The sequence below is a fragment of the Lytechinus variegatus genome, chromosome 9, assembly GCF_018143015.1.
Source record: "Lytechinus variegatus isolate NC3 chromosome 9, Lvar_3.0, whole genome shotgun sequence".
In the NCBI taxonomy this organism is placed as follows: Eukaryota; Metazoa; Echinodermata; class Echinoidea; order Temnopleuroida; family Toxopneustidae; genus Lytechinus; species Lytechinus variegatus.
The window spans coordinates 23,596,462-23,661,485 of NC_054748.1; the positions used below are offsets into that span (position 1 = coordinate 23,596,462).

A 65,024-nucleotide genomic window follows, 5' to 3' on the forward strand; every position below is an offset into this window, starting at 1 on the left:
GAAACATTAATCGTTGCAAATAAACTCTGCTTGCCTGCTTGCAGATAGAGAATAATTACGACTTAAGTGTTCACTGACCATGTTAAAGGGGGCGTTGGGGTCTTGGGACATAGGGCCCCCATAGATCATAACACCAAGGAAATAAAATGAAATGAAAGAGCAAACGAAGGAAAAGGGGATGAAATATGTTAGTATTTTTCGAATAAGATGTCAAAACATATCCCATTTAATTATGGTCTAAAAAAAAATTAAGAAATCAAGAAATTATGCCCCACATACCATGTTCGCCCACTCTTTTTTTGTTGTTGCTATATTACACCACTCCATCTGATGGTATATCAAGAATGCCGGGAATATATTATCATCAAAGGCATCTATAACGGGGTTAATAATATCCGTTTGATTGTTCGTAACCCAGAAAAAAAATATAAATTGACATTCAAAATTCAATAATTTTTACTACTTCAATTATCTCAAATTGATCGCATTAATATACATGTACATGTATGTTACAGCATGTCTTTGAGTGAGCACTGTATATTGGATAATTGCCCTCGCTTCCAGTCCAGTCCATAAACTACGAGATATTACGTGCTTATTGGTTCGTGAAAGTGGGCACATTTATTGCTTCTGATCTCAATTTTTCTTCCAATTCGTACGCTACGATTGTGAACGCCAGAAATCGAGGAACTGCTTGCCTGTTTGACGCAGCATACGAATACGATTAGGTGAGTACTCCAAAACACACGTGCATGCACCCTTTAAAGAGGGCAACGTTAAAGCGAAACAATATGTGGTGCAGTCACTGTTCAAATTATTTACAGAGGCGTTAATTGTTGGCTCATTACAGGTAAATATACTATTCATTCTTTTTTTGTCAAGAACTGTCAGATATTTGTGAGTAAGCATTGGGAAAAAAATACAATACATTTCTCTGTTCATTAATGTTTCAAGAAGTCAATAATAATAATAATAATCCGCTTTTATATAGCGCTTAATCCATCGGAACGACGTTTCTAAGCGCTTTACAGATATATATTATTACCCCGGTCATCGGATTCAATCAGTCATTCCCGCACACAATGTGTGCACATCCTCCACTCCCTGGGGAGTATTCCAGTCAGTCGCCTGTGAGGCGCACACAATACTGGACAAGCCACAATGACTTTCACATCCTACCGGGTACCCATTTAGCACCTGGGTCGAGAGTGGCAAAGTGTGGATTAACGCCTTGCCAAAGGACGCCAGACCGCGGTGGGATTCGAACACACGACCCTCGGTTTACAAGGCGAGAGTCAGAACCACTACACCACGGCTCTTCCTTCATTGTCAATCATTGCCTTTAAACTTGGGAAATGTAATATAAGAGATAACATGCTTTATGCTGCCACGAATCAACGAAAAACCATATTCCGATATACGCTGAAACAAGAGAGCATCTCTGTGTATTATTTGTTCCCTCGACTACAGTTCGGAAGACACAAAACCAGTTATCGCATTATTGAAGGTTAGTTATTGAAAGGTATGATCAACACAATGTATTGAATATGGTTGACACTGTTATCAAGGTTATAAAGCTAAAAGTCTAATCAGTATAAAACGAAAAATATAATATAATTGTATAAACATGATCTTACGCGTATTTCAGAACAAGCCGGTCTAAAAAACATTATCCAGGTATTTAAAAAATGTTTCGAAATACCATTGGGCAGTATATGAGCTATATATATATATACACACAGCATAGTAATATACTCTAGTGAATAAAACACACGATGTCTCATGTGGTCTTTTTAACTTGACGACATTAGTTAATGAATAACAGGCATCAAAAGAGAAGGGTAATATTTTACAAACGCATAATTCACAACCAATAATAATCATGTACTTGTTGCCTGATAATACTGCATCGGACAACCCTTTACGTGTGGTATTCATTACATTTATCTTGATTGGATTTAGGTCAAAATTCGTCGGTGGTGATGTATGTTTCAGCTAAATATCTCCACGGAGAGAAGAATCATCATTGGAGACATCATATCGTAAATTTGTTGATAAGAATACATGCAAATCCAAGTAGGAATGCTCCCGATATAGTTTCAAAAAGGCAGACTAGTAATATGTGAATGATGTCTATATCAATACTTATTCAGCATTTTAAATGAACTTGCAAAATATCGAGGGACATATGTTTGACCGTCCTTTTCAATTTCGTTCACTTCCGATTACCACAAGTCGAGTGATGTCATTGAAAACTAGATTTTAATGACTTTCTTGCTTTTCTGATTCGATTTTATTGATTACCCAATGTGACGTCACGTGACTATCCCGTTCTGATTTGGTAGCTCAGGTTTCTCGAGGAGACTCCAGTGTAGTCTCCAAGCTTTAGACCCTAATCATGCTTTGATGGTTTTAGCGGTTTGACTAGGTCTTCAGCATAGTCTAACTTCCAGTTTCTTGTTGAGCAATGAATACATGCAGAAGAGATGCTCTATGGTGTTCTGTCCAGATCAGGGGTCCATAACACAAAGCTCGTAGAACATTATTTTACGATTGATTACATTGACTGCATTGTACAATCAATCGTGAAAAATCAATCGTACGATTAATCGCTAATCTCTGTGTCACGGGACCCTGGACGGAGTAGGCTTGCATATTAGTATCAGATTCTGTGGTATCACTTTACCCCGGGATTTGAAATTATACTTGCTCGAAACGTACCTTTCTTTCCCCTTTTTTGCGTTTTAAGCATTGGTGGAGGAATCGACAAGGGATAATTAGAAGTATTCTCAAAATTTCATCAAAAATCATACATGATCTAAGTATAAATCATCGATGAAGCGCCAATGGGCATCGTTAGTCTGTGGCCACTAATAGCGCAGTCACATTTCGCCTACGATAGTCGTACCAACCTCCTGTATGTGGCTCGCATAAGAACCCGAGAAACAGCAGTTTCCGACTCATCGTGCGGACACCGTAGTGAAAGTGTGAGTGCAGCAATAGTCTAAGGAGAGACATGGACCGTAGTATAGATCCATGGGAGAGAAAAGGGTTTTTGTGTGTCGATCACATCATGGACATGATCACATTCAGACTCCTTATTTTGTGTAATCTGTATCCCATGCCTGTGTTAGATGCATTAATAGATACACCATTCTGGTAGGATGTAATTGTAAACTTGGTTAAAAAACACATTAATGTTGCGCTACTTATAGGTGAAAATATGTTTTAATTAGAAACAAGTTTGCCCCTTTGCAGTGCATTTAGCTGGGCCTGGTTGTACTTGTAAAGCAAAAATAAATAGATGAATAGAAAATAAAAAAATATCCTCATTCTTCCCTGTTTTATGAAGTGAAATATATGTTTTTCGCAAGTCATTTTCTTTTCGGAGAGAAAAGTAATCCACTATAGAACCCTTTGCTTTGTTTCAACAAAGTCTCCTTGATATCATCTTTATTTATGAGGTGGAAAAGCTAAGAAAATTCGAGGGAGCTAATAGTCTAATATCTGAAAGAACTTTAACGATCATACACGCCACTTCCTATTACTTTTATCTTAAATGTAATTGTCAAAAAATATTTTGATTGTAACTTTGTTCCATCGGAAACAAAGATGGTACGAAATTGCATATACATGTATAGGCAGTTGTTCTTATCTTGAAAAACGTTTTTTTGCATTATGCCTATAACTTAGATCACAGGCGACATCAAATGAAAAGTAAGGAGAAACAAGGCAAAGATTAATATGCCCCAAGCCCCTTTCAACGGGGGAAGACTTGCCCCTCATTCCTTTAAAATTTGTTGGCCAGACTATACAAGTTTACCACAAACTTTTCTCCTCTTAAAAACATCCGCTAGATAGGTATTTTGCATCCCGCTCTCACATACCCCAAGCGCAGAAGCTATCTCCAAGTCGATAGCATCCGCACAGTATTGATTTCAATAAAAGTTTTTTAGGTGAAACGAAGCTAATGACACATTTCCTACCCATGTGTTACAACGATGATGGGGATTCGACTTTCTCTGACAAACGATTCGAGCTCGCATTCGGAAAGAGAACAGTTCGGGCCCTGTCTTGATAAGCTTGCCAACAGTCTGATTACAGACCTCGGACAGAAGGCTTTCTTGGTTCCTGGATGACCCCCCCCCCTTAAAATGGTAACCTATAATCACCTTGTATTCTAGGATACCTTAACGACAGATGGTAGGGGTCGTGGAACGGTTTTGAAAGTGGGGGGGAGGGGGTGGGGGGCTGAGCCGAAGTATGGAGGGGGCTGACTATGTAAGAAATCCTAATCAGATGATAATTTTGTATGTCTCTCTATACGGTTTTGGAAATTGGGGTTGGAAACGGGTGGTCGGGGGGGGGGGGGGGTTGGCATCTTCAGAGAGAAGGAAAGCTGGTGACGGGAAGGGGAACGCGATATGAGGAGCAAGAGGGAGGGATGGGAAGGAGATGAGTGCCTTTTCAAGGCCAAGTTTTAGGCATCACTTTCACTATTAATCACACACAAAAAATCAATAGCCTATACCTGGCTAACCAAGTAAACAGTATCTCAATATTGAAGAAAGGAAAGCCAACATGAAACTCAATGCGCGGGGATGTACAGGTAGTACTTATTCTGACATCAAAATTGATTTTTCAGGAGAAATGGGTATGGTGTCTGTTAAAAATGTGTTGAGCTGCGATTGTGTGAGGCCGTGCCCTCAAATTAGGAGAATATCAAGTCAATTATGTTGATCAATAGAGTTTATGGACCGTCATGCGTAGATTCATCGACCCAGTGCGTTGAATGTAATTCTTTTTTATGAATATAATTGATTTCTTTTTCATGAAATATACGACGGACACGATGCAAATGCCGAAAAAAATAAATAAAGGCCGTGTAATTGAAGTTTTGTTTGTATCTCTTACATACAAAGCACATTCTGCTGAATTGTGACACCCTTGCAAAAGAGAATGAGAGAGATGTGAATATGCTTCGATGTTAATATCTTTGACATTCTGTATGTAATCGATTTGTTCTCCCTCACTTTTGGCACATGATTTAGGTAGTAGAGAAATTTGATTAAAATATTATTTCAAAGAGTGAAAACTCTCCCAGTATTTAATATGATAATGGAGAAGTTGCAAAGGTGGCTTATTAAATACTTAGTTTCATTTTGTGACCGTTAACTAATTTATTCAATCACATATTTTTTTTAAGACTCATTTTTCATGCTTATTATTATGTATCGACATATTCGTGTATGCAAGTGCAATAACGTTTGTGTTTAGCCTCTGATTCCATATGCATTTCATTTATGTGTCTGTTTATTTTTTGATATCTAATTGTTACCTTCTTTATGTGTTGACCGACAAATTGAACACCATGTTCAAGCTAATATAATAATCAGCTCCTGACGGGAGAAATTTCGATTAACTAATATTATCTAAAACAAGACTGGCACATTCATGGCAATTTGAAAACTTAAGTGATGTTGTTTGGTGGACAACTGTATGTGCTTGAGTTAGTTAAAGAGAAAGAGAGAGAGAGGGGTGGAAAAGGGGAAATATACCGGAACATATTTATTTCCTTTTAATATTCACTCTATGGATCTTCTGCCCCCACCACTCATCGCTTACCACCGGTTTATTAAAGCGATGTTCGGAGTTAAATTGAATTATTGCCATGTCAGCACGCAATGTAAGTGTAACAAATAAACAGTTTCATTCTGTTATTCTTAATGCCAAACATTTGGAACACTAACTTGATTGGGCTCCCACATCATGGCCAAACTTCTGCGATCTTAATTTCTCTTTCCGTTTCATCTCTTTGGCGCGCGAAGTTTGAAACCCATGAGAGAATCTCGCCCTCTATTAATCACTTCCGCACACGGACTCTCTCGAAAGTGACGTTCACACGAGAAGTTTTTCTTGAGGTACCACGCTGCACTAACATCGGCCAAATCCGTGTTCATCCAGATGATGCCAGTTCGAACGCATGCCTTCCTCGGAAGATTAACTGAAAACGGCATAGGCTCTGTTTATACTCAAGCCAATTTCGAGAGACCTTTCGCATCGCCTCACATCCGCCGGAATGTGCTCGGATTCAAATTGTCCGTAGAAACATGGACATGATGGATGGAAGTTTCCCCATGAAAAGTGAAACATCCAACTTTTTAAAATCAGAAAATGAACTTCAAGTCACTTTATGAAACTTACGATTAGATGCCAAGTTGAGTACGTCTACATAGGTTTTTGAAACCCCGCAGCGTTACTACTAAATCGCGTGTATTACACTGCTTCGTGGTCATGTTGGTCTATAAACTTTTCTGAGTTTTGGTTCATAAAATGTGTTCCTAATTGCAAGATGATCTTCCATTTGGAGGCCATGACCTATCTTTAGTAAAACCAAATTGTCGCGTTGCCCTAACTTCTAACACTTTTCCCATCCGACGAGTCCCTCTTAGCGCCAGAGTATCTTCCGAGATACAAGCCGGCTTCCGTGTCGTGATCCTCCCTACGTGAACTCATAGGTTGCGGTTTCCTTAGGGTATCCCAACGGGACAAAGAATGACAGCATCGGTTTAAATACCCGGGACTATAGAGGAAATTATGGAGGATTAAAACGCTAGAAGGAATTTATCACCGATGATGCGGTGATGGGAAGTTACTCTAAATTGATGTCTTTGTAACGATTAGAAAACTGCTACGATTACCCAATTAGATTATGATTTTACGTGACCAATGACTACATAGTAACAGTATGCCAATTCGGGCGCTCATCTTAGAGTCAAGAGTAAAAATATTTTGGGTGCCAATAAACATTTATTTTTAATGGCAGTGCGATGGGAATAAGTATATTTTGTGTCATGGACTAATAGAGAAAACGAAAGTCAATCCAATTCATTTGCTTATGATACAGTAGCTGCTCGCAAAGAAACGATGGATCTATTAATTCAGAAAGTTACCTATGCTACATTTTCGCCTGTGGCAAAACAAAGCACGAATAATCATAAAGTGTCCTATAATGCTTAACAAGACATTAAGCAAACAATGTCAATTTTTGAAAATATATAATACAGAACACATTATTTTGAAAAGTTCTTAAATACTTATTTGCAATGGCTTTAACATATTTGGAGCGGATTAATATTGTGTGATAAAAAAGTAGGTTTGACGTCATTCAAAAGACCCTATACTATATATACACAAGAATAGATTATGCTTGATTAATTTTCTTTGCTCCTGAACTCTCCCCCTCACATATTTCTTCCCTTTTTCCTTTTCTCTGTCTCTCTCCCTCTCTGTTTGCCTCTGCCCCTTTCTCTCTCTCTCCTCCTCACTCTCTTACCATGTCCTTTTACTTTCTCATTCTGAATCTTATTTTGTTATGTATATATATCTTCTTTACTTATATTTCTCTATGTTATGAATTATATTTTTTTTTAGGTATTAATGTAGAGCCCTGTGGAAGACCAGCGATTTTTAAGAACGTTTTAATTGTATATACTGTGTAATTTTACACATTTGTATGTATAAAGCTGAACAGGCTACTCTGGATAAAAATTTGAAATAAATAAATAAAATAAAAAGATGATGAAGGAATTAACTTATGATATGCGCACAGTCAATAGGACCAAAAATCAGCGCATTATGACAAAATGTGCGCTTGTGTGTGCAGTTGTGATTTTTTAAAGACTTTATCTTCCGTCTCTAGATCGAGCTTCAATTTTAGTCAACGAATAGCTGAGACAATGGGGGGGGGGGGATTGTAAGTCCTACTTCCAGATGTACCATTCAATTTGGAATCGTCTTTTCCATTCTTTACTATTAACTATCAGATAATATGTATAGGTTCTTTTAGAGGGAAGGGTCTTATAGCAAAAATTGAATCAGGGAAGTACATATACATTGTAACATGTGTAAGAAACTAATATTCTTCGTACAGTATGTCATCGAATAAATTCTCCTGACAATATGAATCCCCGATCACACCACTTTTCAGCGACGGATAAATACTTCAATTTCCACTTTATATTATGTATATCTATTTACTATTAATTTCTAAATCTACTAATTCTACCTGTCATTATAATCCAATGCTTTTACCTGCTTTTCGACATTCTATTGAGTCAACAGACATTGATAGACAGTCATTCCTGATAATCACCCTCAAATTGTAAAGGAAAATGCATAATATTTTCCCTTTTCAAGCTTTTATTTATACGTAGGTGAGGTTTGCAGTTGCTTATGAAAAGAAACGAATAAGATAGGTTTTTATGCCATGGATTATGCAGACCCCAAGGGGAATTTACGCGTTTGAAAAAGTTAATATCTTTAAATGGATACTTACGTATCCATCTCTATACAGTGCTACGTGTTTCATAAATTCAAGCATTGTGCGGGCGTGTAAATGCCATGAAAGGTGAAAAAACATCAACTTTATGCATTCTCTGTCCATTCCAGTCCCTCCATTCAAAAAAAATTGTTACGTCATATACACCAAACACAGTCGGGCAGCAGTCTTAATTATGCCGAGATAAGATTTCATTCAACCCATTTTCGTCTCGTTTATAAACTAAGTTACCATAAAAAATACGTTCGATAACTGCATGTATGCTTGTTGTGTAGACTTTTAACAACTGACTTGTCTTTTCGATTTCTTTCATAGTATCATATTGTCATTTTCAATTTACATCGAAATAAAAATATTTAAGAACAACCAAGGACACGTGCCGTCTCCCCACAGCGTGTATCCGAAGTAAATTGAAGGGGATGTACAAAAGGGATAATAAAACATGTATGTCTGATGTAAAAATAAAACATCTTGCTAAATTAATTCACAGTTTATACATAAAAAAATGTTTCTCTTGTGCTATATAAGAAGGAGGTGTTCGTATCCAAAGACTCCACAGAGTACGACATGCTTTGACCGCACCAGAAAACTGGGGCCAGTTTCATGAAAGCTTCATAACTATGATAACGCATAGCTCCATCTGGATGCCAACTGTATGGAAAACCAATTTTGGCAATTTTCTGAATATTGACACATTGAATTTGCACATGGATAGCATACGATATTTTCAAGACGATTAATGTCCGGCTTGGCTTTTCATACTGATGGTGTTGAGCTGGAGTGATGACGCATTCAAGAAACAGACCCCCTGATTATAACAATGCTACAGATTATCGATACGGACCATACAGAAGATAAGTAACAACTAAGCAATAATCCTTGAAGAAAAAAAAATCGAGAGGAAAAAAAAATCAGGGGTTCGTCCCAATAATTCTTGCGATACAGGCGTTTCTTTGAGGGTAAATTGTTCGCATCAGCAAAGTGATACAAATGACTTCATTATAACATGCCTCGAAATCGAACAATTAGCATCAACAGGATTAAAATGTTGCTATGGTAACATAAATACTAAATAAGTTTCGACGTGCGCCGGATAAATAGTTTACCGTCGTCATAAAGACGTAAAATCATTCTAATAGCTTAGCTTATTTTTGTAAAAAAAAATGAGTTGTATAGATGTTTTACAACCAAATTACGAAAAACCCTTCTTGACTCAGAAGGTCGATTCCTTACGATATGGGAGATCGATTAATTGTGAATTAGGTTGGAAAGATATTTCATGGAGATAGCGAGACGGTTGAATTACGGATAGATCAAATGAGATCATGATGAAGATATGATTGTTAATTGTACCCATCAAATAGAAGGAAATGGGTGACAAAAGAACGCGAGGGGAGGATTTTTATTTCTCGAATTAACCATGTATTTCCAAGGTATCTAGCCGCCAAGTTCCGGATAAACTCACGACACGGCCCCCTTCCCAATCATCACATAAAAGAGCTGATTCCATGGCGGATGGCGTCTAAGACGTTTATTAAATTTCAATAATGTAACATGGATTGAAACCTCTTATTGAAACAGGGAGTTGCCCTTTCACTTGAGGGGAACCCGTGGTTGATAGAAGACAAAATATGTATTCAATCATGAACAATAATATTGAAATGTCATTGCAGCAGTTGCCTTAAAGATGATCGAGTGAACTTAATATTCTGTTATGACCTGACTTGTAAGGCGATATGAAGTATTTTGAACTTTGAGCACAGATATTATTATGTCTGGTTTCTAGTCGTTTAATATTCTCGACCAAAAGAGGGTGTGTACAATTTGTAATGACCTACATCAGAGGACATTTTCTTACATTTTGCCAATCAATGGGGGACGTCCTACAAACGGAGGCGTCCCTGGTCAAGATAACCATACCAATCAATACATCAACTCACTTTAAACCGTTTGCAATAGTAAGCTCGTAATTGCTTAAAAGTTCATGTTTGGTCAGTTAACATAATTACAATCAATGTGTGTGTGTGTGTGTGTTTAGGACATAGGAAACGAATTATGCTAACATATTTTCGAAAATGAAACGGTCAGTGGATTAAATTCAAAACGGTGAGTGAGTGTATGAGACTTCAAGCACATGTCCATTTGATGTGTGTGTGTGTGTGTGTGTGTCGGGGGATGCTAAGCGCCATACGAGAAAGAACACTACCTATGCCCTTTGGGAGTGCGGATCGGAAACTGCGGCGCTATCGTAACCTTCGATAGTGTGTGCGTTCACTTGTGTGTGCGTGATCGAGTATGACGTGCGTGTGGGTTATTCGGTGTGTGTTCGTACAGGTAGTCTCTGCTTTTAATATCGTCTTACAGTTACCTCCTCCTTCACCCCCTCGACATTACTTCTTTCCATTTTAACTCGATAAAAGCGTCTCATCTCTCGCTCCGATGTACTCTCCGATTTCACACGTCCATGGCATGAGTGCTGAATTGAAGACGGTGTCGAAAGGCTCGACGACCGCGTGATAGATGACCAATTGGGAATTCTGATGGAGTTCGTGAAGCCACAATGATCACAGAAAATAATTCCATTGTCTAGCAGATCACGAAACATCAACATGGTCAATAAAAAATAAAAAGTTTGCGTCATGAGGCAAACATTGCTGGAAAGACTGTTTTTGCAGGTCCTTCACGCTACACTATTGTCAAAGCTATGCGAGTAAGCATAGCCAACAACACACTACCTCCATCGAAAATTAGTACATTTATATATTAATCGCTTAATAATTTGTTCCTATAAAATTCTACAGTGCTAATAAATGCTATAGGACATTCGAAGAAAATATTGATTTGAGAAATATAATTTAACGGTTCGAAAAATAATACGCTTTTTTTTGAAAGACCGGAATGCTAGTCTTTTTTCTTCTTATTTTTGCCCCTTATTTTTTGTTAGCTCTTCCTTCTTTTCTCGTTTTTCACTTTGTGGAAGTGGTCACGTGACCCAAACCCCAGCCCTCCTTCCCCTACACCACTGGCTCACCGAATGATACCACAAGGATGGTCCTGTTCGGTCACAGTCAGAATGACTTAATAAGGAAATCTGCGTGTTTTCTATGGATATGTTATAATACCACGGATCGAAACAAACATTGACAATAATGAAAATAAAAACTTGGCGCTTCTGCATTTGATTTCTACCCAATGTTTTCAATGTGTGCACTTGATGTTTCATTAAGTGATTCTATCCCTAGAGTTGAAAGGGTGCCAGGACTTTGCTCCACAAGGATGTCGCGTATTAATGGATGCTTTATCCATTAAATTGTGAATTAGTTTGTCTGTGTTCAATAATTACGCTCATATGTATGAATTAAAGAGTATATTATCATATCAGATGTATCTAATTGTACTGTTGGGGACGTCATCTTCGATTATTTCGGCGAATAATATTCAAAATGAACAAAAAGACAAACGAGGTCAAGTCATGTATTTTCTTCTTGTAAGAAAATGTTGATGGTTTTGACGTTTTTTTTTAAAGAGCCTTATTTCGAAATCAACCACGCGTAATACCAATACCACATCATTCCAAACTTAATTGAAATATACCTCCAAAGATTCCAATTGCTTCAGTATGTTTCATCCAGTTCGTTTTACAAGTTCATATACCATGTTTTTTAAGAAGGTCATCGAGATTGAAGTTATCACATTAATGTATTATCACCTATTAGTACCCCTTACACAAAACATTTGAGTCTGCATATGCATCATAATTAATTCGAAATGCCCCGGGGCTATATCGATCTTGACAAACGACCAATCCTTATTGGAAAGCTGCCGACTCGCAGGTTGACCAATTTACGTAAAACACCGCGGGAATTATGCCTCGGGTAATTAATTGCATGTTTAATCTTCATTCATTTGTGGACTCATTTGTTACTATAGGTTACCATACATAAATCTTTGCATGATAATTTCACTGTTGAAAAGTAATATATCATCTTTCACAGACTGGGGTGTTTCGTTTTCGTTCAAAATGTTATTTGTGGAACCAGTAAGATTTCTCTCATAAAAGTGTCATGTAAGCGAAGCACTCTAAATAGCTGTGCAGGGACTTGATTACAATGTTGATGTTTAGCTTATGGTCATTTGAATTATATTATTTCTGAAAAGTCAGGATAGTTTTTTTTAAAGAAATTATTAGCAGCAGCTTCACTTTTTATAATCTTTTCTTTGGCAAATCAAATATAGTTTCTAACATCGCCATTAATTTTACACGAAATTATCCAACAACAATCAGTAACTTTATAATTTTCACTTATTCTTTTCTTTATCTCAGAGAGGGTAAACGATTTCAAGTAGAAATATTTAGCATTGATCTATATCAATAACTCTGTTCTTATTCTTGAAAAGACTCTGGCAAGATGTTTGGTAGTCACTAATAATTTGTATAAAACTCACGACCGGTATTCAAATCTGGAAATGATTTGTAAAATAGAATTATGGACAAAATCAACGCTTTTCAAATTTATCATCATGGTCATTACGATGGTTCGCATGTTAGTCGAAAACAAACACCTTCAGCCAATTAGATTAAAATCGCCTGCATGTTTTATTCGAGACAAAGGTTGTTAGCAACAACGCGAAAGATTGCCAAAGGCGTCTAAGGCCTGGCAAAATAATCTTGTATGCAAAGTGAATTCCAAGTACTGTATTTAACAATGCCAGGTTAAAGGAATACCCCGTCACTACATTCCTCGGAAATATTATCAAGAAACTTGAATCAGTAAGTACACGAAAGATCACCAAGTAATAGTATCTTTGGATCCTCTTAGCAGAACCAAGGGGGTTAAATTGGGGGTGATAGTGTACCCCTTTATATAACATGGTACTGATTAACGGACACCATGAGAAACCATTAAAAAATGATTAGATCGTTGTTCCTAATTTGGAACTACCTTGCAGTCATGGGATGTTTGAATACATTTTCTTTCTTAAGATAAGAAGACAGACATAAAGAACACTGTTGATATTGCTCATATAAATGTATTCTATTTACGACAATCAAATGATAAAAAGGGGAAAGAGGGATAAAATATTACAACAATTTACAAAAAGCTAAGATGTCGGATGATATCGTCGGACAAACCTAGCTGCGGAGGTATAGGCCCAGGCATTGGCTCATTTAGAAACAAATACATGGTTGATGCAATTAAAATTATTTGGCCGAGCATTGCGCTTCACGTTAAACCATGTGAATCTCAACAAGATGAATCGGTAGTTCAAGGTGTAATATAAATGATGGACTTACCTGACACCGCCAAGGATGCTATGAGGTAACAGAGGACAATCAGCGTTAGAAATAACCTCATCTTTGGGTAGGGTGGAATTTTACCTCGCCTCCCTCTCTACTGAAAATAACTCCCCTTTGCAACTCTGATACAATCACTTAAATGACAAGTCCTCCGCGCCACAAATTTGGAAGGTTTCCCTGGCCGAGGCCTGATGTGTGCCAACCGAGCGGAGAGCGCCGGCGATGATGCACTTACTTTTCCGCTTGCAACTTCTCCTAGCTTTCGTTCAATTATCTCCCTCCGCTAAATGAAATGTTATGATGTTCAATTTCGACACTAAAGGGCGATGAAACGGCGACGTAACGTGTTTTATTCACTTCAAATGGTCTCCCTTTTAAATTATCGTATCTCTTTCTTCTCCTGAGAGAGAGCGTTATCTAAATAGATGGCCTTTTAAATAGATATGATTTCGATGTACGGTTTCCAATTTGACTCATGTTTCGATCGTTGGGGAATGCCGAGTTATTTGGGAGGACAGAGTGGCGGAAAGTGAATACGCGCGATACTCGACGCTGATTGGCTGTTCGTCTTAATACCACGGAATGCGTAGGCTATAGCATCTCACACCGGGAAGTGGTAGTTCCGAACTTCGCTTTTAAAATGATCAGAGGGAGAGATGAATCAGAATAACCCATGATTGGCCGCCTTTCGGAACTTGCGCGCCACGAAATCAGTGAGAAATCCGATTGTTTTTATGCTAAAATCCCTTGAGTCTCGTATTCATGATAATTCAGTTAATTTCTATATTAAACATCGATATTTTTTTCCTGGTTTAAAAGAAACAAAAAGTCATGTAGCTGAAGTTTTCGCAATATTTCGCAGATGACGTGGGAGTGACATAGAAAAAAGCCATTAATAAAATATTTAATCGCTTTATGAAAATCTAACTAAGATGAAGGATACTACTCAAATAAATTAAGTATACTTTGTAGAAACATTTCCGACAATGGAAATAGATTACACCTTATGAAATTAACTTGTTATAGAAAGTTATACTATTGAGCAAATTTATGCAAAGTTCATCGGAAGTAGTTTAAATTGATGTTTAAATAAAAAGTACAAACATGAAAATATTTCAATATTATTCTATGATGGTTTTTTTTTGAATGGTTTGTAATTTCAAGATATGGTGATTTTTAACACAATATAAGAGTTGTTAGGCTGGAAAAAAATAAAATGAACGAAATTCGTTTTGTTGAGCTCAAATATAGCCTTATGAATATCAGTTAGTCCAAGGTCGGGAATAGGATATACGATATAATGGGAGGGGTAAGACGACCTAATAGGGGGGGTTGCATATTCCAGGCGACATAGGGTAAGAAAGATTTAAATTGTTTGGAGTCATGATTGTAATAAATCAGATATATATATCATCACTTCGATAATCAAATATTTACTTTTAACCTTACACTCTAAAAACACTTGAGTCAAATGTACCCAATATTTGGTAGACAGGGAATATGCATGTCTGCTGGGTAATGTTTTACCCAATATTGGGCAAAATGCTTGTGTAATGCTTGCGTAAAATGTACAAAATATTTGGTATGTTTTTACCCATCCAACATGCATGTTTCTATTTTACCCAATATTGGTGAACTTTTTTTAAGTGTAGAATTCTATCTCATCAATCAGCTTACAATTACTTGGGTTTCATTTCCAAGCAATAATAGATGGGTGGAAAACAGAATATTTGCAAATCATATCTTATGTTCAGTGCATGCACAATTCATCCTAAATAGTCTTGCATGTGTTAAGGGGGGGGGGGGGGTATAATGGCATATACGAGAAAAAGGGTTTCACAGTAACATTATAAAAGGAGGTCAACGAAACCCATACAGCTACACTGACAGAAAAAAAAAGATTCACAATAAACTATATTGCATAAGGGTGGCTATTTAAATCACACCCGACTGACCTTCGATTAAAATTTTAACCACTGTAAATTCAAGATCTTTATGACTTTGTAGTTCGCTCCATACTTGCAATGTTCCATACTTGCAATGCAATGTTTTTTTTTTATCTATACATTATGTAAGTTTAATTATGGAAGTTATTATACATCATCATAGACCCCCCAAAAGGGGTGGGGCAATAAACTTTTATAAATCATATCAGTATTGGCACACCCACTAAAGTGACTAATATGATAACCAACGGTATGCAAAACCAAAATAAGTATTTTGATTGCAATATTCATATTTTTTATATTTCACTTGGCTTACTGTGAATCACCACCCGGTTTGATTACGTATACCGGCATCTGCTTTCCACAAGTGGGAAAGGAAATATGAAGAAAAATACAATAAGGAAAAACTGGGTTTGATTGTCAACAGGCGGGTCCGCCGTCCCCGGCGGAACAGATTTCGTCTTAAATCGAACCCTGATAGGCGATATGATGACATAAAATAAAGATGTAAAAAAGTGCAGAAAAGTGTAAGGTTGGCGTCCCACAGGACATCATTGTCGGCACATGTCTCCACTCGCTGACCGCCGTGGTCTAATTTTCAGGAAGGAGAAAAGGCTAAGATTGATTTGAGATTGTCGGTCGATAACCACATCAAGATGGATTGGTTGGATTAGAACAATCCCGATCCATTTGTGAAGTTATGACATGCAAGGAGGCCTTTAAAAATGACAATAATAATAAAAAAATGAATAGGCTAGAATTGTATTGAGCAGGGTTTCGTATTCCAAAAAAAAAACTACTGTAATTATAATTCGGTTGTTTGTTTGTATACTAAAATCAAAATCAAGTGAATTACAAGCGCGGTAATAGCTGCAATACGTTCATACCACGTTTTGCCAAAAAGTCAGAACAAAAGAAAAGAATTGAATTAAGCAGAGTACTGAAGAGGGAGTTCAAATATACATTGAGACAAGGAAGCTGATGTAAAGCTCACTATTTGAAATTCAATGTGCATATGTTGCTATGGCTGGCATGTGTCTACAAAATCCTTCAGGTTGTCAATAATGGTATCTGTTTATGAAGCCTATATAAAGTATAATTACAGTTTATTGATATGATAATAACATGAATAAGGAGAGAGTGCGAGCGTACCGTAATGATGTATGTCCCTCGGAAAGGACTTATAACACTGTTAGTCAACTTACGGAGCGATAATACTTTCATGGCAGTAAAACAAACCAAATTAAAATGATAGAAAAAGCTAACTGTCTTTGCCAATGCCGCAAGTTTTTTTTACCTTGTTTAGTGTAACACATAAATTTCAGCTGTCGTTGTTACTTATTATGCCAAGCACGGTGTATCATGATCGGCATCAACATGGACAGAGGAAACAATCTTCTATTTTCATCCGACATCCTTCGTTGACACGGATGATGGCCTCGATAATGACGTGGACTGTGTAATTTAATCGCTCTTAGCCCCAATATCGAATATTGATTGAGAGATAATTAGGCTTATCGCACACGAGGGGGCTATTTCCTCTGTGGAATTGCAGATCAAATTGTGCGAAAAGATAAGTGCCCATCGAACGGAACCGAATTTGGTCGAATTTCATATTTCGGTCATGACCAGCGGTAGATTAAGGATATTAAAAAAGCGGGGTTCCTTACACTATTCCATTATGTTTGCCTTTTTCTTTACGTGTTGGTGTTTGTTTGTGTGTGTGTGTGAGGGTGGATAGGTATGTGCATGTGTGTGAGGGTAAAGGTTGTTGGCTGCAGTATGATATTGCCACCCAAAATACAAGCAGCAAAGTAATGTTTTATATATACTTGTGTATTTTGACGTAATTTTTTTTAAAGATCTTTATCGAAATTATTGATAAATTGACGACGTTCCTTAGCGGTCTGTATAATGTCCTCACCATGATATTTTGCCGAGTTTATTTTATATCATATTTTCTTTATCACTTATGTATTAAAAACGGTTACAGCCGATGGTCCGCGGGTCTGATACTCCGCAGGTCCGTTAGTCTGCGGGTCCGATAGTCCGCGGGTCCGATAGTTCGCGAGTCCGTTTGTCCGAGAGTCCGCGGGTCCGATAGTCCTCGAGTCCGTTATTCCGCGGTGTGTGTAAAATTATGATAAGGCTATTACAAGATCAAATGTCATCGGGAGGTCAAATGATACGAGTCAATGGGGTTCTTTAACGATAACCCAATGGACAGTCGCCCCCTGACAACTACAAGGAAAATATTATCCCCATGTTTTTATCGCCGGGACTGTTACCCCCCCCCCCCAAAAAAAAAAAAAAAAAAAAACCTCTAGACGAAATACGTTATCAAGGTGACTTTTGAAAAATCGCATGTTGACCAGGCGAGATACGTTATCTTGCCCAATCCACTGTCCACATATAAAAAAGTTACGTGTCAACAAGTTACATGTCAACATGGCGAGATATCTGGATTCTCGCCGGGACTTGTACACTTCATATCTTGCCATGTCGACATATCGACTTGCAAGATAGAATATATCGCCATGTCGAAATAATAAGCTTATTATGTAGACATGGCAAGATAGAATATCCATGTTAACAGGTCGATGGCATTTTAAAGGCTCCGTACTATAGGGCTAATTATCCGCGGTAATTGATGCCACTCCAATTTCGAACATTAATTGCCCCCCCCCCCTTGTCCAAACATCAATTCGGCGCCCCATAGTTCGAATTATTTTGGCACCGCCTAGTTCGAACATCAAATCGACGTTCATCTTCCTCTTTTGTTTCCCCCCATCTCCTTTTCTTTCGTTCTCTATTCCTCATTCCCCTTCGTTGTCAATTCCTTTCTCTTTTCCTCCTCTCTCTCTCCCCCTTCTTCCTCTCTCTTTTTTATTCACTTCTTTGCCCATCTTCCTCTCTCTTTTCTCTTCTCTCCCTTTCCTCCACTTCCTCTCTCTTCTTTTCCTTCTCTTTTCCCCCTTTTTCTCTCTTTGTTTTCTTCTTTTTCTTTCCCCCTTCTTCCTCCTAGTTTTTTTTAGCAGGTGGGGGAGAGGCAATACCCCCCTGGCTCGGCCCCATAGATCCGCGCCTGATAGAACCCCATGGTCTTGTATCATTTGACCTTTGACTTCTCGAAGACATTTGACATATCCTGTTTTCATGCTATTTTCTGGTCCCATTTATATTTTTAATACCTTTTTAAAAATTTCTGTTTCGCAATGTTTTGTTACATATACTTTTTGGGATAATAAAACATCTAACTCAAACTAAACTTATAATTTTCCACACACTGCGGACTATCGGACCCGCGGACTAACGGACCCGTGGACTATCGGACCCATGGAGTATCGGAACCCGCGGTCCATCAAACCCGCGGACTAACAGACCAGCGGACTATCGGGATGTCCCCTTCAAAAAAATAAGTTTTCTCTTTATGCTTCACAACTAGGAATAAAACAAGTTATGGCTGTCTACATAGGTTAAACAGGCATGTTGATAGGAAGATCGTGACCTTTAAAACCGTTTTTTTTTTAGATCCTCTTTTAAATTCGCCATGTACCGGGTATGATAAAAGCAATCTTTTACCCTCGTATCTCTTCATAGATCTACAGGTTGTAATTATTCTAATTGCATTCTAGATCGATAATAATCTACCAATATGTTATTCATTATAATATGAGATCACACTGTCAGCAATGGCGTGTTTTTGCACGACAAGCAGTTGCCCTTGAACATATCCATTACAACTTTTGCCATGATTGTCAGCGTATCTGTAATGTCAATGAAACTGGTTCGAGGAGTTGCACACACATACAACTATACTTTCAAACAAATTGAATAAATATAGGATTCATGTTGCGCACGTAACCCATCTTGTTTGGTGCTCAACATGCTCGAGGCGCTCCCTATCTTAACCCGGCTTCTGCTAGTCTACCGATTTCGGCGCGAGCACCTTTTCAAAAGTTTGCAGGGAACACAGTTACAAATGGTCACAAATGCTTTCCAGAATTTGACTGATATAATTGCTATGGACGTGATGAATATTCCGCAAATCGTCATTATTGACATGGAGGATAGATCAGGGCGGGGCGGATCCAGGGTTCTCCAAAGGAGGAGGGACACATTTTTCCGAGGAAAAATTTGACAACCCCCCCCCAAAAAAAAAACGAGTGCTGAGTTTTGAGCTCAAAATTTGAACTAGAAAATCAGCACTCGTAGTGCAGTCGCTATACAAGCACTTTAAGTGCTAAAATAGCACTTTATTTTTTACAGTGTACAAATTTCAAATGTTAGTTTTGCCTCTCAAGGTCAGGGGGGCATGGGCCGGCTGTGGACCCCCCTGGGTCCACCAGAGGATCAGGGACCTGATTTATAAAAAAATGAAAATACGGCAATTAGAAAATTAAATGTATTTCCCGACAGTTGTCAAAATGTTACACTTGCATGTTTATAAGTAAAGTTACACGATTTTGTTTTTGTGTGTAATTTCCATTAGGGCAAATAATGTATGTAATACATGTATATCGTTTGCTTGAGGTATCTTCATATTATTTATATCAGTAAGAATTACTAAGAATTACTACAGCATTATCGACCGCTTATCATTTCATCCAGTATAAACTACATTATGATCATGATTATATAAGACATCATTTAATAATAGTAATAATATTCCGCATTTATCATGTTTATATAGCGCCTAATACATCGGAACGACGTCTCTAAGCGCTTTACAGACATATAGCATTACTGCGGTCATTGAATCCTTGCATGCCCGCATACAATGTATGCACCTTCTCCACTGCCTGGGGAGCATTCCAACAAGAGTTCCAAGACTGAATTGCTAGGCATACTACATATAGGCTTTCACATCCTACCGGGTACCCATTCATCAACTGGGTGGAGAGTGGCAAAGTGTGGATTAACGCCTTGCCCAAAGGACGCTAGGCCATGGTGGGATTCGAACAAGGCGAGAGTCAGAACCGTAACACCACGACGCTTCCACAAGTGCATTTCCATAAGTGCACATTGTATTACGTTAGTTTGTATAATATTCTATATCAAAATGAAATTATAATTTTTTCAGCACTCCACTGCGATTCATGTAATTACCCCCATTGAATAGAATCTGCCAAATTATGATCCATGTCAGCAAGCCATGTCAGTACCATATTTCATTCACATTAAAAAAAAATGGGTCAGAAAGACCGTGATTAAAGTTAGGTATTATATGATTTATGAGAATGTTTGTGAAACAAAAAAGTTATTCCTCTTAAGAGTTTACTGAGTCGTTTGATGAATCGCCTAAGTTGCAACCCTCGAGCCCACGATCTAGTTATCATGTAACCATCCCGATCAGGGAGCTCTCTCTCTCTCATTTATCTCCATGGTACGATCAAATATTTCCTCTAGAGGGCGTCTTAAGCTGTCAGGTAGATGTAGGTAGAGGCATCATGACTGCTTTCCCAGAACTATTGGCTTTTTGCCCATGCCAATGATATGGATCATCAACAGAGTGAGCCTTGCTTGATGCATCCACGTGGTAATGCTGCATCATTTCATAAGCCAAACGACAAACCTGTGATGAATTGAGAATGATGAATTAATTTGGTTATTTCTTTATGATTGCGGTTGCTATCAGATATTTTCATTCACATGGGCTATTCAGCCAGCATAGTTAAGTTTGAGCATGCGGCATGCTGTTGTAACATTAATATATTTTTTTGCTAACGATTCATAAGCAAAATCGCACATTTTTGTATTTACATTAAAGGGGTACTCCGGGCTGGAAATATCTATATTCATAAAAATAGACCACACAGAGCAAAATGCTGAAAATTTCATCAGAATCGAATAACAAGTAACGAAGTTATTGAATTTTAAAATTTAGCAATATTTTGTGAAAATAGTTATATGCATGTCATTATGAATATTAATAAGGTGGGATAAGGATGTCACATCCTCACTTTCATTTTTCTTATGTTATTAAATGGAGTTAACGGTTTTTTAACTTGTTCATACATGTGTGAATGATGTGTCTCCTTTCTACTGAAAAATGTTGCATCAATGAATATGATTATACCGCACTAAATCAATTCTCAATCCAATTTGTTAAGTTCTTGGTAAAATAAATTTGAAAAATCTAATTTCATATGATACAATACAAAAGAACAAGTAGGAATATGACACCATCAATTTGCTCATTGGATATTCTTAAAGACATGCCCAGAACGATTTCACCGGAATAATGCATATCTTTAAAATGCCATAACTCTGTTATTCCTTGTCCGATTTTGATCAATTTTTTAGTGTTTTGTTTCTCAGACTTTTCCTTATCTGTTTTTTTTTTAGCCCGGAACCCCCCTTAAAAAAAGATAGCATCTTGAATTAACATTTCGATTACTTGATCAGATGCACCATAGCGCTAGCTTTATCCCCTTTATGTGACAGCCCTTGGTTAATAGTTTAACTCAAATGTACAATCAACCCTGTACGCTGTAAAACAACCCTGTTGAAAACGTTCTGAATAAGTTATCAAAAATAATAATCAATATTTAAACAAGTTGTCTAAAAGGTTTAAGCAACCTTTTAAAAATTTCCATTTTCTTACAAGCTTTAACAATCGTTTTAAGGTTCAATATAACCTCTGACCTCTCATTGATAGGGAGTTTCCGCTTTTACTACGGTGAAATTCTGTACAACGCATCGATCCCTTTGAAAATGCAAAAAAAAATCACATTGGACAGCTGAGTGGCTTTTGTCGAAAGTTGGTGGACTTGGACAGCAGATCATCCGAAGATTAGCAGAGGAAGAACATTTGAAAATTTTTCGTTTTCCAGAGTCAAGGGATTCCGATGCTGTATACCGGTCCACCACCTTCCGTCAAAAGCCTCTCAGCTCTCCACTTTGACTTGGTTTGCATTTTCCAAAGAATTGGTGCGTTGTAGAGAGCTTCCTCCTAGGAAATCCGAATCGGAAAGATATTCAACTGCATACGGTGGTGACAAAACTATAACATTCGGTGTTTTGGGAGGAACACCCCCTCTGATTTTACATCTGAGTATTCAATTCAAGATAAGTGTTAAAAACAAAATCATTGGTGTTATACGGACGCTTAATATTTTTATTATTGTAACACTATTTGGTGCTATGTTCAAACTCTCTTCGTGTGTTTTTTATTAACATCTCATGGTGTTGTCATTTCATAACACCAAAAGGTGCTGTACTTAACACCATAAAATTTTCGGTCAGGGTATACATGGTCATACATAAGTGAACGTACGTTTGAGGAGAAGGTGCAAACAAGAAAATCAGAAAAAGCAAGGAGGTGGATATCGATGATGATTCCTTGTAAGGACCCCGCTGACAATCTCGATGACGTCTGGGCTGACTCGGTGATAGTCCTGTCACTTAGAAACATGTAATCAGGATATCTGCCAAAACAACGATAACGTTAATCACAATAATAATACCCCTTGATATAATACTTACATTGCAGCTTACATTGGTAACCAGTGAAAGATTGATTGATTTTCGAACTTCTAGTATTGCTTTTAAATGTCTGCATAATGTGACCCGGTCATACTTTCAACAGCTTCTCAATGAGTATCAACCGGTGAGGTAATTTCTTTCAGGTGAGAGAAAGATGTTTATCCTCCTTAATGTAAAAATGATTTCATATGGGCAAAGAGCATTTGGATATTCTTTCTCTCAACTATAGAATATACTTCCCGACATTTTTTGTCAATGTTAAAGTGCAACCTTTTCCAAAGATAAATTCAAATTTCCTAATGGTGCATTATCTATTTCCAAATCGTCAAAATTCAGTTTCAAATATGCATTGTATAATAATGTTTTAAAGTTATGTTTAATGCTGTATTCAGTTTCAATATGATTGATTTTCCCTTTCTCCCCCCCCCCCCCTCTCTCTCTCTTTCTTTCTTTCTCATACACCTTTTAGAGCGGTAAGAGACTGTAATTTGCGGTATACACAAAATTCATTATTATTATTATTACTATTTTTTGTTATCAATGTTATTTTCAATACTGTAACTGGTACTGTTATCATGGTTATTAATCATTAGCATAGCTCTTATTATCATTATTATTAATTTCATTTATTTATTTATTTATTTATTCATTCTTTAATTTTATCTATTTCATTTATTGATATATTCATATTCCACAAATCCTCAAAGTACATTTCATAATAAATCATTTTTACAAATGAATGAAAAGATGCATCAACTGCATAAAATACGCAGGGTCGAAACGTACCAATGAAATGAAAAAAAAAGAGTGGAGGGGCCTACTGATATGGAAAGCTTGTAAGATGTTGACCCCTTATCAAAATGTATAAATGGGTAATATGATATAAGTAGAGTGAAGATAATCACCAAAATTTTATATATTGATTATAATATTACACATAGGAAAATTAACTACTTAAGTATCAGCAGTAGCAATAATTTTACAACGGTAACATAAAAAATCAATGATATAATAAATGCCTGCTTTTAGTGAAGATGATGATGTTTATGATGATGGCAGTGGAACGTATGATCATGGTGGTGGTGATGATGATGATGATGATGATGATGATGTTTATGATGATGATGATGATGATGTTTATGATGATGATGATGATGATGATGATGATGTTTATGATGATGATGATGATGATGATGATGTTTATGATGATGATGATGATGATGATGATGATGATGATGTTTATGATGATGATGTTTATGATGATGATGTTTATGATGATGATGTTGATGATGATGATGATGATGATGATGATGATGTTTATGATGATGATGATGATGATGATGATGATGACGGCAATAGTAAGTATGATCGTAATGGTAGCTGTGATGATGACGATTATGTTTATGATGATGATTACAATGATGATGATGATGATTGATGGTGATGATGACGGTAATGATGATAATACCATACTTTTTCCTTGCTTCGTCAAGAAGACCAACGTCATCCGTTGCCATGAAGATTCTCCTCTTGCCTATATATCCTTCCCTCCTTTCATAGTCCTCGTAGAAATCAATAGCATGCACCATGTACTCTTCAATGCCATGGAATTTGGCTTCCCATATAAGTTTATCAGTCCGCCTTACATGGATGCTTTCATAAGTTAGTTGTAGAATTAGAAAAAGGATAAAGAAAAAAGTAATTTTCTGACAAGAAACGCATGCAAAATTACAAAACATTATGAGAAATAAAAATGATTGAAATTCGATTTGATGTTGATTCACGACCTGGCATGAAATGTCGCAAGGCCAAAAAAATTAAGACAGTAATACTTAATTGTTATCTATAAGACATGTAAGAATTGAAAGAGCAATCATATTCATTTATTTAGTTATTTTCTTGTTAAGGATATTCATAGCATAGAATGATTAAGAATATTCCAGAATGCAGACACCTATTTAAAGGCAGAGGAATTTGTTATTTCTAAATAGAGTGAGGCAGACAATAGATTCCTCAGGCGGTGGAATGTGACAATAGACCTGGATATTATCATTTTGAATAAATTCAGAAAAGAATTGTCACTTCAAGAGATGTAAGATAAATATTTACTTATGTTTTCTTAGTTTATGATTGTTATATTTCCTGTCATAAAAACAAAGGAGATCGAATTCAAAACTTAAATTCCCCAGAGCTATCTACCCTTTGGAAAAATTGGTGATGCCGAAAAAATGTCTCTGCCGGGAATCGAACCCGGGCCCCCAGCTTTGAACGCCGGTGCCTTAACCACTAGACCACAGAGATGGGTTAGTGGTTAGGGCGAGCCTGATCCAATTGACCGTCAGATAGACAGATTTTCGACACCATACCAATTATAATTTCCTTTGTCGGGTGAAGTTGGTTTTTGAATAATGACAAGCCGCCATGCCTCAGCTGGATCAATGCTATTGCTTTGATACAATGCTATTGCTTTGATACAAAGCTAGTGCTTTGATACAGTACACGTATGGGAGAAAGTATACAAATATATGTGAGGCTATACATGTACAACAGCTTTGGCAACTCTTTTATTTTAAATATTGTGTAAAGAAATGGATGAAGAGAACAAAGGTAGGCGTAGCTTAAATCAAGGTTCCCCAGAGCTATTTACACTTTGGAAAAATTGGTGATGCCGAAAAAATGTCTCTGCCGGGAATCGGACCCGGGCCCCCAGCTTTGAACGCCGGTGCCTTAACCACTAGACCACAGAGATGGGTTAGTGGTTAGGGCGAGCCTGATCCAATTGACTGTCAGATAGACAGATTTTCGACACCATACCAATTTTAATTTCCTTTGTCGGGTGAAGTTGGGTTTTGAACAATGACAAGCCGTCATGCCTCAGCTGGATCACTGGGCAACATAGTGTCCTCACAATTATTGGTCAAAAGCGGTCAAAATTGGGCAATAAAAACCAATAGTCGGGAAATAAATTTACTCTATTCGATAATAATTGTCCATAATATAAATTTATATTTTTTTACCAACGTACAATATCCATTACAGTGGTACACATTTTGAATGTGTACCGGTATCTATGCAGGTTCTTTGATATGGCAATTCAATTGCACGAGGGTATAAGACCTGCATTTTTGTTACCATTGCCATCTTTACCCATAAAGTGTTAACGCGGAGCTGATTTGATATACATGGTTTTCGAATTGACGAATAAATTGATATTCAAGGTTTTAATAAACCAGAATTATCAAATTTGATAAACCTATTTTTTTTTTAATTTGCAAACTGTTTTTTTTAATCGATTAAACTGGAGAATGTGGAATAAGAACGGTGAAATTCGTTGATAATCAAGAATATGATAATCAGGGATTATCAAATTTGATAAACATATTCTATCGGATTGATAGGCAAGGTTTTTCAGAGAACTCGATAACAAAATTTATTACTAAGGTCTTTCGAAGACAGCATTGTCGCAAAGAGTGCATTTGTAATCAAGTTTTGCAGTTCATCTGATATTCTTACCCAACGATCGGATGCGTAAACCCCAAGCCAGCCATCGCTTTGTCAATGAAATCTGTCGTGTGGTTCTTGGGCCTCATAATGTAAGTCATTATTTCACCAATCCACCAGATGGATGGGTTGCTGTGAAATCTTCTTAGTTCATCTGCGATATCCGCTGGTATTGCCAAAGGCAGAAAATCTGGCTTTAGATCCTCAGTAAGGTACCCTGCGAGAGGGAGTGCCAGAACTTGGAAGTTTTCATTTTTATCAGGAGCTGTTGATAACAAAACGAAAAATAATAATTTAAGATAAAGACAGGAATTCACAAACGTAGGTACACCTCCCTTATGAATGTGACGTCATAATAATACAGCTCCCTCTTTCACTGGCTATATGAATGCATGCACACTGAAAAAAAATAGTTTAAATTACTCAACAAAATTGTTTTAACAGATTGCCTTGAATATTATGAGTTTGGCAGTTTAAAGTAAACTTCACTTATTTTCTTTGCATCCATTTCACTCAAGAAAATTAAGTTACTCTAACTTAATTCAATTTAGTAAAATAATCAATATAATGTTTGAAAAAATCGAATGGGGGAGTGGACTTCCGTTATTCGAAAGTCCGCTCCCCTATCGTTCCACTTTTACTTTAGTGGCATCATTTTCATCTTAGACATCTTTTATCCAAATATCAGACTTCGTGCATTTTCACTTACATACATCGGTAATTACATTGATATTTATACGCGATCGTTCCATTCTTACAGATAAAACAGTGAAAACAATTTAATCATTTCCTAAAACCTAAAAAGGCATCTGATTTTTTTTTGCTAAATGACTATTTAATGTTGCTCTTTTTTATAAAAAAGGATAAAATAGTTAGCAAAGCCTTATCCAAAAAAATTCAAACTCAAATGAATAAGAAAAACCAAACATTTACTTGCTCTAACATGTCTAATGAGTATTCCTGCATTATTTAAATAAGGCGTTAATTGAAAAATATAAGTACATTCATCAAGAACTTATAAATAGTAATCATCTTAGCCTAATTGAGTTAGATTGACTCAATCAAAGCAAGCAAGCAATACGTGAATTTTCTTAAATGTATATTGGAACCCAAATAAATTAATAGACAAGTTAAAACTACTTAAAAAATGAAAAAATAATTACAAATGATAAATTCTACTTATGTTCATCAAGTATTAACTACTGATTCATATTTTTTTTACAGTGCAAGCGCAGTTGTCAGAGATATGCCAGCTGGCGATCACACGCAAGACAATGGCACCACGATGAAGGAAATTCCTTAGGTCTATTGGACAAAATTATTTTTTAAAGATGTATGTTATCTTAGTACTCAATCAACGTCCGTTTGTATTCTCTATAAGGTGAAGTTCACCATGATAATAAGTTAGTTTCAGTAAAAGCATACAATAAAAAAAGATATTAGTGAAAGTTTAATGAAAATCTGCCAAAGATCCATGGCTTTTTGCATTTTTAATTAAAATATCACCGATGCTGTTATCTATTTTCCCCATTTAATAAAAACAACTTATTGTTAAGATGAATGTAAACCTTCTTTTGAAGAATACTGTTTGACGTCAACAACACGCGATTTGATTTATTATGCGTTATCTCCCTTTATAAGAAATGTTTGTTTTAACACCAATTTATCAGACCTTTTCTTCTAGATTTTTTGAATTTTTAAAGTAATGATATTTGTTTCACACACCTTACACACTATTTTTTTTCGAATTCTAAATGAAACACTTGTACCATCCTTTTAAGGTGTAATCTTGCACCCTTAGTGGGAAAAGGATGCAAAATGTACCCTTCTTTTAATAATTATTTGTAGCCAGAAATGCTTGTTTGCACCCTAAAAGATGACACTTTTCATGTGTGTGCCTCGCGGAGCAAAAGCTACCTATCATCAATTTACAATAGCGATTGAGGAGACCAAAGAATGGGATACCTACTTGTCCATTTTCCTCGTGTCACTCCCGTTGGATCACGACAAGTCTCGCTTAGGGGCTGGAAGAACTTTTCCCATCCTTCTTTGTCATAATCCCAGCCCTTGGATTGTAGGACGAGCGTTCTCCCCGTGCCGTATGCCATTATCATACAATATGAGACATGGTGGGCCTGGCAACCGAATCCGCATCTCGTGTTGAAGTTGCACACAATTTTTCTGGCCTTAGCACAGTCAGAAGGATTCTATGTAATTATAAAGGTTTATTTCCAATTAGTCTAATGCCAATTCGTCCAATCACCAACTCGTCTACTATCATTTGGTCTACCATCAGGTCTTCCACTCACCACATGGTCTACTTTCATTCAGTAAAATGCCATTGCGTCTATATATATATAATAACCAGTTGGCCCAATAGCCATTTAGTCCATATACCATTGGCTCTAATTAAATTGAAGTGTTAATTGTTCAAAATGAATGAAAAAATTAGTATTAGACCAACTGGTTATTAGACAAAATGGTAATAGACGCACTTGTGATTTGGCGAAGAGTTGATTGGACCAAATGGTTTTTAAACGAAATATTAATGTACCGAATGTCATTAAATTAAACGAAGGTAGACCATGTGATGAGTCGACGAGTTGGCAGCGGACGAATTCGCAATCTAATGCGAGGACGGTCCCATAATTATGCAATGGGGGCGTCAGCATTTACCACTGCCTTTAAAGTTGTTTGGGGATCAAAAACTCTTGTTTTTGTTATTACTACAATATAATGATAAGATTAGTTATTTGAATGATAGATGAATGTTTATGGTAAATAAGGAAATAAAAGCCAAAGCAATACCAATTTTCTATGATTCATCCAAATAAAAATTATGTACGAACGATATCATAATTATTAATGTTTTATTTCAAAAGCTACATTTTGTTTGAAAACTGGCTTGGAATCATAAATTTATATTGAAAATGACAGGGGTGATAAACGTGATGAATGAAAATCAAAATGATTTAATTGTGCCTGAAAGATTTTTTTTTTAAAACTGTACGCAAGGCATCAATACCCCCACCCCTCGCCTTACTTACCTGAAGGGTATAGAGCCTCTTTTGTATCAGAGTTGAAAGCCTTTTCAATCCACTTTCATTCCAAGACGGGTAGCCTCCCGTTCGACTGTGAAAAAAAGAAACCGAACTTGTTTGAGGATATACGTAATGCCTTTTGTGAGGTGTTTTTTTTTCAGATGACATCAACCTCCCGCCTACATTAACGATATACAGTACTATTTTACTATTTCTGTAACATTGTTACATGAAGGAGGTTTCATATGAGCTTAAGTAACAGCAAAAAAATCTCTTTGAACTTCATATACCCATTAAAACATTTCTTATCTCTCGAAGTGGATGTTAAATTTTGTATAAGTATTATACTTGCATTAAGATATTGACTAAGGGTGTGTTTATGCTTCCATTGCGAGGACAGAATCGGCGATTTCAAACGTCGATTCAAAACGCCGATCGTAAACGTGGTTCTGGGAGTGCTGTTTATGCTTAACTTTTCAGAGCAAACCATGATCTCCAGCTGGCTTCGCATCGTAAAGCGAGGTCGAATTGGGCTCGCCTTTTTTCCGATTGTTATTACGTGGAGACGACTGTATTTGCCCGCGGATTTTCATCTCACCGGAAGCATGTACCAAATGACGTCATTTAAACACGTTTACGATCGTAGTTATGTTTATACTTCCCCAGAAAGCCTGATTCTGCATGGTCAAACGACGTTTACAAACGCACCTTTTTGTGAGTTTATGATCGGCGTTTTGAAATAGCGTTTAAATGAAAGTAAGCATGGACGCAACCGTGTTTTGGCCTAATCACGTTTGGAAACGCTGATTCTGGCCTGAAAAGTGGAAGCATAAACACGGCCTAAGGCTCTCAAGGGGGGGGGGCACCCCCTGTATCTGCCGCGGATACAGGAGCATTGCAGTTTGAGAGAAAAGTTTTTTTCTTTCAATCATTCTGTATATAACAATTGGAATTCATTTAAGGGAGGGGGTAGGGCTCCGGACCGTCGTGTTGACACGACGCAACCAAGAAAAAAAATGAGAAAAGGAAAGTAAGATTAAAATATGATTTTTTATTCAAATATCATTTCGCCAAAATTAATCACCAAATTACTTTTCTATATTACATTTGCTCTCTCGCTCACTTGCCTTTTTCATAGAAATTAAATTAGCCTCATATAGCGTGTCGGGCCCACTGTAGTTTTTATTGCTCTTTACAAGAACAATGTAAATTGGGATTGAATTTTTATTTACCTGATTCTGTAGACTGGTTTCACCGGGTTGTAACTCGTTTGCGATGACCAACTGGAATATTCGAGCAAGGCAAAGAACAAAGCAGATATACTGAACACCATCACATTTATTATCTTACCCATTACTGCGCATACGAGAGATTCACGATCCGTAGAATGCCTCTATACTGAACAAAATAAACAAGAAAAAAGAGGAAAAAGTGACGACATTACTTTCTCTATAGTTGGAACCTTTTGCATACTTGAAATCTTACCAAGAATTTTTTTAATAGTGTAACCTTAATAATTCTCTCTGAAGTGCGTGAAACTTCGGGATGCGTGATGATATTTTATGATTTCCGTAATCAAAGTCCAGCCTATCTGTTAACCATCTTTAAAAATCCGAAAATATACATAGTCTTCGTACTCGTAATGTACAGTACATGGTATTAATTAAAACGGAAGCGAACAAGCAATGTGTTTCTTTTGCTGGTGCATTCATTAAAGAACAGTCTACCAAAGATTTTCCTTTGAGGGCGCTGCGCACTAGCGTACCTAAGGGGGGGATGGCAGACTGCCCCCCATGACGAATCACAACTGATCCCAGACGAGCCACAGCGGCCCCCTTCTTTGAACCTGAAGACTTTTTTTTGCTTGTGACTTTTTTTCTGGTACGAAATGTCCTTTTTATTTTCGATTGATGACCTTTTTTTGTTTTGCTTGTTATTTTTTGCTGGTACGAAATACTTTATTTGCGGTTGAAGACCTTTTTTTTTGGCTTGTCAATTTTTTTAGGAGGACGAATTTGCCCCCCCCTGGAAAATCTTAGGTACGCCACTGGTGCTGTGTGTATTATTTTCCATAGACAGCATCCCCAGGAATTGGACGGTGTGACAAAATGTGAAAAATGTAACCAGAATTACCTACATTTTCTTTTATAGAAACCCTTTCTTTTTTGTCAAATTTCTCGGGACGAAAATGACCTTCATTTGAAATTAAAATTTTTTTTTACCTGTCAAATTGACATCAGCAACATGGGCGGGAATCCCAGGGAAGAAGCGTTCCCCCACTTTTTTTTAAATGGGGGACACAATATCAAATGTTCCCCACTATTTGTGGAAGGGGCAAGGAAAATAAAAAGGGAAGGAAAGAAAGAAGAAAGGGAAATAACGAGGAACAAAAGAAGAGGGGAAATAAGAGGAGGAATTTTATTGAATAAAATAAGGTGAGGGAAGGATATTTTCCATGTCACGATATAAAAGTTTAGCTCACGCTTCGTGCTCGCATTGTCTGTTCTATAAGATACATGTTTTGCTCACTAGGCTAATATGGATCCTCAGACATCGGGCTTTCACTGTTTAGTTTGAATTACGAATTTATTTTCTTAAGTGTTCCAAAATATTCATTTTATGGTCAGCTCGCGCTGCGCGCTGTCATTATTTGATTTGTCAAGTATTTGTTATCTTCGCGTATTCCATAAAGTTATCAAAATATCCCCTTTTAGGTTTGATTGACAAAACGAATATATATATATATATACAGGGCGTCCCACAAAAAAACGAAACCGAGATTTAGCGATGATTTATCATAACTTTATCATAAATACAATAGACAAGTGACCTACCGATGTAAAGCTTAGAATCCCCCTCTTTCATCCGATACTACCTCGATTATTCCTCATTCGCGCATGAGTGAGCAAAAACAATTTGAAGAAATAATACGCATAACCCATTTGGCGGGGGTATCTAAATATAAAAAAAATAACGTGCCTAAAAGGCTCAATATCTGCTCTTTTATTTCATACCTTAATCACTAAAAATGGTGGAGAAGTAAAAAAAAGGTTATGTTCCCTCGAAACAATGCTTATATTTCCATGATTTCGTTAAATAAATATCTTTTCACCGGTTTCCCACAGAAGCTATCTGCTATTTTTACAACAAAGTTTTCTTCAGGATGAACTTCCCCTTTAAAGGCAAGGCAATGGCATAAATGACACGCTTAACAACTTTATAATTACGTTATCGATTCCACAACTTGAACTACTTGCAAGGCATTTACAAATATTAATCAAATCATTTATATGTACAGGTGGTAAGAAGAAGGAACCAACCACATTTGTTCGACAATAAAAATGAGAAGAATGAATAGATTGTGGGACCATATCACTAATATTTTTTCCAATATTTACAAAATACTCATTGAATGCATCAGATATTTACATTTAAACACTTTGGGGATTAGATTTTTCTTCTTACCTAATAACTCATTTATAGTTTTCCATGACTTTTTATACTACTCTGATTCATATATAATATTTTTCTGTAATATTTTTGACGAGATATACGAATGATATTAATAAGTTCATTTCTGATTTTTTTTCTCTCGTTACTGTCAAGTCTAGTTTGGCAAAATATTTTGAAACATTTATTCTTTTTTTAATCAATCTTAAAATTTTTTTGGTAACCCACGGTTTTCTATTTCTTCTCCTTTTTTGTTGTTGAAGAGGAAAATGTTTATCATAAAGTTTGATGAAAATTTTCATGAATAAATTATAAGATTTGTCAGCATCGATACATGCTAGTACTTCACTCCAGTCAACATTATACAGTTCAACAAAAAAAACTATTGATCGTTGATTAATTAATTTTCCTTGAAGTGTAATATTGGGCAGAATCATTCTTAAGAATTCCTTTCTTGTGACAAAAAATTGGCATGTGATCAGTTATTGGAGAATAAAGCACACCCGAGATAATATCACTTTCATTTGTTAATATATTGCCAATAATAGATTGAGATGTATTAGTTACACGAGTTGGCAAGTTAATTTTGATATAAAAGCCATATTGTGCAATTGTATTCATTAAATTAATAGTATTATCTAAAGTCATATTCAATAAATTAATATTATAATCTCCAAGTAGGTATATTTGTTTGTTTTCTTTTGAAAGTTTTTGCAATAAATCGGAAAAATATTCAGTGTATTGTGGAAGATTAGATTTCGGGGGCCTATAGATTATTCCAACCATAATACTTTTAACATTAGGCATATTGATTTCAATGAAAATAGATTCACACGAAGAACATGTCGGATTTAGATCATTGCATAATTGATAGAGTAGTCGTTCATCTAAATATACTCCAACGCCTCCTCCTCTACCGTCTTTTCTATTATTATTGACAAAGTTATAACCATCCAACATGAACCAATTTTCATTTTCTGTGTTTAACCAAGACTCAGTTATACCTATAACAATAAAACTGAAATAAAGGCTGCTCAGGTACGCGGATATTTGATCGAAATTTTTTTACCATGCTCCTCGAGTTAACGTGGATAGCACTGAACTGTACCAAATTAGGGTTAATAGATTCTTTGAAGTCATCGTCGGAATAGTATTTGCAATCATTTACATATTGTTGATCAATTTCAAAAATCGAGAATAGGAGCAGAATCATTTAGTCTTATATCTTCACTCATATCATTTAAATCATCATATGTTATAAGTTGATTGTTAGTTTTTTTACACAGTAACTAAGAAAATCATCATTATTGATAGAGTAGCATGGGAAAACAGAACACAAATTAACAGGCATATAAGTTTTCAACGACAACAAATGAGTATTAGAATAAACGAAAACTAAAAATAAACCAGTAAATCAAAATCACATTAAAATGGTCTTTGCAAATAGACCAATACTAAAATTGAATAAAAAGTAGTTTGAAAATAGGGGGGGGGGGACGAAACCAAAAATATATCCAAGAATGCATGGAATGCATTAGTGAAAAAAATGAATATGTAGTTATATGTGTTCATGATTTTTTTTATTATTATTGTTCTCAATCATTTCATTGTCTCTGTCCAGCGATGTTATGTTCTTGTCATAATCATTCTTTCATCATAATTTCTTCAATTCTTCTTTGCTACGAATCACACGTTTGATGGTATTTCCTCTGGTTGCCGGTAGTAAGACGATTACGCGTCCATCTGAAGTCCATGCTTCTTTCACCTTCTGATGCTGTTTGGCTGCATAGAGTAGATCCTGGTTGGTCTTCGTCAATGCTTCGTCGATCCCGATACCACTTCAGCTGTTCAGCTTCCTGCTTATCTTCAGGATTTCAGCTCTCTTGCGATAAGTGGTGAGTTTCACTATTATCGCTCGTGGTCTCGATTTCCTAGTAGTCCAGGATAGAAGAGGCATGACCTTGTTTTTTATATATACAATATTTTTTGATGGGTTCTTGTCAATTCGAGGGTGCTGATTACGAATCTGAATGATGCCACTCGTGTAACCTTGAGCATTTTCCGCAAATTGGCAAAATCCAATATGGCCGCCAAAATATGCAAATTACCCATGAAAATCATTAAATTGTCTGCACATTGGCTGTGAAATGCATGAAATTGTGTGACAGGAGTGAAATACAATCTTAAAAAATAATTTTTGACAAAAAATTATTTTCATTATATTCAAAATGGCCGCCATATGCCATTGTATACACTATCATGTACAATATGAATAGGGAAAACTAATTTTCACAAAAATTAGCACTAAACTGCGATAATCGCGATGTATGAACGAAGTAATATATGCAAATCACCATTACTAACAGATATATCATTTGTAATGTCATATATGGGAAAATTGCAGTATTTTGATATCTAAAATAGCCGCCACCTGACTGACCCAAACAGTATTGTGTACAATGGCAATGGGGGCCAAAAAATTCTCAAGAGTGATCACTAAAATGCTTATTATGAAGATTAAACAGTTGGAATACTGACTATAAACATAATTATTAACGAAATATATTATTAATATGCCATGTATGTGGTGAATGTTGTATTCTGATATTCAAAATGGCTGCCAAAGGCCCTGAAAGTATTATACACAATGAGAAATGGGAGAAAAGAAATCACAAGAGTGAGCGCTATTAAATGCATATATATGTGATAAATTAATTGGATACTGTCTAAAAACGTATTTTCTAACGAAATATATCATTCAGGTTTCAAGTTTGTGTTAAATACTGTATTTCGACTTTCAAAATAGCCGCCATCGACATTAACCGTATTATGTACAATGCAAAGTGGAAATCAATATTCACAGGAGTGAGCACCATTAATGCACGTAATAGTGATCTACACGAGTAAAATATTGTCTGAAAGCGTCATTTCTATTAAGATATATCATTTATTCTGCCAGTTAGGTGATAAATGCGGCTATTTTTAAGTCAAAATGGCCGCTACAGTCCCTTACGGTATTATACACAATATGAATGGGAACAAATCATTTAAACAGAATTTGGCTTTGCTTGGTCAAATGGTGATGTATGAGTGCAATGTTGTCTGAAAACATGATCTATAACAAAATATATCATATCTTATGTAATTTAGGTGATAAATACTGTATTTCAACATTCAAAATGGCTGTCATATGCTATTTTTTGTGAACATCATTTGTCTCCACCCAAATTGTATATCATACGATAAGTGCCTATGGTGGCCATTTTCAATTTAAAAATGCAGCATTTAACACCTTAATTACATAACATTATGATATATCTAGTTAGAGACCATGGTTTTAGACAAAAATTCACCTTTACATCACAATTCACAATTATATGCAATATTTAGAGTCAAGCAAAGCCAAATTCTGTCAAAATTATATGTCCCATGTTACAATGTAAACAATACTTTTAGGACCTATGGCAGCCATTTTGGATTTAAAAGTACGGCATTTATTACCTCCACCATGTCCACGACCCATATGTGATGTATTTAGTTGGAAATAATGTTTAAGACAATATCTTTTCCCGTACATCACAGTTATATGCATTTTATGATTCTCACTCTTGTGAAAATTAGTTTCCCTGTTCCCTGTTATTTTGAATGTCAAGATACAGTATTTATCAGCTATATGAAAGAAGAAATGCGATGATTAAATCAAAAATGTTTTCAAACAACGTTTTACCCATACAACAGGATTATATGGATGTCATATAGTCATGCAAATCCAAATTCTTACAAATTATATGTCCCCATTCACATTGTAGATAATACTGTTTGGGCCTATTGGGGCCATTTTGAATTTCATAATACAGTATTTATCTCATGCATGACAAAAGAAATGATATGTCTTGCTATAAAACATGTTGTCAGGCAATATTGTACTCATAGATCACAATTACATGCATTTTATGTTTCTTACTCGTGTGAAAATTAGTTTCTCTATTCGCATTGTACATGATGAATATAGGGGCTATGGCGGCCATTTTGAATGTCAAAATACAGCATTTACCACATAAATGGCATATTTACAATTATGTTTTTAGTCAGTATTCAACTCGTTTATCTTAATAATATGCGTTTTAATGCTCTATCTTCTCATTGTTTTGGCCCAGGCCATTGCCATTGTACGCAATACTGTTTGGGCCAGTGGCGGCTATTTTAGATATCAAAATACAGCAATGTTCCCATATTTGACATAATAAATAATATATTAGTGATGATGATTTGCATATATTACTTCGTTCATACATCGCAATTTTTGCTGTTTAGTGTTCATTTTTGTGAAAATTAGTTCTCCCTTTTCATATTGTACATGATAGTGTATACAATGGCATATGGCGGCCATTTTGAATATCAGGAAGATAAATATTTTGTCAAAAATTATTTTTTAGGTGGTATTTCACTCCTGCCACACAATTTCATGCATTTCACAGCCAATGTGCGGACAATTTTATGAGTTTCATGGGTAATTTGCATATTTTGGCGGCCATATTGGATTTTGCCAATTTGCGGAAAATGCTCAAGGTTACACGAGTGGCATCATTCAGATTCGTAATCAGCACCCTCGAATTGACAAGAAACCATCAAAAAATATTGTAAATATAAAAAACTAGGTTTGGTCAATTTTCTATGGGGCCTATCCTGGACTATAGTTGGTGCTGTGCCAGATGTGGATTCGGTTGCTTCGTCACGGTTGGGAGCAGCGATCAGGTGTGACCGGTCAATGTCATTCGGGGTCAGGGATACCCCCAGACGCGGAGTCACAAGCTTGCATATGACGTCATCTGTGTTTTCACTCGTGCGGACATTGCCTTCACGGTTCATCTCCTCAACACCGTAGAACTTTATACAATTTCGACGAGAGTATTGGTCAGCATCGTTTAAGGTCATTTTAAGTTGTCTTTTGATGACTGTTGATTACGTAATTGATCATTTAATCTGGTAATTTCACCTTTCTTTGATTGTAAGATTGCCTCAAGCTCCAGTAGTTTACCCAATTGTTTGCCTATCGCTTTATCGACCGCCTTCTCAATGCCTTCGTAGTAATCGTCGCTTTGGAGATATTCTTGAATAGTCTTCATGGCGGCTTCTTCAGCCTTGGATTTGGCAGGCATAATGCTAAGCTCAGTTATAGCTCATAGGGGAGATGTAATAACTCGGCAACAAAATATAAATCATCAATTAAAAGAACCAAGGGTAGAAAATGAAACGTTAGGCAACCATATATTATTATGGCTGATGTTATTATTCCGACTTATTCATATTGTGCATTTTCCACCAATACATTTCCACAGATAGAAAGAGAGTAGTTTTAAAACATATTCGATGACGGATGTTAACTCTATAAAGGCAACGGGGTGAATATGTGCATGTATGTATGCATATATGCATGTATGCATGGTCTAGGGAGATTTGTTCAATTTATATCATTTTGTGGTTTCCTAAATACGAACATATTGTTGATACATTTTATATCTAGTGAAGGAAACAGATATACTTCTTGATTTACTTTTGCTTTCGCTTTACTGGTCGCTTAAAAGAACCAAGGGTAGAAAATAAAACGTTAGGCAACCAGATATTATCATGGCTGATGTTATTATTCCGACTTATTCATATTGTGCATTTTCCACCAATACATTTCCACAGATAGAAAGAGAGTAGTTTCAAAACATTTTCGATGACAGATGTTAACTATATAAAGGCAACGGGGTAAATGTATGCCTATGTACAGAATTGTATCAAAACTCATGTACAGTGTTTTTCTTTTAGCAATTGAAAGTATACCGCCTGGCGATATTGAGGCATTTACATGTAGGTTGATGGAGTATAATTATAGTCACGTATATAGTCACCCAAGCACTCCAACGAATAAGACACATGGAAATATAGCCATTCACTGTACTCTAAAACACGGACGTATCACACCAGGTACTCTCACCTTCATAAAGTTAGAAATCCTCTTCAACACTTCAAAAATCACATTTCACAATTCCAATTCACTGTTCCACGATAAACAAAGTAACACAGCAGAGAAACAAAAGTCCTTTGCATTATTAATAAAGATTCTCATGCGCCGCGGCAATGTAACTTCATTAAATTGAATAAATATACCTTCCATCATGTCCATCAGGAATTATGAATACAAACATGTCTGATAAATTGAAATGTAAAAGAGCGAACAGAAACACTTTTAGTAGTATGATGTAAATTATAATATCATACTTACCGAAATTGGAGTAAGAAAGTTTTTTTATTGACTTTAATTTCCAAAGCTTGAGCCAAACACCCACCCTCGTATATAACACGTACAAAGAGCAAGTGCGCGGAGGAGTTTGATGTTCCTCAACAATCAGCAGGTGAACTTGATGCTGCTCTTTACACTACCAAGGTCGACTCCAGACCGATCAAAGCTATTACGTTATTACCAATCACATACCATAGGTCGGTTTGGAGTCGGTTTCGGTTACAGTCACACAAATGGAGCCGACTCCAGACCGATCAAATCTATTACATTATTAAACAGTGACATACCATCGGTCGGTTTTGAGTCGGTTTCGGTTAGTCACACCAACGAAGCCGACTCCAGGCCGATCAAATCTATTACGTTATTAACAGTGACATACCATCGGTCGGTTTGGAGTCGGTTTCGGTTACAGTCACACCAACGAAGCCGACTCAAGGCCGATCAAAGCTATTACGTTATTAACAGTGGCTTTAAGTTGTGTGTATGTTTTTTATTAATACAACTTCCTCATTAATCAGTTTGATTGAAGAGTATGGATAATCTTAACTTGAGTTTTATATACAGATTATAAGTTTATTTCCGTAATTTAGATTTTTGCTGTTGTACCCGGATTCTGTTCTGTAATTATCCCTTCGTGATTATAAGTTGTTAAAGAAATGTGAGCAGATTGATTGTAAGTTTACATTTGAAATTCATATATATTCCTTTTCTCACCATGTTAAAATGTTTATGTGTTAACTTGAAACAATTAAGTTTTAATGATGTCATGTTATATATATATATATATTTTACATGTGATATGAGGAAGAAATAAATATGATTTAAAACAAAAAAACAGTGACATACCATCGGTCGGTTTGGAGTCGGTTTCGGTTACAGTCACACCAACGAAGCCGACTCCAGGCCGATCAAATCTATTACGTTACTTCAAATGGCATACCATCGGTCGGTTTGGAGTCGGTTAATTTGGTGTGACTCAGCATGAGAGACTTAACCAATAGAAAACAAGACAGGACCCTGTTTGAATTGACGTTTTTCTTTGAAGGGGGAAGAATATTGGCTGGTACCCCCACTTCTTTTATTTGCAAAGAGCACGAAGGATTTGTGAATAGCACATTAAATGATATTTCATTTCAGGAGTAGCATCTATTATTAATGTTAATTGTAACGGAAAAAACATATCATAAAGAATGTAATTCTTTGTTTTTTAATTGAATAGTCGTTTGGATGCGACTATTTTTTCTTTCACACTCACTGGTATACAGATGGGGCTTTGGGTGGCTCTGGGCCCCCGGAGTGTCAATGTGAACAAAGAGAGAGAGAGAGAGGGAGAGAGAAGAGGAATAAAAAGGAGGGGAGAATGGTAAAATCAAACATATCATTTGGAGCGTTTTCATGTGGAGCGTTGTGGCGCAGTGTATGAGTCGTTTGACTATGAAACAGGGGGTCGTGGGTTCAAATCCCATCCATGGCGTAAAATTCGCATAAATTTGCATATTATGTCGATATAGTGGAAACAAGTATTTAAGAATATATATTTAACCAGAACTGCTCTAAAATTGCAAGCAAAGAAAGAAAGGAACGAAATTGTCATAGAAATATTGGGATATCATTCTTATTCATCATATATATATATGTAATTGCGTTAAAATTACTCAGCAAAACGACCCCTTGCTGGATCGATTATTCAAACTGACAATAAGTCATTCGTCAATTAATTTCATATTAGCAGATCTTTGATGCCATTGTGCCTTAGCGTTGGAATTTTCGAAAAGCAAGCAGCCTCCACCAACTCTCTTAAAGGACAAGTCCACCCCAACAAAAAGTTGATGTGAAAAAAGAGAAAATTCCAATAAGCAAAACACTGAACATTTCATAAAAATCGGATGTAAAATAAGAAAGTTTAACAATTTAAAATTTCGTTTAATTTCACAAAGCACATCCAGGTCGGTATACAAATTGGCAAACTGATGACGTCATCCACTCACTATTTCTTTTGTATTTTATTATAATTATGAAATATTCTAATTTTCTCCTCCTTGTCAAGTGAAACAAAGTTTTATTCCTCCCTGAACATGTGGAATAACCATTATTTTAACAGTTTAAGGTTAAGTTAAGTTGGTCTTTATCGTCAAATTTGTAAAAATTGAAATATTGTATTATTCAAGCAATAAAAAACAAAAGAAATAGTGAGTGATGGACATCATCGACTCTTTCATAACATATCGCTGCGTTGTGCATATCACTGTTTTGTGAATAATAAGCGAAACTTAAAAATATCATAACTTTCTTATTTTACATCCGATTTCGGTGAAATTTGCGGCGTTGTTTTTTTTTCTCTATTGAGTCAAATCAACAATTTTCTGGGGTGGACTTGACCTTTAATCCTTGTTTTTTCCTTTTAGTCAAATCTAAAATAATGTGAGAACATTGTACCGTCTTTTACTTTTGTCATATTTTCATTTCCGCCATTGATTCTTCTAACAAGTTTTTTCCCGCTCATTGCCCCACATAGCATTCGGTTTCCATAACTCAAGAAAGGAAACACCGCCTCGCATGCCAAAACTACAACATTATCACATGATTCATGAATAGCAAACGAATTTTCATTAGTCAATGCCTCCTTTGAACATTTGATAATCATGATTAATATTGTTTGAAATGGAGTAAGGCTATTCACACTAATATGACACGCGCCGTATAAGCTAAAAGAACAACAACAACAATATCGTGGTTCATTATTCAACGCCATGCATCTGATTTGTGCACAAATCAAACTAAAATAGAAAATGAATAATGTATCGGGACTGTATTCATGGGTGAATAAAAAAAACCCGGCCATATGCAAACGTTTTATCTTATGTACTACTTGCATCATATATAATTTAGTGTTTTTATCCATTACATATTGGGTGATTTCAAGTTCAGTGTTGACCTGTTGTGTTAGTGTTAGGTCAATTTTTACACGATTATAACACCAAACTTAAAATGAAGATGGTCCCGAAAAGTCACTCGCTAGTTGTTTAGATGTAAATTATGTGATGTGGATTAGTTTTACAAAGTCTAAATAAGTTTTGGATCACTGGGAAGCAATCCAAATGTCAACACCAATCCAAATGTCAACACCAAGGCCAACACCGGACTTGAAATCACCAATTGGCAACTCCAGTACAGCAGTTAAATCCTTTCATGAGAAGCCGAGAAGGGGGGGGGCTACAAACTAACGTACGACATTGAAGCCAGATGTGCAATAATTTACCCTAACCTTTCTGACGCTGGAAACTAAATTGTCGAAGGAAAAAATATGGCATTCGGGAAGATTTACCATGCAAACGCATTCCTTGAGTTTGCTAAAAATGTAAAAACAAAAACAAAACAAAAACACTTGCATTGGTGCAATAATCCCCCCCCCTTCTCCTACGTTAACGATTGATTTTCCCTTAAAAAGAAATTTTGGCGGCGTTTGTGACAGTCACAGTGTCGATTTCATTAACAAACATCCGATCCTAGTCGATCCTTCTCCGAAAACTATGCATCACCTCCCCTCTTCAAATATTGGTCCGATTTGGTTGCCATGGTAGTTAAACAAACCGATTCTTCATCTTTGGCAGGCGATCATCAATCCATTCATGAGAATGAGAAAGGATCAGCGAAGCTGGTCTTTTAACTCCTTAATCCAATCGGCTTTTGATTAATGACATATTAATGCACGGATCATCACAAAACGTTGAGTATCAACCCTGAGACATATTGTATTCGAAGAAGAAATCACAGGTTTATATTAAAGAGATAGATTGAAACAAAATAATAGAGATGTATATTGTGACTTTGAAACAGAGGGTCGTGGTTTCGAATCCCAGCCATGGCGGAAATTCCTTCAGAAAGAAACTCATCCACATGGTGCTGCACTCAACCCAGGTGAGGTGAATGGGTACCCGGCAGGAAGAAATTCCTTAAATGCTTGATCGCCCAGGCAGCTTATCTAATTAGCCGGGGTAATACAGTTTTCGAAACTGAAGTGGCTACCCTGGGCAAATATGCCTATATTATTATTATGGTATATGGACTAAATGGCTATTGGATCCACTGGTTATCACACGAAATGGTGAGTAGACGAAATGACAATTAGACTATGTGGATATTGGACGAGCAGATGGTATACCAATTGATAGCAGACGGGTCGGCACTTGGACGAACTGGAATTGGACCAAATGAAAATAAACCAGGGTAAGGGGAAGGAAGAGAGAGAGGGAGAGAGGATGAGAGAGAGCAAATATAAAGAGAGGGGAGGGAGGGGGGGGGCTTAAAAATAGTCGAGGAGGTCGGTGGGTGACGCAAACATGCACAAATACATGCAGTTCAGGGGCCCATTTCATCTATCTTTTTTGTACAATAAAAACAATTGCAATAACAGTTAAAAGCTACTAAAATCCTTCAATCTGATTGGCTAACAAGGCTTTTTGAAACATGACTTTGATATAATATTCAGTCGAAGACTATGGTGTATTTTTCCTGAATTATCATGTTTTCTTTTCTTCAAAAAACCCCTTTCTTGGCCAAAAAAGGTTCTTCTTCATCTCGTAAATATCGTTAGTTTATGCTATAATTCTGTCCTCTCATGCCATCCCAATTTGATTTCGGTGCTCGAAACGCTTACCAAATTGCTCGAGGGAAAGGTTAATTCGATAAGGTATGATACATTTGCGTAAGGAAAGTTCATTGTGAACGCGTAAACTCTTTGAACGCTGGCGGCAGAGGTGCTATACAAACTGATAAACAAAGACGAAACTAAAACAAATACCTCGGTCGCGGTGGTTGACAGGTAGCATAGCTGGAAAATTATAAAATTGTGGGATTTCATGACTTCAAGCCACTTCATAAACGACGTATTCAGTTCGTATTTTCTTTTCGCCGGAAATAAAATACTCCGGCCCCTTACTTTAGTAGACGACACGCCTTTATTTATTATGGTACACAAGGCAACGTTTAGTAAATTTGATTTGTAATAATACTCATGACCGTCTGGCACCGAATTGGAAACATCAAAATTAATTTTAAAAATTAATTAATTAATTGATCCATAATAATGATAAAAATATAGGGTATTTATATTGCGCATTAACACTTATCCACCTTGTTAGGTGCTCAAGGCGCTCCTATATTACCCGGCTAAGCTATAGGCGTTCATAGCGCACACAACTTCTTAAGGAATTACTTCCTACCGGTACCCATTTACCTCACCTGGGTTGAGTGCATCACATTGTGGATCAGTTTCTTGCTGAAGGAAATTACGCCATGCCTGGGATTCGAACCCATGACCCTCTGTTTCAAAGTCCGGAGACTAATCCACTGGGCCACAACGCCCCACGATCCATGACTACTGCTTGAATGAAAGTAAACTAATTTCAATTGTAACTTAACAAATGGAAAATTCAGAGCAAAATTCTTAGTGTGGAGGACATTTTTCTTCAAGATGGCTAAAATGAAACCAACTTTACCTTCTCTTTGTCGTTATCTATGCGGCTGTTTTATCAACGTGATCAAAGTTAAGTGAAAATTCGTTTTTTGGATATTATGAAAATTATGATATATTGGGAAAAATAGATAGTATTCGATAACCATAATATTATTTTGAAGGTGCCTGGCTATACATGTACATGGAAAGTCCAGAGTTTGATCCCCGGCCACGGCACCTATGCCCGTGAGCAATGCATTTAATATAAAATGCCCATGAATTGGACCTTCATTTAAAAAAAATAATCCATTTAAGTACGAGTTAACCCATCAAATGGACTATATTGTATTACCAGTTGTGAGAATTATGTTTTCTATTCGCAATTGTCTGCCTCCCTCGCTTTATCTTCTTATACCTTGTATAGCTCTGACTACCCTTTTTTCTTATTTATTTGATTCACCCGCTCTCTCACACTTTCTCATACACTCCATCTTGTTTCATCTCCCCCCCCCCTCTCCTATTATTTTTCTCCCGACTCTCTTTCACGATCATTCGTTTGTTTCCCCTCTCAATTTATTTCTCTTTTGTAAGTGCTTATTCTACCTATACTTCTTAATAGTTAATTGTAATACATATTTGAAATTTGTTACAGGCCACCTATTGTGTAAACATTGTTACTTCAATTCAGAATTTCTGCTATTGTAATAATGTTTTGTATTTTAATCATTTTATCCAGTACTTTGTAAATCATTTTGTATCTGTTTGCTCGAAATAAATACCATTATTATTATAAATGGAAATGCTATATGCATTATTGGTAACTAGATGTGCACTTGTGTTTTTTTTATAAATAAATATGAAGAGTAAATCACTGTTTATTGACATAACAATTATTTGTGTGTTTCTTTAAACCAATTCATAACTGATTGGACTTCAGATTGCTGGGACCCAAAATGCCCGCTTTCATGGGCAAGCACCCATGAAAGCCTCATACTTTAATCCCCCTTCCCCGCTCTCACGGAATATACAACTCATGATGAACGATAATGAATTTTCACACTCGGCAAGGTGTCGTGTTATTGGCGATGTTTTCTGGCGATAATCGAATAACATTTTAATCAAATATCGAACAGCAATTCTGAATATCATGATCTTCGCCATTTAATTTGCTGATAAAAAGTAAATAAAAAAGTAAACATTTTTAAGTGATATATATTTAAGTCTGTTTTCCGATGGTGTCTCATTTTCGCTACATAAATTGGTGATAAACAAGAATACCAAGACTAAATATCTTTTAGCGATATACATGTATTGTTTGAGACCATTTCCTGATGCTGTCGATAAAGCAGTTTCGGCAAAAAAAATTATCTGTACGCTTTCTACATGTCATACTTAACAAGTATTACTTAACAAGTAAACACATCGCCAAAGACAGGCAGTATCTTACTAAACCAACAAATTTGATGGGGCTGGACATAGCGTACATCTATATGGGACAAGAATTTCATTCTAAAAATCTGGGATTTATACATTTTGAAAACATGAATCGAATTTTGTGATAGTTTGATATTATATTTAGAAATCTTTGTCGTATTTCACCGTCTTTCCCTTTCATTTTTTAGCATTTTCTCCATCGTTTCTTCATTGGTCGTGGAAATTTTGGGTGACCATGTCCCCCAAGTCCTCATCTGTATGCCAGTAGAGGCATGAACATGGCCCTAAGGTTCGGGATGCTGGGGGCTTGTGCTGAAGCACCCCCAAAATTTTCCGTAGGGTGCTGCGTGTATTATTACCCACAGACAGCATCCCCTGGAATTCTGGTAGGTGTTAAAAATGAGAAAAAAACATTTAACCAAATGGACCAATATTTTGTAGGCCCCTTCTCCTTTTTTTAATCATTTTTTTTTTGCTTGTCCAATTTCTCGGGACAAAAATGACCTTAATCTTGTGAAACCTTCTTTAAATTTTATTTCCCATTTGTTTTTGTCTTGTGCAATTTCTCGGGCCAAATTTATATTAATGTGAAATCCCATATTTTTGCTGCTTGCCAAATTTACTGTAGCACCCCCGGTAAAAAGAAAAAAAAAGAAAGAGAATAGTTCCCACAGCCCATTGCATGATTATACACAACATGCCTCAATTATGTAAATTGAAAGGTATATAATATGGATTTCTCTGTATGATAACTCAATGTTCATAAGATCTCATTTGTTTTGGTGGGTGTGTTTCTTTTATTAAAACCTTTATTTTTGTAGAATCTCTTTTTCAGGTGGTAATGGATAATGGGTTTTATTAGCTTAGCCTCTGGATAGGTTCAGACTAAGATTATTACCCTAATATATTTTCAAAATACCATAAAACTATAATGGTGAAAACTGTTATTTTGTCCCTTAACAGATCTGACTGGATAAGAAGGGAAGGGTGACTTCAAAGTTTCCGTGTTATCGCTTATAGTAGATTTGAATGAACTTCATAGATTATCATGGTTTGTTGAATTAAAAGGGGTTCTCGGCTTATTGAACAAGCTAAAAGAGAAAACCCTTTTTAATACTAATCTTTTAAGTCGAAAGCGGTGGCGTTGGGCGTTTAGACCTATAATGGCATCTTAAAGGATGTGATACATTAAAAAAATATTCCCAAAACAAAGACTATATAAAACACGAGAAAGCAAACGAATTTGAAGCGAGGTTCATCGTGAGTATCTTGATATTCTTGTAAAGAGGAAAAAATGTTTTATGATATAATTTCATCTTGGTTCCGCTCGGAATAGTCTTCTCGATTTCAATCTGCTTTTAATTTCTTTCACATTTTCCTAACATACTAGCCCCCTTGAAGTATACCTATTAAACCTTTATTAAGACATACAAAGAAAGAAAGTTTTATAAGATTAAAGGACAAGACAATGTACTCGATTAAGAGTGAAAGTGTAGACATGGGTCCCGTCTCACAAAAGTTGCGATAGATCCGATCACCGCAAGTATGGAAAACCAGCAACGTTAACATGTAGGATGCACGCTTTGTTCTAAATCTTCTCTAGATGTGATGAGCGATCATAGATTCATTGTTTTCTTGAAATTTCAGCGAGCTTCAATTTGTTTGCAAGGCACATTGTGCAAATTGCCTGTAGAAGGAAGAAGAGTCATTGATGGACTTCCATATGGTTGAAATTGATCGGATCAATCGTAACTATGTTGGTAAGTCTGAGCCCAGGATATTTCACATCAACGCCGTCTATTAAAAAGAAATGTCAAATTTGTAGGTCAAAGTACGAGAATTTACACAAAGAAACCCTCTTTAATTTGGTTTATATTAAAATTTTTTTTGTCTAGTTAATTGATGAACTGGCTGATTTAGTTATCACCAATTTCATTAGAATTGCTTTAAATCAGACTCCAGATAATGTGTTAGGATGAATCTTAACAAAAAAAGTCATGATTCAGTTGGCATGGTAGATGTCACCATTATCGTAAAATGTGTTGATACAGTGGGTTAAACGGGTCCCAGGTTCATATTTTAATATCAATTTCAATTTATTTATAATTAAAAAAACACCATGATTACAATAGCATGGGAGATAATGTGCAGGAGCTCGAAATGATCACTTATCATAAATTCTGTTATTTTTCGTCTAATTACTAGATAGATGCAAAAGTAATTCCGGATATACAGGTTATTTCTATAAAACAATACTGTGCTGAACAAAAAACCCCACAATACTATGCTAAACATATAAATAAAAACTCGATCGGAAACTATTATTTAGCTTCATAATCTGAACTCAATGAAACTATTGTAAAAAAAAGAATCCTCGTCATAATGCACAACATAAAATTATTTATGTTCTTAAAAAAACAGGCATATTCCTGAAAATAGTCATAGCCTGTTAACTTGAATTGTCCATTGAAAACTGGCTTGGCAGCCAAGTTACACGATCAAAGCCCTTTATAATTCTAATGTTATCTATGCAATATATGCCATTAAAAACTACGTCAATTGAGACAAAAACAAAGTAGGCTAAATATGCCTGCTCTTATTTCCATCCGGCTGCATATGACCTACGTACCAACAATTTCTATTTAATATTTTTTTTAACCCGTTAATGATTGTACGCTTGCGTGCAACTGAAAATTGAGACCCGACCTTTAAGAACAATGCGCAACCTTTTCACTACGAGCTTTCAATTACGTAACCCCTAAGTGTGCTGCCATTTACCTTGTTTACGTTTGATGAGGCAAATAGCAGTATCGATTTTTGCTCGTTTATTACAATTAACATTATCTTTACGTACCCAAAATTGTTATAATGTCATTCCTAAATGCACGATGACCTGTTTGACGTAGTGATGAAGAACAATAGTGAGTTCTCGCAACTACGACGCAGACGCTTCCGGGAGCATTGGGAATATACACTGTAATAACTGCGGTGTTAAAACTGACACCAATTGGTGTTAATAGAGGACCACACCCTGAGGCATTAAAATTACACCCTAGAGATTTGATGAGGCAAATAGCAGTATCGATTTTTGCTCGTTTAATTACAATTAACATTATCTTTACGTACCCAAAATTGTTATAATGTCATTCCTAAATGCACGATGACCTGTTTGACGTAGTGATGAAGAACAATAGTGAGTTCTCGCAACTACGACGCAGACGCTTCCGCGAGCATTGGGAATATACACTGTAATAACTGCGGTGTTAAAACTGACACCAATTGGTGTTAATAGAGGACCACACCCTGATGCATTAAAATTACACCCTAGAGATTAAACATAACACCAAATAGTGTAAACGTAACAACAAAACGTGTTGTAGTAACACCTTTAGGTGTAAAACTAACAGCAGCAATTTAACACCGGTGTAAAATAACTGGCAGTGTGGTCCTCTATGTGGAGCGTTGTGGCCCAGTGGATTAGTCTTCGGACTATGAAACAGAGGGTCGTGGGTTCGAATCCCAGCCATGGCGTAATTTCCTTCAGCAAGAAATTCATCCACATTGTGATGCACTCGACCCAGGTGAGGTAAATGGGTACCTGGCAGGAATTTATTCCTTGAAATGCCATCGCGTTGTAAAAGTCTGCGAGGCTAAAGCCAGGGTAATAATATCTAATTAAAAGCGCAAAGGAACGCATTTGGCAGTGATATGCGCTATATAAGCATGTTGGTATTATTATTATTATTATGTACACCGGTTAACACCACAGTTTTTGCTGTGTATTGAAATATACCCGTCGAATACCACGTTCTGTTGTTGACTGGAACAACTTGCCAAACTCAATCAAATCAATTCTCGACAAAGACAAATTCAAAGTAACAACCCAGACGTACTTAAACCAAAATTAATACTAAGCATCGCCTCTCACCTTCGCGTAACGACCATCAGCGCACCCTAACCCTGCCCGTTTGACCCCTTTTAGGGGATTTGGGCAGTATCCTGGAAGTAAGTAAGTACGAATCACAATTAACAGCTTATAGAGGTCATTGTCGAAAATTGGTGACCGGGACAGCAGATTGTCCTAACACTCGGAGCTGACGAAAGTTCTCAAATATGTCGATGCTAGTTCTTCTATTTACCGCGAAATCATTCAACTCCCGCCTCAATAACGGTAGGTTCTAGGTTGGATTCCTGGGCCCTGTTGTACAAAGAGTTACGATTGATCCGATCAATCGTAACTCTATGGAAATCCATCATTGCCATAATTTTTTTTGACGAAAAATGTGCACAATGTCCTTTTTATGCAAAGAGAAGCATAGTGAATTTTCAAGGAAACAATGAATGCATGAATGTACATCACAGCTAGAAAATATTTTGAACAAACATGCATAATAGATGTTGACGCTGCTAGCTGTCCATATAGTTGCGATTGATCGGAGCAATCGTAACTCTATGTACAACAGGGCCCTGGTCAATTCATGACAGATACTTCACAGTCTGCCTTTTCGCAAGGTTAATGACGACATAACATCTATATCATACAGATGAAAAAAAAATGATAACACTATATTTACCAATTGACAAAGGTTTTAATAATATTGAAGACAACAACAGAAAAATATAAATATGATTAAAATTGTGAAAATATTTTTTAAAGGAATTATCAATGTAAGGGTTTTTCTTTATAATTTTCTCACAGTAAGACAAGGATGGGGTGGAAAAAAAACACATTCCTATAATCTACATGATCTGTCCATAGGTTCGATGCCATTAAAATTATGTTGTTAAGGAGACTTATAATTTATCTTGATTTTTACATCTTGTCAGTGTTTTATTTCTTTAATCTCTATTTTTTCAATAATGAATGTATCTTGCGAGTCGAAAAATAATTACTTGAAATATAAGTATTTTAATAATCAGACAAATTACATTCAGATGGTTTTGAGTTTAAATGCAAGTTTTACTTCACAATTTTTTTTTAATCCCCGTTTGCAGAATTGCTCTGGAATAGCATAAAATGTTACATAAAATCTTTTGATCCATCAATCAATTTAATGATGAAGAAAAGACATGACAGTGAGAAAAAAATGAACTCTCTCTTTCTTTGGCTTTCTCACTTTTATCTCTTTCTGAATGCTCAATGAAATACGCTTCGTTGAAATTTAATCAAAATTGGCTTTGGAATGGAACGTTGCTATTGCCGTTTATTTATAAATGTTTGTAATATGTAAATATTTTTTTGTCAAACAAACCTTAATACTCCACTGATCTTCCACATATCATCTGCATCAGTCGCAAGGGCGGCTTACGGGATGGGATGCGGGATCGTTTCTATAATCTTTTCTGAAGGAACTTTAGAAAACGGTGTGAAGTATGTGCTACCCCCCCAAAAAAAAATAGACAAGAAAAAAGTCCTCACTCTAAAATGAAAAGCAATTTTATCTCAAACATGTCAAAAACCAGAAAAGTCCCCATCCGCCCCCCCCCCCCTAAAAAAGGGGGGGGGGGAGTTTCATCAGTAACAAAATGGATCATCATTCGGAAAAACCCTTTCCTTTTGTTTCCCCTGTGTTTCTCTTATTGTATTGATTTAATTACTATCATTATAATTAATAAAATTATCATTATCATCAGCATAATTATTATTGTTATTATTGTTGTCATTTGTGTCAATATCATTACTGATACTATCATCTTTATTTATAATTACTACTATTTTATTACTAATATTATCACCTTCATTTTAGTTATGAATAGAATTATTACTGTCAATTAGGGCATATCTTAAAAAATACCATGCGGGGTGATCACCCCCTGCCCTTCCGCCCCCACTCACGCGTTGCTGCATCGCCCACGATTGTTTATTGCTCCGCTTCTCGGGTCCCATGTGCGGGGAGAACATGAAGAGTTTGTTATTCGTTCTGCATGGAGTCCGACGTGCCATACAAGTCGCGTAACATTAATTGTTGGAGTCAGGTCCAAAAATGGGGAAATAAACTCATTTTTTTTTTTGAAATCTGATGTCTTTTGGGCTTTCTCTCTCTCTCACTCACAATGTCGATGACATTAAAAAGACTTCCTCATGCATTCATTCCCCCTCTATTAAAAAAAAAATACTTTTCCCCAAACCCCTTCTTTCACTCTCTTTTTCTTCTTTTGTTTATTCTTACTTTCAGTTGGAACTTGGATTCGAACCTCTCGCTTCAGAACGAGACATCTCCACCCTGTCGCTTTACTCACTGGGCTAGCAGGAATTGATCAAAGTCATGGGTTTCATTAAGATTATCAACCAATATTACGACTAGTCTACTCTCCAAGAGTAGTGCATGGGTATTTATTTTTCTAACTGAATAAACCGATGCCATTGGGACTCTCATGCACACACACTCGAGTTTTTGACGGAATAAAGCCATATTTTGATATGTACCCTCCTTTTCCTTCCTAAATCTACTTGATAAACCTTCTCCATATTTTTTTTTCAATTTCAGTGGAGGGGACATATGGAGGTCTTGCCATGACATTTGCACGAAAGAAATAATTTACTTTTTAGGAATGATTTGAACGGGTGACATGCCTATCATTCATACCTGTATTTGACCTTACTGATTAAAGGACAAGTCCACCCCAACAGATAGTTAATTTGAATAAAAAGAGAAATATCCAACAAAAATAATGCCGAAAATTTCATCAAAATCGGATATAAAATGAGAAAGTTATGACATTTTAAAGTTTCGCTTAATTTCACAAAACGGTTATATGCACATCCTCGTCGGTATGCAAATGAGGAGACTGATGACGTCATCCACTCATTATTTCTTGTGTATCTTATTATGTGAAATACGAAATATTCTAACTTTCTCCTCGTTGTCACGTGAATCAATGATTAATTCCTCCCTGAACATGTGGAATCAGCATTGTTTAAGAATTTATGGTTTATTGTCAAATCTGTAAAAAATGAAATATTGTATAATTCAAACAATAAAAAACAAAAGAAATAGTGCGTGGTGGACATCATTGACTGACTAATTTGCATGACACTGAGTTGTGCATGTCACTGTTTTGTGAAAAATAAGCAAAAATTTAAAATGTCATAACTTTCTTATTTTACATCCAATTTTAATGAAATTTTCAGTGTTATTCTTGTTGGATTTTCTCCTTTTATTCAAATCAACTTTTTGTTGGGATTGACTTCTCTTTTAAGAATTCCTCACGGTATGATGGGCACGGTGGGTCAGAGGTTTGGGTACCCACCAAGTGAATGGAAGGACATGGGTTCGATTTCCAGAATGTAAAGTACTAACCCGGTACAAAATACGACATTTTTGTTTTGGGCTCGCATAATTTAGATCGGAGAGGTGCTATGTTAGGCGGGGTCTGCTGGTAGATAAGTGCAGTTTCGTAATAATTATTATTTATTAATTAATTATTATAATCATTATTACTATCGCCATGCTGGGTAAAGAGGATAAATAAAACATAAAGGAGTACAAAATACATGAAAGCACCACGCCCATACCATGGCCCAATCAAAGTTTAAAAGTAATATTGCATATACATCACCCAAATTCAAATTCAAATTCAATTCGGTTTTATCAAAAAATACTCATCAAAAAGTCCGAGGACTAACAATGTGAGTTTACATTTTAAAAAATACATAACAAAAAATAAATACATAACATGCAGTGACCATTGAAGAAGAAAACACATTATGTACTCAATAAAAAGAAGTTTCCAATGAAAGGTCACTGATGAAAAAACAAACAAACTGCAGCTCAGTACGGTGGCGAGAAAATGAAACCCTTTCTATATGAAACCCTTTCTATATAAGTCATCTTAATTCCATCAAAAATTTCCCAAATTAAATAAAAAGCCGACTGAAATCTTCAATAGACATGCCCCAATATCATTTTTTTTTTCGATTTACTCAAAATTATGAACCATACAGACTTACATTCAAGTACTATACTTCACAGGAACTTCATGTCTTTACAGAACGGGAAATTTTGCCCCGGGCTGGGGAACTGTTGTCTCATTCTCTTTGCCGATTTAACGCTATGTTGGCTGTGATATCATGATTACAAATAAGTAGATGCCTTGGAGATAAATATTGTTGCAACTTTAATATTGCAAAAGAAATAAATTTCATTGATCACCCCTGATCAATGAAATATTATTATTAAGTTTCATATCCCCCCCAAAAAAAATAAAGAACAGACAGGAGAGGAAAATGGAAGGAGTTTATTAAATATAACTTTTTAATGAATGCATATAACTGTTTTTCAGATTTTTTTTTTACTTAACTATAAGAATTAATAACTGCGTTGTTGGGAGATTATTTTATTTTTAGCATTTTGCTAGGCGAATTTTAATTTTTCTTAAATCAGATACAATAATTTTCAGCCCGGAGTCCGCCTTTAACGACTAATAATAGGGGAAGACTGGTTCCATGGTAAAGTTCTAATCGCATCCACACCCCTCTCCTTTTTCATGATTGATGGGGGCCTCTTCCAAGTGAGCAGCAAGAAATGAAGATAGGAAGCCATTTACCACAATCCACGTGCCTCCTTCGCAGTTGAGATTGCGCAAAGTTTCAATAACTATACCTTGCCTGATTTATCAGCCTACATCCATGGTTAATAATAAACTGGGGTCAGTGGTCACCAGGAACCGGTTTCACAAAGAGTTGCGTTTAACTGCCACTTTAAAAACCAAACGTAAGTCAGTCAGAAAGAACCATTCTGATTGGTCAGCTGAGCAAATTACGCAAGATAGGTCATTTCAGTTATACCTCTTTCCCACTGCCGCGTGATCTTTTACGCCCCGATTGACTTACTCTAACTGGTCGCGACCATTCAAAAGTGTTCTGCGATCAGTGCGATTGACTCGACAGATCTGATACACAGCAAAAACTTTGGTGTTAACCGGTGTACATAGAGGACCACACCAGTTATTTTACACCGGTGTTAAATTGGTGGTGTTAGTTTTACACCTATAGGTTTTTTACAACACCTTTGGTTGTTACATTTATACTCTTTGGTATTATGTTCAATCTTTAGGGTGTAATTTTAACACCTCAGGGTGTGGTCCTCTATTAACACAAATTGGTGTCAGTTTTAACACCACGTAGTGATCTTATCTGATCGTATCAGAACATACACTGTAAAAACTGTGGTGTTAAAACTGACACCAATTGGTGTTAATAGAGGACCACACCCTGAGGTGTTAAAATGACTCCACGATTAAATACGCCGTTTGAATCGTGTCGCAATCGCGACAATGGTAACTCGGTATTAGCGATTGTTCCCCAAATTTTTATTATGGGCCTAAGGACATACCTAGTTTCTGCTTCGCATCACGATTGAAACAGCTAGTGGTCTTTGTCGTGATGCAATCATAGTGATCGTCTCCGATCAGTCGTGGCAATCACAATTATTTTCAGAATCTTTTGGAATGGTTAGAACAATTTCACGATCATTTCAGGATAGGCCAATCGCTGCGCTCGTATAACATGACATCACTCACTCACTATTTCTTTTGTATTTTATTATATGAAATATGAAATATTTTGATTTTCTCGTCATTGTCATGTGAAATGAAGTTTCATTCCTCCCTGAACACGTGGAATTCCATTATTTTAACATTTTGTGCTTCAAGCAAGGAGGTCCTAATCATCGAATTCGTAAAAATTGAAATATTGTATAATTCAAACAATAATAAACAAAAGAAATAGTGAGTGAGTGACGTCATCGACTCTCTCATTTTGATGTAACTGGCTCGTTCATGTAACTATTTTGTTGAAAATAAGCGAAACTCTGAAATGTCATAACTTTCTTATTTTACATCCGATTTTGATGAAATCTGCAGCATTGTGCTTGTCTGATTTTCCTCTATTGATTTAAATCAACATTTTTCTGAGGTGGACTTGACCTTTAATATGAAAGATGGAAAATTTATACAAATGGATAGTCGAAAAATTTCACCCCTCTTTATCGCCGTTCGTTCTGTTGTGCTTCTTTAGAAATGAACAGCAATTTGTTTCCTGTTGGAACTCCAGTCATAGAATCTTCTTGGTCAAATGACCTTTTAAAAGAATCTGAGAATTTCGTATCTCGTCACTTCTTTGTTACAAAAAAAGAATGCACTCATTTGTGACCGAAGGTCTTATTCACGTCGCTTTATAAACGACGAGAAACTGAGTTGTATTCAGACATTGCATGGCAACCATTAATGCAAGGAGCTTTGGAAGCTCCTTGGTTAATGGTAATTCAGCTAGTAGCTACCCTTCTGTAATGCATTCTTCACCACCTCTATTGTGTTTGTGCACATGCCTAGCATGATCAGTTCTGGATGTTAGAGATTCCAATCCTAGGCTGTTCCTGCTTGATTTTGATATAACCAGATATTCTGGGAGTCTGCGATTAAACTTCTCTGCAAATGGACCTATTGAGTTTCTCTGCCTTTACTTTCAGTTACTGTACTTATTTATTAATTCAAGAACCCACGATACAACAAACTGCAGTGCACTTTCTGTTACGTAACACCCACGCGCGCATGTAGTTCTCTTTAACATGAACAACTCATTCATGTCACAATTTTAACTCATCATTTTAGTTCCCCATATCTCATATTTCGTCTTGCCACTCGGCTTAAAAGTACAATATACCTAATTAAATTTAAACAAAATCAAGTGATTGTACTCACGTCACGACTGGGCTTGTTTCACGAAATTTAAGCAGTCCAAAGATCACACCCTCGGAATGAACTTTCTAAAGACTTGGCGAAATAAAAGCACGCCCCCAAGCGATCAAATTAAAATCTGTTTAGATCGCTTCTTCACACGTACAATGCGCACATACACACCAACACCCCCACACGAACAAACTTCACTATAACAAATCCAAACAGCCAATGGCTAAATGAAGTACCTTTACGATATTTAGATGAAGTAAAAGAAATAAATTAAAATATACTTGATAAGACGTCATCGTGTGCTCGAGATTGGGACAAAACCTATTTGTAGTAATGTAAAGATAAAGGAAACTGCCTGTTTTCCCAATGGCAATTCTAGTAGTAGTAGTAATAGAAGTAGTAGTAGTAGTAGTAGTAGTAGTAGTAGTAGTAGTAGTAGTAGTAGTAGTGGTAGTAGTAGTAGTAGTATTAGTAGTAGTAGTGATAGTAGTAGTAGTAGTAGTAGTAGTAGTAGTAGTAGTAGCAGTAGCAGTAGTAGTAGTAGTAATAGTAGTAGTAGTAGTAGTAGTAGTAGTAGTAGTAGTAGTAGTAGTAGTAGTAGTAGTAGTAGTAGTAGTAGTAGTAGTAGTAGTGGTAGGGGAATCTTCCAGCATAGAATATATAATGTGCGTGTGGGTGTGGGTTTCGTTTAGGGTTCGTTTGTGATATTTAGTTGGTTTTGTGAAGATGGGGGTTTGGGTTGAGAGTCTCAGTGTGGGTTAAGGTTGATGGGTGTGTTGTGCGTGGATGTGGGTGGGTCTTGCGTGGGCACAGGGGCGGATCCAAGGGAGCGTTTCATAAAAGGACTTGTCGGACGTTTTATACGACAAGTACTGTTTTATCCGACAGTTACTATGGTAACGGTGACTCTCAGCCAATCATTATTGAGGAAAGTTGTCAATTGTCTGATAACTTGTCGGACGAAAATGTTGATGAAACGCTCCCCAGGATTTTTCAATGGGGGGGGGGGCAATTTTTTTAAGAGGAAAATTTTGACAATAAAAAAATAAAAATAAAAAGTTTTCAACCACAAACTAAAGATATTTCGTACGGCGGTAGATGCGGTACAAGCTGGGATTTATCTAAGAAAAGAGAAGAATGAAGTAAACTAAATCTACAAACTAAGTTCATGTGAATTTGTACCTGTGTGACATCACGAATTTTTGTCGCATTGCCAATGGGGGGGGGGGGGATTCAAAGGCAGTAGTGACCTCTTCATTCAAAATGCCCATAACTTTCTAATTATTCAATCATTTCTTTTAATGAAACTTGCATTTTTCTCTCACCCGTCTCTCTTTTTCTTTAGTGTATGTAAAATTCAACTGGATTCAAGAATTTAATTTTATTTACCTCGGTCACATTTGCTCTACGTCGGCCGAATGGCGAGTTGAAAATAGCTGTTTTAAAATTTTGTTTTGGTACCGGCTACATTATATGTGATTTGAATGAAAATGAATAGAACGGCTGTTTTCGACTCGATGTGCGGCCGCCGTGGAGCGAATGTGACAGAGATATTCGAGCAGCTTGCTTGTCATAAATGGTTTCTCCAAAAACGGACTCGAGATGGCAGCATGGCTTAAAAAGGCAAACCAGGGATGAAGTACCCCGGCTGTCTCAAACAACAAAATGTACACTGTAAAAAGAATATTGGCAAAATTTAACCAGCATGAGGATAATTATTTGTCCAACCAATTTGGGGCAGTATTTTATCCAATGCGGGAAGCATATTGTCCAGTAAGGTTAAAAAGTAAGCAACAATTACTTTAGAATGTGCAAAACTTTCATCCCACTGGATGAATAAAAATGCCCAATGTTTTTTTTTGTACCCATAGTTACCCCCATGGAGTATTTTTACCCAATATTTTTAGAGTGTAGCAAGCGAACATCCAACATCGGTGATCTCCACCTACCTATTCAAATTAAAATCCAAATTCGTATTTGCTATTTCCCAAACGGAAATACCAAGACATATGACTATATAATAATGTCCCAAATACATAAAATATTTTCAAAGATGACTGTAATTGGTAAACAATGGTAATGATTTTAATAATAGTAATGAGCTATTGGTAAATAATTTACACAAGCAATGTGAAATGGACGAATGTACACAGCAAAAACTGTGGTGTTAACCGGTGTACATAGAGGACCACACCAGTTATTTTACACCGGTGTTAAATGGGTGGTGTTAGTTTTACACCTATAGGTGTTATTACAACACCTTTTGTTGTTACATTTACACTCTTTGGTGTTATGTTTAATCTCTAGGGTGTAATTTTAACACCTCAGGGTGTGGTCCTCTATTAACACCAATTGGTGTCAGTTTTAACACCGCAGTTTTTACAGTGCAGGGGAGGGGATGCGGACTGACAAGCAGTATTAAAGGACAAGTCCACCACAACACAGAGAGGGTTTGAATAAAAACGGAATAAAATCAAAGAACCATACAATTGAAAAAATAATCAAAATCGGGTGTAAAATAATGAAATAATTAAATTTCGCCTAATTAAAAAACAACATACGCACATCTTGGTTAATATGCAAATGAAGGCGGTTGGTAATGTCATCCAGTCACTGTTTCTTTTACATTTTATTTGTATGAAATATGGCAAAAGTTTTTATTCCTCCCTGAACATGTCATATTTATACCACTGTCTATCATTGTTGTATTTTATGGTCAAGTTGATCCTTGACGTCAATTCTTAAAAAAAGAGAGAATTGTATAATTCAAACAATTTAAAAAAATAAATAATGAGTGAGGGACACCAACGACTCTCTGATTTGCAGATCACTGAGTTGTGCATATTAATGTTTTGGGAAAATAAGTAAAGCAATAACATTTCATAGATTGTAACTTTTCTATTTTACAGCCGATTTGTGTTGATTTTTTTTAACGCTTTGCTATATTGATTATTTCCCGACCATTAATAGGAAACTTATTAATGGAAGATATGTGGATAACTAGGTTTATAAGCATTATGGGAGGTTTTCCCATATCACACCAGTCCCTTCATTGGCTTCCTGTTCAACATCGTATCACCTATAAAATTCTTCTGATAGCATATCGTGCGCTGACCTTCTCTTTACCAGAATACATCTCGTCTCTTCCTGATTTTCGCAAACCTGGTCGCTCTGGTCTTCGCTCTTCTTCTCTCGATCTCTCTATTCCAAAAAAAACAGACGGTCATGGGGAGATCGTGCATTTGCATCAGCAGCTCCCCGTCTAGGGAACAATCTTCCAACTGAACAGACTGTAGATCAGTTTAAAAACTTATCTAATGGCCAAATTGTAAGTTGTACCAGTAGTGAGTTAAGTTTATTGTAAACGCCTTGAGCACCATTGGCGGCGGAAGCCAGAAAATTTAGGGGGTGTCCACCTGAAATTTTGGGAGGGACACAGGTAAAAAAATTGACAAGCGCCCCCCAAAAAGATTTTGAACCTAAATTTTATTAGTTGGTAACCCAAAATTTTTTGACAAGCAAAAAAAAAGGAAAAAAAAGGTCATCAACCTAAATTTTAGGGGGGGGGGGCCAACACACGTTTCAAGGGGGTCCACGTGAATTTAGGGGGGGACGCAGGAAAAAAAGTTGACAAGCCCCCCCCCCAAAAACAAGGTTATCAAAAAAAAATTTAGGGGGGGGGGGACACGTCCCCCCCCCGCTTCCGCCGCCTATGTTGAGCACCCCTAATAGGATGGATATGTTTGTGCATTACATGTATAAATGTCTTATTGTTATTATTATGAAAACTAGCGGGGGAGCGGTGGGCTACTTTGGTACTTTCAAGGACAGGTATATGAATCATATCAAAACCAATATACACACAAATGAAGCTAAGATTTTCAAGTAGACCTACATATGGAATCTAAAGGAGTCAGAAACAAACTTCAAATTACAGGGGAGGATAAAAAATTAATTAAATTTAAACCAAAGAAAAGGTAGGTTTTGCAATCTCTGTATCGAAGAAAAACACACCTAATCATGGGCGTATAAGCGCAGAGGATTACCTTTTTTTTTTTTTGGGGGGGGGGTGTTGCTCCCACAAATGTAATAACGCCCACAAATGTAATAACACTTTACCCACAAATGTAATAATGCACTTTACCCACAAATGTAATAATTTTTGATCGCCCACAAATGTAATAATGACTTTACCCACAAATGTAATAAATTTGAAGGGATTTTTGGCGAATCCGTTCTAAACTAAAATCCTATAGTAATGCGTTCATATAGCACAAAGTGCAAAGTCTTTGTTGGAGATAAGTCCAAAGTCTTTTTCCAGACCCGGTTGTTTCAAAAACTATTACATAATTCCAAAGTCTTTTTTCCAGACCCGGTTGTTTAAAAAACTATTATCTAAGTCCAAAGTCTTTTTTCCAGACCCGGTTGTTTAAAAAATTATGATATAAGTCCAAAGTCTTTTTCCAGACACGGTTATTTAAAAAATTATAATATAAGTCCAAACTAAGATACGATAATGATATTCCAGTGGAATAAGATGAGAATCGAGCGTAGTCTTTTCTCCAGACCTGGTTACTTAAAACTAATAACTAAAACCCTAATGTCTTCATATAGCACAAAAGTGCAGTCTTTTTTCGGAGCTGGTTAATTAAAAAAATTACAATGTAAGTCTAAACTAAGATACGATCCAACTTATTTGGTGTATTATTGTGAATGCATGCGCTAAGAGTAAATTGAGAATCAAGCGTAGTCTTTTTTCTAGACCCGGTTGATTAAAAAATTGAAATATAAGTCCAAAGTCTTTTTTCCAGACCCAGTTGTTAAACAAATTATACGATATGTTCAATGTCTTTTTTCAGACCCGGGTATTTCAAAAATTATAATATAAGTCCAAACTAAGATACGATAATGATATTCCAGTGGAATAAAAATGAGAATCGAGCTTTGTCTTTTTTCCAGACCCAGTTAATGAAGACTGGTGGAATTAATGTTTGTAGTTGTTTCAACTTATTTGGTGTATTATTGTGAATATATGCGCTAAGAGTAAATTGAGAATCAAGCGTAATCTTGACCTGGTTACTTAAAACTAAAAACTAAACCCTATACTAAGCGTTCATGTAGCACAAAAATGCAAAGTTTTTTCTCTGGACCCGGTTACTTAAAAGTAAAAACTAAACCCTATATTAATGCATTCATATAGCGCAAAGACATTTCTCCGGGTCATTTAAAACATTCATCAAATCTTTTTAAAAAGACCACACAATCTATTGATGTTGAATAACATGAAAATAAAGTGTAGACATTCATCCAGACCAGATTATTTCAAAATAAGGAATGATTGAAAAAAAAGATCCTCCACTCTTGGTAATATTGAATTCCATGAAAATATAGCATAGTCTTTCCTCAAAACCCAGTTATATTCAAAATTATGAATTACATGTATATTTTCAAAACAGTATAAAGACCCCATAATCTTATTAATGCTGGATAACATGGACGTTGTTGTTGCTGTTGTTCGCTTGGGTTTTGAGGCGCTTGTCATTCAGATATGAATATTTACGCCTATATCAATTTGTCGTTTTTGTGGTTATAAAATTTTGACGCAGAATTGATTAGCGCTGCTTTCAGTAAATTTGAATGAGATCGTGAAAGGCGGCTCATCACAAATCCTTGATTGTTTGAATAGTATTTTCTGGCCAACCCGGATCAGTAATTTGAACGGGCTTCTCAGCATGCGCGTGGTTGCTATTAAAAACAAGCACTGCCTAGGCCCCCCCAATACCCAATCAAGACAGTGTGATGCCTGTCAACAGACCTCTCCTTCCGAAGTTTGAACAGAGAACAATAAAAGTGTTTAATATAACCAAATATAAGGACACAATTAATTAATGCAGACATTCTGGGCTTGTGCTCGGTGCAATTAATGTCATGTGTTATTATTAAATGTTACATGTTTAACATGTTATCTGGAATATTCTATCGATTCACAGATGGGTGACACCCGTTTACATAGACTCAAGAGGAACTTCAAAATGCAGTAGCCAAATACAAGTAAATTTATACAGAGGAAAAGAAAATAACAAAACAAAATAAAACATATTACATACATATATGTACACATTATATACATTTATTTACAGGCGCTTTATCTTATAATAAGTTTTGCAGAGAGAACTTAAAAATAAGAGAGTCTATGTGTCCTTCTTACGAAAGACACAAGTGCTCTCTGGTGTGAAGCTTCTGATGAAGATAATGATCCCTCGAGATCTGCTGCCTCTTGGGAGTCTGTATCCACGAACAGCATTGTTCTTTCTATGATATATTTTGCGCATTCAGTTAAAAAAATGTCTTGTTGTTTCGGGCACTCCACAAAAATCGCATAATCCAGTTAGGTGTGTTTTGAAAAGAAATAGGTTTTGGTTTAATCCAATATTATCCATTCTTAGACAATGCAAAATGGATTCACTATTCTTGTGGTTCAAGGAACATTTAAAAGTTCCTGTTACGTTTTTTTGGATTCTTTTTAAGGGGGATACAGTTTCTTCCCATCTATTTTGCCATTTTTGCATATAATAAAATTTGATCAAACTATTTGATTCTCTTTTATTTAGTTTATTATGGATGTCAATTGTGGGATGTATTAACGCACCTTTGGCGGCCTTATCAACCACTTCATTACCAGTGATATTACAATGCCCAGGTATCCACTCATAACAAATATGTATTCCTTTTTGATGAAGTTGTGTCTGGAGCATCAACAACTCATAAATAAACTGTTCTTCATTGTTGTTTTTCAAAGCTTCTAGTGCTCCAAGAGAGTCGCAGAAAATAACCGCTCCTGTGAGTAATCCCGGTACCTGTATTTGGTTTAACCAGTATAATGACAGAATAATGGCAGCTAATTCTGCTCTGTAAGAGGATGTATTGTTGTGTAGTCTTTTGGACTCTACATAATTAAAGCGTGGTATAAAAAAGCAGCAGCTGCCCTGCCCGTCTCTGGAGACTTGGAGCCATCCGTAAATATTTTTAGGTGGTTTGGCCACTTCTGATTAATAAGTTCTATACTTCTCTGTTTTTGGAGCAAGGGGTTGTCTGCCTTGGAAATAAGGTCACTGAGTTCATTTGATACTGATGTGGTCTCATAATGCCACTTTGGAATTGGTGTTGTTATAAACATGTCCTCAATCTTGTATGATAAAATCGGTGGTAATACTAACACTCTTTGACCAAAGGGTTCCCGAGTATTTTGATTCACTTGTATATTAAATTGCCAACAGTCATTCAAGTCCTCCATCAAAGGGTGGTTTGGGATACTTTCAATACGTTTTTTCAATTTGACACTTAGCATTTCCCGACGTATGTCTAAAGGCATCTCCCCAAGCTCTACCTGTAATGTTCTAAGAGAAGTTCCTTTTCTTGCTCCAGCACAGATTAGCAGTGACTGATATTGGATCGAGTTCAAAATATTTTTTACATTTGTTGTTGCAGAGTTGTATGCTTCGCATGCGTAATCCATCAGTGACCGTATGATGGCTTTATATACCTGGAGGGTTTCCTGAGCGCTGTTACAAAAAGGGCTGTAAGCAATGCATTTAAGTACATTTATTTTTTGTTTGCATCTCTGAACAATGCTATCAATATGTGGCTTCCATGTCAATCTCTTATCAAATAATACTCCTAAATATCTGTGCTCCTTTTGTAGAATTAGAATACATTCATTCAAAGTGATCCTGAAATGTTCTTCTCTATTTGAACGTGAGAATAGCATTGGACGAGTTTTGTCATGAGATATATTCAATCCCCATGATGAAAACCAATTGTTCAATTCATTTAGATATTCTTGAATATATTCGCTAGATTCTTTCAAGTCACTTCCGTGTCTCCAGATAACGCAATCATCTGCATATAACAGATTGTACACGTTAGGTGAAATAGGAGTGTCGTGTAGCATTATATTGAATAACTCTGGGCTGAGTGTACTCCCTTGGGGGAGACCATTATTAATTTCCATACATGGAGAAAATTGCTTTCCTATTCGGACCTGGAAAGTACGACGCGATAGAAGATTATAGATGTAGAGAAGTATGTTGC

The 65,024-nt window shown here is 36.2% G+C and overlaps 1 protein-coding gene across 3 annotated transcripts; it reads right to left on the minus strand.

Annotated features, from left to right (window-relative positions):
* Positions 1-20,796: 20,796 nt before the first annotated feature.
* Positions 20,797-57,034, minus strand: LOC121421470 (alpha-(1,6)-fucosyltransferase-like). 3 transcript variants are annotated; one of them, XM_041616169.1, is made up of 8 exons: positions 56,946-57,034; positions 30,849-31,014; positions 29,623-29,707; positions 28,545-28,782; positions 26,588-26,840; positions 24,548-24,727; positions 22,866-23,016; positions 20,797-21,161 (listed from the first exon to the last, which is right to left on the minus strand). In XM_041616169.1, the coding sequence occupies exons 2-8, from the start codon at positions 30,968-30,970 to the stop codon at positions 21,012-21,014; spliced, it is 1,179 nt and encodes a 392-aa protein (XP_041472103.1). In that variant the 5' UTR covers positions 30,971-31,014; positions 56,946-57,034; the 3' UTR covers positions 20,797-21,011. The 3 variants fall into 3 exon arrangements, with proteins under 3 accessions (XP_041472103.1, XP_041472104.1, XP_041472102.1); XM_041616170.1 differs by lacking the exon at positions 56,946-57,034 and adding an exon at positions 39,338-39,499 and having other exon boundaries at positions 30,849-31,009; XM_041616168.1 differs by lacking the exon at positions 56,946-57,034 and adding an exon at positions 39,338-39,499.
* Between the last annotated feature and the right edge of the window lie 7,990 nt (positions 57,035-65,024).

Coding starts and splice junctions, on each gene's coding strand:
- LOC121421470 (XM_041616169.1), bottom strand. CDS start 30,970: ATGGGTAAGATAATAAATGTGATGGTGTTCAGTATATCTGCTTTGTTC. Junction 29,708..30,848: donor AAACCAGTCTACAGAATCAG/GTAAATAAAAAT, acceptor TTTTTTTCACAG/TCGAACGGGAGGCTACCCGT. Junction 26,841..28,544: donor GACACGAGGAAAATGGACAA/GTAGGTATCCCA, acceptor TGTTATCAACAG/CTCCTGATAAAAATGAAAAC.